The following is a 72,089-nucleotide window of genomic DNA, read 5'->3' as shown; positions in this document are numbered from 1 at the left end:
TTGGTTAACATGTGGGGTCCGCACAGTCACCTAGGTCGCACATCAACTTCTTTGCTCATAGTTGATGCATGTTTAGTGGCCTGCAGCAAGAATCGCTGCCCCCAGGGATGTACTTTACCCTTTAGCGGCGAAAAAAATAGGAATGGTCCTCTCATGACTATGATCAACAAGAGGTGGCTATATTATAAAGGACGTACACACATTGTAATTATAGTGCTGAAATAAAGTCAATCCTAAAACAGCCATGCATGGGTTATAATATGAAGGCAACACGAAATACAAAAGCAGGGCAGTGTTCAAATAAACTGATTCAAACTAGTACATACTAAAAACAGTGTACTACTTCTCAACACTTCAAGCATAATAAAAAAGTGTGTCAGTGTTTTTTTAAAGGTAACACCGAACGGGCAATGTTTAAAGCAGGCTTAAACCACATAGCCGCTTGTCGGACACTACCCCAACTAACTCTGGGAAGGCTGATAACTCCCACAGTCTCAACTTCATCTGGCTGGAGGTTGCAGCGCAAAATTTTAGGGTATTGATTATGAAGATACTTCCGGTATGCTGTGTAGACGCAGTTTTTCCTCATGAATGGAACCAATGTGCCATCAGGAGCTTTGGATTCACGTTTCTTCAGGTTGGCAATGATCGGGTAATTGAGTCCGAGGAACAGAGAGTGGTCGCCGAGGCTGTTAACCAGCCTCCAATGAAAGTCCCCTGCACGTGCTGCAACGAACAGAGATATGGGATCCTGCTCAAAGACGAAGGTGGCAACAGGAGGATACTGCCGTAGCTGAAGCCCATTAGCAGCATAGGGAATGTCAGGAGGTACTTCAGCATTGGCAATCCCAATGTTGTTTACTGTAAGGATGATCATCAATCGCTTGCCATCAGCAGTTGGAGCGAGGAACCACGCGTACTGCTGATCATCCACCACCGGTGGCGGGATTACGAACATGGACATCAGGTTTTCTGCAATATTAGAAATGGAGACGAATAGGGTGTTACTGGCAACCATATTCAAACAGCAGCACTGTTCATCGTTCATGCTCACAGTAGAAATACGACTATGTAAGCTAAGGACATTGGTCATTCATGTGTTCAAATCGAGTGTCCAATATATCAGTTATACTGCATGCATCCCACGAAACTAGTCTTAACTTCACCAAAACTAGACACTAGTTAGTGTATACACAGTTATATACTACCTCTGTCCCACCGAAAGTGTCTGAGATTTGTCCAAATTCAGATGTATCTAGACAGTGAAAGCATATAGATACATTCAAATTTTGACAAATATATCATCTTAAGTTTAAGTCCTGTGTTGTAGTTAATTCCCTTTGTCTTAAGTGATCCAACGGTGTATATGATTAGATATTTGTATACAATATAGGAGTACAGACAATCTACCAGTTGGTCCAGTTTTAAACTGAGTATAGAGCTTCAATCATGACCCTTGGAGTGCTAAATCTAACGGTGCACAACAGCAGGATTCTCTGTGAAGAGTGCACATAGCTAACTCTACAATATTTTAGAACCATCACGTGAGCCTTGGGTCTACCCCAAAAAATGAACAAATATCGGAAACCCCTGAAGCATAGGAATAACCCCATTCAAAGAAATCGCTATTCAGCACTGCTACATGGATCAATGGAAGGTTCTTACGGTCTCAACTCTCAAGGAAAACATCAAAGGAAAAGGTAGATAAGAAATGAGTGAGTGTTAGATGTACACATATTTTTAATTTTTTATGTGTTCCCTTCGTTTGCCGACTGATGGGAAGAAACATCATTTTTTGTAGGACCTCTCTTGTTTTTGTATTTTATATATGCATTGTTGGCAATATTTTCTTTCGAAAACCATGAATATAGCTCGAGCTACATGTAGCATGGTTTTTGAAAATTTTGAGAGCTGCATTTTGAAGTTCCAAAGAAAACGGAGATTAAATACGGGTGTCAACAATGTTGTGTTCTACCAACATTCAAATGTCCAAATCAAAATATCTTATATTTAAGGTTTTGCAACAACAAAAAAATCTGCCATATATTTTCCAACATTTTGTAAATTCAAAATCTATCAGATTCTGTCATTTTTGTGCGGCCCGAATATACGGTATCTCAATTTCAGATTTTACACTCTGGTAGAATAATACATTCTCTACATCTATTTTTTTTAGATTTTTTATATATTCTTTCAAAACTTGCGAAAGGCATGCTATAAATATTCTTTTGATTATCAAACAGAATCTTTAATGGTTTGACGTGCATACATACTAGTAATATAAAAATATAAAAGTTCTCGCCTTGTACACATTTTGTTGATTTTTTGGAATTAATACAACATTCAATTTGGTAGATAGAGTACTAAACATTTCATGGGAAACTTAAAGCAGCTTGCCAAAAAGGCTAATAGAAAAAAAATAGAGGTATGACAGGCATAACATCCACGATGGGGTTGAAATATGCATAAGCTTCGGACAATTTGGCAAAGAAAAATCTAGCCGGATAAAGAACAGAATTAAAAAAGGTACAGGTTAAACTAAGTAAATTAGGCATAACAAGTATTTCATTCTTGTTTAGTAAATAATTGGATTTTGATTGAGTTACTTTGCTAAGGGAAAAAAGGAGAAGGCAGATATTCAAGACACTTTTGGTGGGACGGAGGGAGTAAATCAAAAGTAAGAAAAAGTTATAACATGTTTCATGAGATGGAGTACTAAATAACGGCCATATGCATCTCTTCGATGCAGAGGCCGGGTACCTCGCCCTCTATTTCGAGCAAAAATCAACTAGTCTAATCTATTATATACTAAAAGCAAAATAAGAGGTTTTTAACGGAGACACCAGGTTAATCCAAATCATCTAAATTAATTTTGATAGTTAGATCAAAAATATATGGCTGAGATTTTATGAAAGATTTGTAGTTACGTAACATGTTGACACGATACATGTCAAGAAAATCACATCTCACAAACGCGTATGTGACGTGGACTACTTTAATAAAGAAATATAGGTTATGGAAAGCTGTAACTGCTGGCCCTGTCATTCAAAAACGCATCTACGTAGGAGACTAGATATATTGTGCGGAACCGTGATTGTTGCATAAAAAATTAGCCCTACCTAGATACGTTGGTTTACAAAATCAGCCTGAGGCTACTTTTTTTTTTGACGTGTAAACCAGGCTGATGTAGCTATTTTTGTTGGAACGTGGTAGCTTGAAAGAAAACCTACTTGAAAAGGTGGTTACATAAGATATGGGTATTTCAGAAAAAGTTACAAAATGTAGACTGAGAATACGTATTTTCTTTGTTTTATATACTAAAAGCAATATACGGATGTCTAACAAAGCTATCATGTTAAGCCACATGAATTAAATTCTTATAATAGTTACATCTATATATAATTTGTGTTTAAGATTTAACAAGGGGCTGATAGCAGAGCAATCTGATATGGGACACGGTCAATGCCACGTACGTAGATGAGCAATTCGGTCTCACACTATATTTGGTAGCAAATATGAAAAAGAAAGTAATGTAATATGTATTTTGATAGGACTCTAACTGCCTATTTTATAAAAATTAAAATCTGAAAACAACTGCCGTTAAAAAAGGAAAAGCTCCACATCGCATATACACCAGTGATATCGTCAGATCCCTCCGGTAACTTCAACTACAACAATCCCGAAGAAGATAATGGAGCTGTTGGGACGGCCCGGGACCGCCGGATGTGTTGTCGATGGTCTTCGGCAATACAGGTTCGTGTCAGACGGTGATGAATCAGCAAATTACTATCACAATCTTATGCTTTGCAGATGATTATAATCAACATATAAAATTTCTGAAGGAAGATAGAAGAAATCTACATAAGACAACATTGTGTTAGTACAACCCAAAACTTTATACTATGCTGATCATTGGTTTGTAAAATTAAAATGGCCAATTGTATATGTAACTGGTACTTTTAATGTGAGATACCTATTTATTGCAAGGTTTCGTTTTCCCACATTTTTCTTAGAAACGTAATATGTTAATATACAAAATAGTGGTCAAAGGTATACGATTAACAAGTATGTGGAGGTTTAAAGAATTGTTTATTTGAAACAAAAGATATGGATAGGAGAAAAACATATTTTTATAATATAAATAGAAACACTTAACATCGTTGTAACTACATAAATGTATAGTAAAAATATTATACGGATGGAAAAGGAAGCCAACACATGCTTCCACATGTGCTACATATTTGATCTGCTAACTTCGAATATTACTGGTGGAGGTTAAAAATTGTATGCTTACAAAAATATGTTACGGTATAGGCATAGACGTGATCGACACCAGTTGAACCGAACGAATGAGTCCGATCGGACGCGTTGGCTGAACAGTACCAACAAGTCCGATTCCTACAGGTGCACTTAGGCCAGATATTTTGTGTTTTTTCTGTTTTGCCTATAGCGAGTAATCTTCAGCCGTGCAGGTGCAAGTTTTGTTAGGCGGTCACCAGAGGCCATGAACAAAGCGGGATCCTCCATCTCCTTTGCGAGACTACACTCGTGGGCGGCTTATCTCCTGGATGGAAGGGGGATATGTCGCTCGGTGTAGACGTTCACAAGGCACCACTGGCACCCACGATGATCGGCGGCGGCGATCCAGTCGCCGTTCGCGCCAAGCCATTTTCTGTCGTGCATGAACGGCAGGGTGACAGAACGGCGAGGATGGTCGAGGGGCACCAGGTCGTACACGGTAACATGCAGACGAGATGCTGTCGCCACGAACCAGGGTTCATCGAACCAATAAGCAGGCGGAGGCATCAGCAGGCAGGGTTCATCCCAATGGTGCATCTTACCTTCATCATTGCTGATCTGGTCGTAGAGCTCCCTGGAACATGCGGCAAGTCGGACGGTGTAGGTAACGTCCAGATGCGTAGCGATGAGGTCGATGTTGTCGCCGGTGAGAGCCTCCAAGTGGCCGTCCCCGCCGCACCGGCAAAGCCTTGAATATTCCATCACGTGAAGATGGATTTAGATGGATGGCGGATGCAACTGCGCTTGGGGTTTTCGGAGGAGAGGGCGAGCGCTATGGAAGGAACGATGCGCGCCGCGGCCGGCTGGGGTGAGGAGAGAAAGGTATAGTACTAGTGATGCGGCGTGGTGGGGATCGAGATCCTGCGCGTGCGCGTGATTCTGGGAGGGTGAAGAAAAAGATGATAGACATGCAAGGGGCAAAACCTAGGCAGTACTCTAGGCTGCTGCTGCTGCGACTGGGCGCCGATTTGACAGTTGGTAGATGGTAGACTAGCACGCCACCCATCTATAAATTTGCGACAACTTTTGGTGCAGTGATGTCTCGTCACATCAGCTTGAGCAGAAAGGGTTTTTTTTTACAGTTTCCAATACGATATATTTTTCGCCGATAATCGTAGTACTCTATGCCAGAGACACGTACCTTAACACGTGGGCAGCATGCAACCGCGCGAGCACCAAAATGAAATGAGAGATGTTTTAGAGCAGAACTTCATTTTCAATGCATTCCTAGCTTGGTTTGGAAACCGGACGGAGCTTCAGTGACTTGATGCTTCCAAGTCTCATTGTGACTAGGTGCCACTATCTACCATCCATTCATGATCCAACGTTCCAAACTATCTGTTATTTCGAAGCTAAAAAAGAAAAAACTATTCAGAAAATTTTGAAAAAAATCCAGTAATATGTAGATGCCTTGTTTTAAAATCTATGAATATTTCATCCCATTCGGACGACTAGCTTGTGATTAAATAGCTTCTTACGTATTCGAGCACTAGTTTAAACTAAATATATATTTGCTCACAAACCTATGATTCAAATCGAATGAAACTCCACCAAAATATAAATCGAAATATGCATGATTTACTGCAATGTTGAGCGGATAATTCAATCCCACGAAAAGACAATATGCTCCAAGACCAGTAATCTCTTCCCTAGCTTATCTGAACATAACTGACAGTGTCCTTAGAGAACATCTTGCAGCCTCAGTAAAGCCTCAGGTATGAACAAGAAGCATTTCCATTTACAGATCACGCTAAGAACCACAACCCAGGATCATCCTCATAGCCTATATCATCAAGGTTGCCCTCCAAAATGCTTATGTTTTTGGAAAGTTTTCTTGACGTTAGGGAAGATTCTGAAGGGCTTAGCTTCGCTACAATAGCAACAAATGGAAAATTTTCGCCGCTAACAAGAGTATCCCGCCATTTTAATATACACTTATTAGTAGTTGATCAATTGTGCATTGCAAAACACAAAGTTCAAATCAAATGTGCAACATACCAACAGAAAGTTAACTCGCAGTTTTACGAGCACATGGCGATATTAAGGTGATGAAGCAATATAAACATCAAAAGAAGAGGCAGAACAAGATCTCCTACTCAGGGGAACTCTTGCTGGACGCCGAGATATAGGTCGCTAGCTGTGCACGGAGATCCTCCTTCTCCTTGATAATCGCCTTAAGGACGGCGGTTTGTCCGCGCATTAGCACCCTCGAGATCTGCCTCTTGAGCTTTAATTTCAACCTCTGTTCCATGAGATACTTGATGAGGTTGCTTCCAGTATCCATCCATGTGACGCTCTTGTTGTTCAGTTCCACCCAGTAGGCGTTCTGCTGCTTAAGCATGTCGACGTATCGCGCAAGATAAAAGGAGATCTCCTTCTCCAACGCCAAAACTCTGTGAAGACGATCACACTCCAGGGTGAGGGAGTGTTCATTCTCCAGCTGGCTGCCTATGTGGGCCTTGTTCTCCTCCTTTTGCTACAACAATCATTGTATGAAAAAAAAAGAAATCAACCCATTCATATATGAGTATTAATTACCCGCAAACAATAGGAGTACTAATTTCTAGCATGGATATTGATAAAGGAATGGACAACACTCGGACGCTCCAAAAATACCACAGGGTTCATCAACACATAATTAATCGGAAAGCAGTGATTACATAAACTATAAAAAAACAAGTGGACAGAGGCATACAGCCTACCTGGCTTGGCCGGGAAACGGGGCCGAACTTAGCTTCGGACGGCCGGACTTGGGGCGCCACCGTCGTTGTGGTTACCGGGGAGACATTTGAACCGCCGGCCCTGTGAGATGTAAATAAATGTAAAAACAGTTAGAAAATAAGAATCAACTGAAGGACACACCGCTAGAAACTTACCCGGACGAACCCTCGCCCTTGATGGTGGTGTTTGCATCATCATCATTCATCAATGTGACAATCTGGTTATGCAGTTCCACACAAACGCGGTTCTGCTCATTAAGCCTGTCAAGCTCGGCAGTAAAGGTATTGATGCCTTGCTGAAGATAAAGGCAGATCTTGTTCTCGGACGCCAAATCTACGTGAACAGGCTCAAACTCCGGGGTGAGGGAGAGTTCATTCCCCAGCTGGCTGCCTATGTGGGCCATGTTCACCTCCTTTTGCTGGCACGATCATTGTATGGAAAAAAAAGAATCCAACCAATTCATATATGAGTAATTGCACGCAAAAAAATAGGAGTACTACTAATTTCTAGCACAGATCTTGATACAGGAATGGACATCACTTGGACGCTCCACAAATAGCACAGTGTTCATCAACACATAATTAAAAGAAAAGCCGTGATTACATAAACTACTCCATCCGATCCCTTTTAGTACTCCGTAGTAGTTAACACGGATTTAGTAAAGTTGTATTCTCCCTCTGATCCCTTTTAGTTGACTCGGATTTAGTACAAAGTTGTACTAGTACTAAATTTGAGTCAAATAAAATGGATCGGAGGGAGTACTAAATCTGAGTCTATTAAAATGGATTGGAGGGAGTATAAAAAAGGGCTTTCTATTTTCGTGCCCTCAGGTCCTTAGTTGTACTCAGTTTTCCCCAGCTCCTTAGTTTTTCCTCAGTTTTCCCCAAGCCCTTGTTTGAAACCCGCAGAAGCAGCTCAGACGGCAGGATTCCCGTTTAGTTGACCGTTCTGTCACGTGTGGGGCCGCGTCGTGTGGGCCCGCGTCGCGTGGGGCTGGTAGAAAGGGACCGCGTGGGACAGGACGAGAAGCGTTTGGTTGCACGTGAGCAGGAGCTGGGTTCTGTCTCTCTCGGCCCCAAATTGGCATTATTAAGTGCACCTTTTTCCCCTCTTTCTCTCTGTCCTTTTCACCAAATTAGTATAAAATCTAGAGAAGCTTGCATTTCTGACTTTCTTCAATTATTTGTGCCTTTTGGCCCTCGTTGTTTGCCCAATATGGCAGCAAATCTAGTACTCCCTCTGGTCCATATGTATGTAGTTAAATCTAGAAGCAAATCTCCAAGATAATGTACGATAAATTCACAGTCAAAGTAAATCAAGAAAACTAAGTACGGCCAACAAAATATAGTAGACTAGGGATAGATAATCCCTAGATAATATGGATAGATAATAAGCTGCATACACAGCAGCCAACATAGTAACAGGTTCTTCACAGCACCATCATACTAACATAACAACAACAGATCCCTAGCTAACAACAAAGGGATCCCAACAACAAACTAGGAGGCAGCAGCAGCAGCACACGTCCAGGACTCCGCCTACCCCATCTGGCTCTGCCTCCACTTGTTGCTCTTGCTCCCCTTGGGAGCCTTGGGCTTGAGCGGAGGCATGCGCCCGGAGGAGATCTCCACCCGCTGCAAGCTGCGGAGGTGCATGCCGAGCGCCCTGTGCTTGGCGCGGAAGGAGTGGACGTTCACCGTCGTGCCGACGTTGGGGAAGGTGGTGCTGATGTTCTCAGCATGTGTGACGAGGCAGTTGAAGTCCGTGGCGCCGAGTCTCCTGGTGCAGAAGGGGCACCTGTAGACCTCCTTGGCGAAGTAGGAGATGTACTGGCCGACCTGCAGCCTCCGCAGCACCTGGCGAGTCTTGACGTCCTCCTCCTCCTCGTCGCTGCCGACGTCGCTGCCAGACATCTGATCCATATCAAACAGAAACTAGTGAATGAGTTGCAACGATGACTAACGTACATGATAACAAAGTTAAGAAAAATAGAGTCAGCCTCAGTTAGAGTGGACATGATTATATATCTACTGGGAAGGTGTAAGCGAACTAAAGCTCATGCACAACAGATTTGTACACAGCAATGGTTCGCTGAACCCTCCCTGTAAAAATTTGTGCCCAACCATTCATCATAGGCAAAGAAACAGATTCTAGATCTGAACTAGATCTGAACTTGAACACATTCGAGATTATTTGCAAAATTAAACGGTTGATATCTTTTGATTAGTGCATAAAATAACTGATTGAGATCCCATGATTACTTGCATAAATTAACTGATTGAGATCCAATATTACTTGCATAAATTAACCGAACAGCCGAACCCCAAATCTTAAACGAAATCAAGAAGTGATCAAAACAAAATGGAATAAAATCGGCGCAAATATTAGCCCAATACTCATCCATCTACAGATCCATCTACACCAGCAAAAATAGGGTTCAAAAAGGAATGGGGAACAAAAAAGGAAGCAAACCGTAGTTACCTCGTTCCATGGGTCCTCCAGGGAGGTGTCGTAGGGGTTCGGGGGCGGGACGTACGGCATGGGGTCGTAGGGGTCCCATCCCGCCGGGATCTGACTGCCACCGGCGGCAGCAGCCTCCGATGCACCGGCGACGGCGGCGACGTCCGTAGAGGGGACGGCGCCGAAGATGGAGGCGTCGCGCTTCGAGCCTACCTTGACGATGGGATTGGCATTCTCCTTGTCCATCTCTCCGGTGGAGGAAGAGGAAGAGGGAGAGGGAGAGGGTTTTTTGCTTTGGAGAAGATGATGGGACGTGAGAGAGTTGGCGATGCGTGAGCGAGTGAGAGTGACAGAGAGAGTGCGAGGAGGCATCTATAAAGGCGAGGGGTGGTTAATGCGACCCGCGTCCTACGCGTGCACAGGTGCACGTCTGCACGTCTTGGACTTCTGCAACGCGACACGCGTCCACGATTGCACGTCTAGACTTCTCCACCGCGACCCGCGTCTACGCGTCAACAATTACACGTGTCCTCAAGTCTAACCCTGGAAATTTAGATATACTCAGGTATACCCTCGAGTCTTATACTAGCATTTTTTGTGTGCTCAATTTTCCCCTCGAGTGCTAATACTGGCTAGTGCAATATACTCAGTTTTACCCTCAAGTGGCTGGTCAACAGAGAGTCAACAAATGGGATTAACTAGTTAAATGAGTCATTTAATGTGCAAAAAAATCCGAAAAAGAGTGGCACTTACTCATGGAGTCTTTACCACAAATTGCCACTTCTCAAATCATAGATAAATCAAGTTTTACCACAAATTGCCACTTCTCAAATCACCTAGTAGCTATGAAGGTGCATGGTTTTCCACAATAAGCCCTTCCCAAAACAGCTTCCCCCAAATCATACTTTATCTAAATGAGGCCACAATTCTCACACTGATGTATATTGGTATTGCAAATAGTTTGAGGTAGGCCAAGATGGGTTTCATTGTACAAAACACGCATTTTCCATTTTTTAAATCTCATATTTGAATCCCTTAGTCTATTTACTACTCAGGTGCCCTTGGTTTCTTGATAGTACTCAGTTTTGCCCTCTCTCTTCACAAATTCTCGCAGACGTGCAACATCGCCCTGATTGGTCTATCCCATGTCACGCGGATCATGCCCGCCGACCGTTGATCGTATGATATAGGGAACGGGCAGGATAACCCCTCTCTCTCTCTGTTGGCGGTTAATTAGCTTCCACCCTCTAAGTATGCTGAAGGGCAGTTTTCTGTATTATTTTTCACGCGCTAAAAATTATAAACTCTTTTAGGCGTTATTTTTCATGCAAAAAATGATAAACCATCACCGATTTGTTGTTGCCATTACTTTTCACGCAAAAAAAATGATAAACCATCACCGATTTGTTGTAGCCATTACTTTTCACGCAAAAAATCATAAACCATCAACAATTTGTTGTAGCCATTACTTTTCACGCAAAAAAAAAGATAAACCATCAACGATTTGTTGTTGTCATTACTTTTCACGCAAAAAAAATGATAAACCATCACCGATTTGTTGTTGCCATTACTTTTCACGCAAAAAAAAATGATAAACTATCACCGATTTGTTGTTGCCATTAATTTTCATGCAAAAAAATAATAAACCATCACCGATTTGTTGTTGCCATTACTTTTCACGCAAAAAATGATAAACCATCAACAATTTGTTGTAGCCATTACTTTTCACGCAAAAAATCATAAACCATCTATCTTTGTATAGAATGATAAACCTATCACGTACGATTTTTGAGGTCATTTAGAGAAGGCAGAAAAAACCTAATTTGTTACAAAAGCTGGTTTCAGTGAGACCTAACCAAGTTTGGCATACATGATGGCATACCTATAACAACAAGGAATATCTAAAAGGGAAAGTTTCAGAAAATTTGAAATTTAGGGTGAAAATGATGCCATACATGATGCTGTTTTTCGAGGTTTTGACCTGAAAATCAATTGGGTATTATAAAGGGAAATAAAAAGTTTGAAAAATGTAAAAATGAAACAATCTATCTATCTATGTATAGAAGATCAGCTGTATGAAATTTGAGGTTATTTAGAGAAGGTAGAAATAATCACCTTGTTAGAAAAGCTGGTTTCAGCGAGACGAAACGGCATGCGCTTAAGCAAAGTGATTTTTTCGAACATCTCCAAATTACCCCAAATTTTCCATACATGATGCCATATGTGTAACAACAAGGAACCCTATCTAAAAAGTGTCAAAAAAGTTTGCCCAACCGTATAGCTCTATCAAAAAGAACCTCACCATGGCGCTAGTATAATTTTGGGATAGTTACAAACTTTCGTTACCTAACCTTCAACATGAAACTTGTTTCAAATTCATTTTGGCCTAAAAGAAACAAATCCCAACTTGATTCGAGCACCACAGCCTCCAAACGATGCCGATGCCGATATCGGCATGGTCAGAATGGCTATGCTCGCCGCCACTGCTAGGTCAACGTCGGGATGCACCCTCAATCCCGTCCCCTCATTCGATCACTGACACACCAGAGATACCGCCGAGGCCAATGCCGAACGTACATGTTGATGCCAATGCCGAACATGCATGCACACCGCTGTGGGCACGGCCACGTCGACCCGCTATGCTGGACGTCATAGACCGCCGCGAGGTCTTTCCCTTCGCCACCACACTCTCCTAGCACCCACCTATACACGCCAGAAAGGAGAGACACTAGTTTTCTCTACATTGCTCGCGTTCGTGTCCGACACGGTCAGTCAAAGTTTTGAGGTGGTCGTCGATGTCGTCGACCATTTCTTCTCTTCTTTGCATGGTTAAACGCGTCTAGTTCATATCTATCTAATGCGTCTGGTCTCGCCTCATGCAGTTCTTTGTGGACGTCGATCTCATCTCGGCACCCCGCATGCCACCTCCTCCGTGCCATCGCTGTAGAGCTCCGTTTAAAAATCTAATCCTACCCGTGTATTGCCCCTTGTATCAGCGTCATGGCCCCACTTGTCATTTGATATACCGAAGCCCCACTCATTCGCGTTTTGGTCAGGGATACAGCGATGCTTACGGTCAAACAAAGATGGATGGTCTGACGTGTCTTTGCAGGCTCTACGTGGCCCCACTAGTCAGAAGATAACGGTCAACCGTCGGGTAACCGGCCGTTACATCACGTGTGATGGTTTCAGACAAACGCTTGGGTAAAACTGAGGAAAAACTAAGGAGCTGGGGAAAACTGAGCACAACTAAGGACCCGAGGGCACGAAAAAAGAAATCCCTATAAAAAAAACAAGCTGGGAGTATACAGCCTACCTGGCTTGGCCGTGAAACGGGGCCGAACTCAGCTTCCGACGACCGGACTTGGGGCGCCACCGTCGTGGTGGTTACCGGGGAGACGTTTGAACCGCCGGCCCTGTGAGATGTAAATAAATGGAAAAAACAGTTAGAAAATAAGAATGAACTGGAGGACACGCCGCTAGAAACCTACCCGGACGAACCCTCGCCCACTGGCTCGCTCTCCATCGAATAGAGGATAGACTGCTCTGCGAGAATGCTCAGGCGATCATAAGTGGCCATACAATGACGCGCTAGCTGGCTAGATGTCAAGTTTTTCTCGGCGGTCCTAGTCCTCATCGTCTTCCCTAGGATATCCTGCCGCCGGGCCGCCCGGCTCAATGGAGCCATGGCTTGCGAGGTACTTTACTAGTTAGGGTGGAGGGCTGGTGAAGGCTAGTTACTAGCTACCAGGACAACAGAAAGAGAAGAAGGGTGGAGGGCTGGTCAAGGCTAAATCTTACATACAACCAGAAAACACCATCGTGCCCTCGCGGGGCTTCTGAGCAATTATAGAGACGTGTGTTCTCAAATGGGCAAGATAGGGTACCTTCCCGAGGAAGCATCTAGCACCCAAGCCGATGGACTGCGCATTGAACAATGGTTACAGTATGTGTAAAAAGAAAAGATAACAAGGGAAATGCCTGACAGGGTCCAGAGGTGCATTTAATCGGACATGGAATTCCATATTTTATTACACCATAGAGTACGTGAACATAAGACTAGTCATAATGGGAAGTATCATAGACTAGTATCATACATATGATACTAGTTTATGATACAACACCTACAATGCATAGTATCATGAAGTAGTATCATAGTTTCATCATATTTAATATTTTGTAGAATCTCAATGCAAATATGTGTACATGATGTGTTTGCCACTAAAGTTTTTAGTTTTACGTGCTATGATACAGTATCTATGATACTCCCATTGTGGCTAGTCTAAACACAGAATACAATCAAGCGCTTAGTGTTTACATAAAGGGCCCTAACTGAAGATAGGAAACGCAAGCAAGTCCCTCTCCGCCAAATAAGATCATATATCGTCGTTAGGGCCGCCCTGGTGAATCCTCTGAATGAAAAAACCCATAGTTGGCAACCTAAACCCGCCGCTCTAGTCCGAATAGGAACTTCCGTCCGACGAGAACCTTTTGACAACAAAAATTAATTAATTCAGTACTGCATAAACCGCAATTTCAATTAGATAAACACGAAGATTAAGATAGGCGCATGTATCACCTGTCGATGCGAACCCAGATAGTCAGCTCTGTGCACGGTTGAAACCATTGCAACGACCACTCTAGTTCCGACGCTTTGGCGGCGCCCGGCGTGGTCGTGTTGTTCGCCAGAATAGTGGCCGTATGGTTGGGGCGCATTAAACCGATCTCAGAGCGATTAGGTGATGGCTTGCCGTGCGACGACATACTCACCTTGTACTCCGGCCACACGCACGCCGCCGACCTAACGCACTCAACGGATAGGCTGGCCAGCACGCATCCATTCTCCGGATGGACTTGCGTATATGTGTGCCAGACGAACACGGTACCATCGTTCCCGTAGAAGATGACCGGACGTCTTGGCTCTGGCGGTGCCAGCACCGGGATGATGAACGCCATCGCGGTGCCGTACGGGATCATGTCCACACAAATCGAATGGATTTCTCTGAGGTGGGCGATGAGCGCTGCTGGCGAGGCGGCGAAGTCGCAGCCAGCCTCTGTGCAGTCGCACGGGCCGTGCGGGCACGCGAGCTCGTGGTCGTGGAGCCTGTTGTAGGCGACCACGCTCCCGCACCCGTCGTGGGGGCACTCCATCCTCTTTAATCTGCTTTGAAGAGGATATTGATGGGGAGGGGAGGGGAGGGGTGAGTGGAGAAGAAGGATGGTGGTGGCTTTATTAATTCGGGCCTCACCGTCCCACCAGTTTGGCTAAAAAAGGTGACGCTGAATGTTTCACTGTCTATGTTTTCACACGCAGTACACCTTATATGATGGCCAAAAATGGGATATGAAGATTTTCTCAAAATATCAAAAAAATAGATTTATGTTTGACATATGTGTGATGTTACTCAAAATTGAACTACATGTTACAAATGGACGGTCGGCAATTTCGAGGGAAGAAAATGAATTTTAAATATTGAAATATTTTGAGTGTCTCTGTGTGAAGCCTTGCACTAAGATCATAGAAATTTCCATTACCCTTGTACGGATGGTGGGTCCTAAAAGTTGAAGTAATTTGACTGCAACAAAAAGAACTTCAATGAAAATAAAAATGTGGACTAGCTTGTGTCGTCATATGAGATATAGATGCTATAAAAATAACAAACTACAATCCTAAGGGTGATTTATATAAATCAAGTTTGATTTCTTGCTTTCATGTATGAGTTAATTTATTAACATGGCTTTCTACCCCCCCCCCCCCACCACCACCCCACCCACACACACAATCTCTCTCTCTCTCTCTCTCTCTCTCTCAAATGGGGGTGATAGGAGAAGAAGGATGTTCGTAACTCAAGCCTCACCATCCTACCAGACTTTGGTCGTTGCCCAAGACACCCATGACCTAAAAAACTGACGTTGATTGTTTCATAGTCTAAATTTTCACAAGCATTATACCATATATATTGGCCAAAATGTGATGTGTAGATTTTCTCGAATTGTACCGTATTTGGATTCATGTTTGACGTATGAGCGGTTTTACTCAAAATTCAACTACATGTTCAAATTGCTAGGTCGGAAAAATTGAATGAAGAAAATATAGTTTAAATATTGAAATAAGTGTGCATATATGTGTGTGTGTGCGTGCGTGCGTGCGTGCGCGCGCGTGTGTGTGTCATTATCATTTTACGAATGTGGTGGGTCCTACAATATTGAAGCTAATTCAAAAAAAAAATGTGCTAGCTTGAGTCATCGTATGAGATAAAATTGCTATACAAATAACAAACTTACAACCTTAAGGTAATTTAAAAAAGATTTATTTTCTTGCTTACACATGTGTGGTCATGTTGATTGCATTGTATATTAGTATGAACTTACTAATAATTATCCCCAATTTTGGCAGCAATGTCCATCTTACCGTTCACATATATTTTATTCAACTTCATTTCACACAAAAATACATTCTACTTTATTAGTGTAAAATAAGAGCTTTATGTGAGCTTTATTGTGAAGTGGCTACCTGAGAGAAGGGCCAAATTTTCAAGGTAACAATTTTGAAACATGGCATACTTCATAAGATGACCATTTAGGTGATATATGTGTTGATTATTTCTCGACTTTGTAATATATGTGGGCTTATGTTGAGTTTTAACCAATTTTGGTCAATTTAAAATTGCATGTTCTTTAAAGTTCGGCATGAGTTTTGGTAGAAAATATGCAGATTTTACCATGGGAGGGTGTTATGCTCCATGCATGACAAAACTACAAAGAAAAGATGAAGAATTTGTACAAATGGCGAAGCCGGTGAATTTGAAGCAAATTGAATGCAACCAAAGGAAATTCATTAAAACTAAAAAAAGATGAAGAGTTGACGAGGAAATGGTATGGCGATTTGAAAAGAAAATGAATCACTACATATGTGAATCTGGTCATAATAAACGAAAATGCCATGTAGAGTTTCCAATTTTGTTCATAAAAATAGATCAAATTTGAACTAGATTTGTGATGTAGATTGGTCATAGAAACCGCTATAAGCCATCGCAATGTATGGAAATGAATGATTCTAGGCATCCATATTTTAATTACTTCACGTAATGTAATTGAACAAGCTAGATTGGGTATTGCCCCATGAAATTGTACCACACATGCCAACAATAGTAAACCTGATTGCTTCCAAGTACGCCAACATTATGTGGCTTGATTACACGTGCATTAAACTTAAAATGCCTGTTTATTTATTTTGTTTTAGTAGTCGTATGACAGTGAAGGATCCAGAGTTGCATTAATCGGCGAATTGGGTTATATATTACATAGACTAATTCATGGTAAACATAAAATACATCCAATCCCTCAACATATTTAGATAAAGGTCTAAGTAGTAAAGATTGGAACATCAATCAGGTCCTTCCCCACCGAAGTAGATGACCACCTCCAACACTACGGCCGTCCTGACAAGAACCATCAGCAAAACGTCTCTTTTAGTCCTTGTACTGAGTACTTTGAAGCCGGAAGCCCCAGACACACCCTTCCTGTTACGGTGATGAAGCAATATAAACATCAAAAGAAGAGGCAGAACAAGATCTCCAACTCAGGGACACTTGGTGGACGCCGAGATATAGGTCGCTAGCTGTGCACGGAGATCCTCTTCTCCTTGCTAATCGCCCTGTCACAAGAAAAACAAATTAATTCAGCATTACTTAAATCCGCATTAGCATCGTCCCAATAAGATTGAGGGTAGTGTTATGTTCACTCACTCCTTATCGATGCGCAAATAGATAGTCAGCTGCTTCGATGATTCATTGCCGCACAGGTACCACGGCGGCACCGAGAGGAACGAAGTGACATCTCCCAAAGAAACTGTGCCCGGAGTCGGGCTGCTCGTCGGCTCTAATACCGCCTTCACCACGTCAAACAAGTGTTCCCCGGTAAGCTTACGCGGCCCCGGCATCGGCGGGCCGTTCGCCCACATCGTCACCCTATACCGGGGCAAGTTGCACGCCGCCGGCCTGACGCACACGAAGGATACCGCGGTGTCCATGCCGCAATGGTGGATGTGCAAGGCGAACACTGCGCCATCCGTCCCGTAGCCGATGAACTGTCGTTTTGGTGAGCCCGGTGCCGGCACCTTCAGATGAACCAATCCGAAGTCCTCGTCGTACGGGAACCTATCCACAACGGTCAAGTGGGCTTCTCTGAGGTGTAGGATGAACGGTACCTGCGAATCGGCGAATTCGCAGCCGGGGTGCGTGCAGAAGCAAGAGCCGTGCGGGCACGCCATCATGTGCTTGTCTTCCTCGTTGTAAGGGAACTCCCTCCCGCACCAATCGTTGATGCACTGGATCGTCGGCTTCAGAGGCTGCTTCTTCGGCACAGGCAACTCCATAGTCTAAGATCTGATGAGGGATCGGAAAGGGGCGCGGGGGGTTGTGGCGGCGGCGGCGCGAGCGAGGGGGGAGCAGTGAAAAGCTGAGAACTGAGATGGAAATTGATGTTTATGGAGATTGATGTTTCTTTATAGAGGGCTCTTCTTTTAACTGGAGCCTCTAGACTGGTGGACACATGACCTGTGCTCACTGAAGTGTGCGACCTCACGCATGGGAACCACACGTAAGTGACAGACCAGTTGGTGTACTCGGGTGATTATTATAATGTATTAGTACTCCATAGTTTCCTATGGATCCAAGGGTAGGAAAGCCAAGTTATCTCATTTACAAGACATTATTTTTTCCATGAAGCCAAGTTAACTCATCAATCAATTGGTATATTTTGGTTATATTCAAACTTTTACTTGAAACTAGTTGGTCATGCCATTCTACTACTCGCTTAAAACTTTTACTGCGGGAAGGGAGGGGGGGTGATGCTACCCTGAATTTGTGGGACCCAAAAAAAAACTCGGAAATACGAGCGATGCATCAAAAAGAAACACATTCATCCCCCTCCCCCAGTGATTTGACCTAGATTTGAAATCAAGGCACACGTGATTCAAAAAAGGCAATCTAAAAACATGGATTATTCATCATTTTGTACATATATATAGGGAAAATACCAAACAAGCCATACCAGTGTTTTAGAGAAGAACCCTCAATTAGATTGGCACCATGTTGGACTTCGTCCAACTAAATTTCCTCCCACATGCATGTGAGCTTCATACCACTACACAAGAACCATGCCAGACTTTTGAATCATGGCCCAATTTTATGTATATATTTGAACTTTTCATCATGCACGCATGAATACTTTGCAAAATATGTGCATTTTGGGTTGTCGCCCGTAAATGTGTTTTTGCTTGTCTACCACCAATCAAGTTTTCATTCGCGGGGAAACATGCATGACAGGATGACCATTTCCAAGGTTTCATGAATTATCTCAATGTGCATCCATATATATACAATTTCTTGGGCTAAATCCAATAAAATGCAAATTTGATACAGTGTGTAGATGAAGTACAGATCAAACTAATAATTTAAAAAATACATGGGTGTGTGACCTGAATGTGTGGATCGAGCCAAGTACATTTTATATAATAATGGTCAAACACATGCACTGCACCCGCCTACTAGAACAAATTAAAACAAGAAGGGCGAGAGCATCATGAGATTGCTCGACGTATCTAAATTTCAAAACAAGCCGAATTAATAAGTTATTGTGGGGCTTGATAGAAAATATCGAAACAAAGCATGCATAGTCATATCATTTGTGGTTCATAATACCTCTATGGATAATACCAAATAAACATGGCATATATACACTTCTATTTTTAAGACAAGAACCCTGCATATTTTTTTGCACCATGTGTTTGAGGCCTCGCTTACCTAGAAGTGTGTGTGGGAGCATTGCATGCTACGAGAAAACAATGCCAAACATTTGAATCGCATGACTCATTTTTTGGTAGTGATATATAGGTTTATGGTTTATATACAAGGTTTTGTGTTAGGGTCTAGGGGTTTAATATAATTAGGGTTTAGGGTTTATAGAGATTGACATCATCTGTTTCATTTCACATTTGTGATGTACAATACTACATACCTAAGTAAAATCGATCATTCTTAGTCACTCCAAAATGAAGCTCGTGGTCGGGAGGTTTTTGGAATTTACATGTTTGAAACCCAATACCACTTCTCTTCATGCTTGACTTCATAAGAAGACTATATGCTTTGAAAATTCAAACATATGGTAAGCATTCTTATGTCGTATAGTAAGCATTCAAGTTGATAAACAAGGTTTGGACATATTCAAACAAGACAAATCATGTATCTACCACCTAACCCTAAACTCGGTCAATTTTATGAAAGTCTAGCATGAAGATAAGTGGTTTTTTGTTTCAAACATGGAAATTTCAAAAAAGCTCCCAAGAGTTACATTTTGGAGTGACTTAAGAAGGATAGATGCTTAATTTTTCATATTCATGTTTTAAACTTGTTTAAATCATGGTCAGACACCTAGGATTTGACCAAGATTCAAATGGGTAGAAAAATTAAAAAATCAGAAAAATAAAAACCAAATTATATAGTCTTATGTCATGTAGTAAGCATTCAAGTTGATAAACAAGGTCTAAACATATTCAAACTAGACAAACCAGTATTTGAATTTTTATACCCATTTGAATCTTGGTCAAATCCTAGGTTTCACCAAGATTTGAATAAGTTTAAAACATGAATATGAAAAAGTGAGCATGTATGCTTCTCAGTCACTCTAAAATGTAGCTCTTGTTGGGAGGGTTTTTGAAATTTCCATGTTTGAAACCAAAAACAACTTCTCTTCCTGCATGCTTGCCTTCATAAGACAGAGTTTAGGGTTAGGCGTAAATATATACATGATTTTATGGTTTGAATATGTCTAGACCTTGTTTATCAACTTGAATAATGCTTACTATATATATGACATAAGAATGCTATGTCCTTTGTTTTTCATTCTTTTGATTTTTTTCTGAATTTTTATGCCCATTTGAATCTTTAGGTCAAATCCTAGGTTTGACCAATATTTAAACAATTTTAAAACAAGAAAATGAAAAGGTAATCATGGATCCTTCTTAGTCACTCTAAAATGAAGTTTTTTGGGAGGTTTTTGAAATTTCCATGTTTGAAACCCAAAACCACTTCTCTTCATGCTAGACTTCATAAGACAGAGTTTAGGGGTTAGGGGGTAGATACATGGTTTGTCTAGTTTGAATATGTCTAGACCTTGTTTATCAAATTGAATGCTTACTAGCTACATGACATAAGAAGACTATGTACTTTGGTTTTTCATTTTGCTGTTTTTTTCATTTTCTGTCCATTTGAAACTTGGTTAAATCCTAGGTTTGACCATGATTTATACAAGTTTAAAACATGAATATGAAAAATTAAGCATCTATCCTTCTCAAGTCACTCCAAAATGTAACTCTTGGGAGGGTTTTTGAAATTTCCATGTTTGAAACCAAAAACCACTTCTCTTCATGCATGCTTGACTTTCATAAAATCGACCGAGATTAGGGTTAGGGGGCAGATACATGATTTGTCTGGTTTGAATATGTCCAAACATTGTTTATGAACTTGAATGCTTACTATATGACATAAGAAGACTATATTCTTTTAAAATTCAAACATATGGTAAGCATTCTTATGTCATATAGTAAGCATTCAAGTTGATAAACAAGGTTTGGACATATTCAAACCAGACAAATCATGTATCTACCACCTAACCCTCAACTAGCTCGGTCGATTTTATGAAAGTCTAGCATGAAGAGAAGTGGTTTTTGGTTTCAAACATGGAAATTTCAAAAAAACTCCCAAGAGTTACATTTTGGAGTGACTTAAGAAGGATAGATGCTTAATTTTTCATATTCATGTTTTAAACTTGTTTAAATCATGGCCAAACCTAGGATTTGACCAAAAGATTCAAATGGGCATAGAAATTCAGAAAAAATCAAAAGAATGAAAAACCAAAGGACATAGCATTCTTATGTCATATATATAGTAAGCATTCAAGTTGATAAACAAGGTCTAGACATATTCAAACCAGAAAATCATGTATATATCTACCCCTAACCCTAAACTCTGTCTTATGAAGTCAAGCATGCATGAAGAGAAGTGGTTTTTGGTTTCAAACATGGAAATTTCAAAAACCCTCCCTAGAGCTACATTTTGGAGTGACTAAGAAGGATAGATGCTTAATTTTTCATATTCATGATTTAAACTTGTTTAAACCATGGTCAAACCTAGGATTTGACCAAGATTCAAATGGGCATAATTTAAAAAAAATCAAAAAATGAAAAACCAAGGCACATAGTCTTCTTATGTCATATAGTAAGCATTCAATTAAGTTGATAAACAAGGTCTAGACATATTCAAACCAGGAAAATCATGTATCTACCCCCTAACCCTAGCTAAACTATGTCTTATGAAGTCAAGCATGCATGAAGAGAAGTGGTTTTTGGTTTCAAACGTTTAAGCCAAAAGCCCCTTTTCAAATATTTCAAACTTATTCAAATTTGGTTCAAATTTGAAAGACATACAAGTTATAGCACACATAGTGCATACATTTTCACACATACTGCACTTGATGCTAACCCTATAGTTTGAGGCCATTTGGATGAGGTCGAAAAAATTCTTGGATTAGAATCGTGTTGTTCGAACCCCGTAGTTGGAATTTTTTTGAACCTTGATCTATAGAACTGGGCAAAACCCTAGTTTAACCTATTTAATTATAGATTCATATATCGATTTTTCTACAGTACCTTTTTATTATTACTATGCAGCACATGTGTGTTTGCCCGTCGAGTGAAACACGGAGGAAGAGGGATCGCTCGGAAGGTGAGAAGAAGGGAGAGCATTATGGTGTCTCCCCTTTTTCGGGTGATGATGTTGACTGTTGTGCAGGGTTTGTCAGTGAGCAGGAGGTGCGAGTGAGCGAGCGAGTCGAGCGAGGCCGAGAATGAGAGAGATTTTTTTTATGAGAGGGACAACCGAAGGATCCTGAAGGACCTAGAGACGTCCAGTACGCATCCTGATGCGTCTTCTCTTGACAAAGAAGATGGCTGGGAGTTTGCGTACCTATTGCACGTGACTTGTGCTCACTGAAGTGTGGGACCTCACGCATGGGCACCACACGTAAGTGACAGACCTGTTGGTGTAAAAACTCGATTGATTATTATAGTGCATTAGAACAAAGTTTCATATGGATTCAAAGGGTAGGAAATCCAAGTTAACTCATTTACATCCATGAAGCAAAGTTAACATATCTATCAGTTGGTAAATTTTGGAGTGACTAAGAAGCATCCATGCTTACTTATTCGTTTTCACGTGTTAAACTTGTCTAAATCTTGGTCAAACCATGAAATTTCCATGTTTGAAACTTCTCTTCCTGCATGCTTGCCTTCATAAGACAGAGTTTAGGGTTAGGGGTAGATATATGCATGATTTTATGGTTTGAATATGTCTAGACCTTGTTTATCAACTTGAATAATGCTTACTATATATATGACATAAGAATGCTATGTCCTTTGTTTTTCATTCTTTTGATTTTTTTCTGAATTTTTATGCCCATTTGAATCTTTTGGTCAAATCCTAGGTTTGACCCAGATTTAAACAAGTTTAAAACATGAAAATGAAAAGGGAAGCTTGAATCCTTCTTAGTCACTCTAAAATGAAGTTTTTGGGAGGTTTTTGAAATTTCCATGTTTGAAACCCAAAACCACTTCTCTTCATGCTTGAGTTCATAAGACAGAGTTTAGGGTTAGGTGGTAGATACATGATTTTTATGTTTTGAATATGTCTAGAGACCTTGTTTATGATTACTATATATATGACATAATAAGACCTTGGTTTTTCATATATTTTTTTGATTTTTTGAATTTTTATGCCCATTTGAATCTTGGTCAAATTCTAGGTTTGGCCAAGATTTGAACAAGTTTAAATCATGAATATGAAAAATTAAGCATATATCCTTCTTAGTCACTCCAAAACTCTTGGGAGGGTTTTTTTAATTTCCATGTTTGAGACCAAAACCACTTCTCTTCATGCATGCTTGACTTAATTCATAAGACAGAGTTTAATTAGGGTTAAGTTAGGGGTAGATATATACATGATTTTCTGGTTTGAATATGTATAGGCCTTGTTTATAAACTTGAATGCTTACTATATATATGACATAAGAATGCTATGTCCTTTGTTTTTTCATTCTCTTGATTTTTTCTGAATTGTTATGCCCATTTGAATCTTTTGGTCAAATCATAGGTTTGACCAATATTTAAACAAGTTTAAAACAAGAAAATGAAAAGGTAATCATGGATCCTTCTTAGTCACTCTAAAATGAAGCTTTTGGGATGTTCTTGAAATTTACATGTTTGAAACCCAAAACGACTTCTCTTCATGCTTGACTTCATAAGACAGAATTTAGCGGTTAGGGGTAGATACATGATTTGTCTAGTTTGAATATGTCTAGACCTTGTTTATCAATTTTAATGCTTACTATATGACATAAGAAGACTATATGTGCTTTGCTTACTATATGACATAAGAAGACTATGTGATTTGACCAAGATAATTTAAACAAGTTTAAAACATGAAAATGAAAAGGGAAGCTTGTATCCTTCTTAGTCACTCGTAAATGAAGTTTTTTGGGAGGTTTTTGAAATTTCCATGTTTGAAACCCAAAACCACTTCTCTTCATGCTAGACTTCATAAGACAGAGTTTAGGGGTTAGGGGGTAGATACATGGTTTGTCTAGTTTGAATATGTCTAGACCTTGTTTATCAAATTGAATGCTTACTAGCTACATGACATAAGAAGACTATGTACTTTGGTTTTTCATTTTGCTGTTTTTTCATTTTCTGTCCATTTGAATCTTGGTTAAATCCTACGTTTGACCATGATTTATATATACAAGTTTAAAACATGAATATGAAAAATTAAGCATCTATCCTTCTCAAGTCACTCCAAAATGTAACTCTTGGGAGGGTTTTTGAAATTTCCATGTTTGAAACCAAAAACCACTTCTCTTCATGCATGCTTGACTTTCATAAAATCGACCGAGATTAGGGTTAGGGGTAGATACATGATTGGACTGGTTTGAATATGTCCAAACATTGTTTATGAACTTGAATGCTTACTATATGACATAAGAAGACTATATTCTTTTAAAATTCAAACATATGGTAAGCATTCTTATGTCATATAGTAAGCATTCAAGTTGATAAACAAGGTTTGGACATATTCAAACCAGACAAATCATGTATCTACCACCTAACCCTCAACTAGCTCGGTCGATTTTATGAAAGTCTAGCATGAAGAGAAGTGGTTTTTGGTTTCAAACATGGAAATTTCAAAAAAAACTCCCAAGAGTTATATTTTGGAGTGACTTAAGAAGGATAGATGCTTAATTTTTCATATTCATGTTTTAAACTTGTTTAAATCATGGTCAAACACCTAGGATTTGACCTAGATTCAAATGGGTAGAAAATTTAAAAAAATCAGAAAAATGAAAAACCAAAGTATATAGTCTTCTTATGTCATGTAGTAAGCATTCAAGTTGATAAACAAGGTCTAGACATATTCAAACTAGACAACCCAGTATCTACCCCCTAACCCCTAAACTCTGTCTTATGAAGTCTAGCATGAAGAGAAGTGGTTTTGGGTTTCAAACATGGAAATTTCAAAAACCTCCCAAAATCTTCATTTTAGAGTGACTAAGAAGGATACAAGCTTCCCTTTTCATTTTCATGTTTTAAACTTGTTTAAATCTTGGCCAAACCTAGGATTTGACCAAAAGATTCAAATGGCCATAGAAATTCAGAAAAAAATCAAAAGAATGAAAAACCAAAGGACATAGCATACTTATGTCATATATATAGTAAGCATTCAAGTTGATAAACAAGGTCTAGACATATTCAAACCAGAAAATCATGTATATATCTACCCCTAACCCTAAACTCTATCTTATGAAGTCAAGCATGCATGAAGAGAAGTGGTTTTTGGTTTCAAACATGGAAATTTCAAAAACCCTCCCTACAGCTACATTTTGGAGTGACTAAGAAGGATAGATGCTTAATTTTTCATATTCATGATTTAAACTTGTTTAAACCATGGTCAAACCTAGGATTTGACCAAGATTCAAATGGGCATAATTTAAAAAAAATCAAAAAATGAAAAACCAAGGCACATAGTCTTCTTATGTCATATAGTAAGCATTCAATTAAGTTGATAAACAAGGTCTAGACATATTCAAACCAGGAAAATCATGTATCTACCCCCTAACCCTAGCTAAGCTATGTCTTATGAAGTTAACCATGCATGAAGAGAAGTGGTTTTTGGTTTCAAACGTTTAAGCCAAAAGCCCCTTTTCAAATATTTCAAACTTATTCAAATTTGGTTCAAATTTGAAAGACATACAAGTTATAGCACACATAGTGCATACATTTTCACACATACTGCACTTGATGCTAACCCTATAGTTTGAGGCCATTTGGATGAGGTCAAAAAAATTCTTGGATTAGAATCGTGTTGTTCGAACCCCATAGTTGGATTTTTTTTGAACCTTGATCTATAGAACTGGGCAAAACCCTAGTTTAACCTTTTTATTATTACTATGCAGCACATGTGTGTTTGCCCGTCGAGTGAAACACGGAGGAAGAGGGATCGCTCGGAAGGAGAGAAGAAGGGAGAGCATTATGGTGTCTCCCCTTTTTCGGGTGATGATGTTGACTGTTGTGCAGGGTTTGTCAGTGAGCAGGAGGTGCGAGCGAGCGAGCGAGTCGAGCGAGGCCGAGAATGAGAGAGATTTTTTTTTTATGAGAGGGACAACCGAAGGATCCTGAAGGACCCAGAGACGTCCAGTACGCATCCTGATGCGTCTTCTCTTGACAAAGAAGATGGCTGGGAGTTTGCGTACCTATTGCACGTGACTTGTGCTCACTGAAGTGTGGGACCTCACGCATGGGCACCACACGTAAGTGACAGACCTGTTGGTGTAAAAACTCGATTGATTATTATAGTGCATTAGAACAAAGTTTCCTATGGATTCAAAGGGTAGGAAATCCAAGTTAACTCATTTACATCCATGAAGCAAAGTTAACATATCTATCAGTTGGTACATTTTGGAGTGACTAAGAAGCATCCATGCTTACTTATTCGTTTTCACGTGTTAAACTTGTCTAAATCTTGGTCAAACCAAGGATTTGACCAAGATTCAAATGGGCAGAAAAATAAAATAAAAAACAGAAAAATGAAAAACCAAATCAAATAGTTTTCTTATGTCACATAGTAAGCATTAAAGTTGATAAACATGTTGCCAAACTATTTGAAGGGCTATTTTCTAAAACACTAGTATGGCAGTATGGTATTTTCCCTAGCTATGTAGAAAATGATGAACCATCCATGCCTTTTGATTGCCTTTTTTGAACCACCTTTGGCTTGACTTCAAATTTAGGTAGGGCAAAATCATGCGGGGAGGGGACGAGTGTTTCTTTTGGATGCATTGCTCGTATTTGCAAGTTTTTGGGGTCCCACAAATTCAGGGTAGCATCATGTATGCCCCCGTCCCCTACCTTCCCGAGCTGAAAAATGTGTTAGCCAAGTACTAGAATGGCATGACCAACAAGTTTCAAGTAAAATTTTGAATATAACCAAAATGTACCAATTGATAGATGAGTTAACTTGGCTTCATGGAAAAAATACTATCATGTAAATGAGTTAACTTGGCTTCCCTACCCTTGGAACCATAGGAAACTTTGTACTTATACAATATAATAAGCACCCCACTTTAAATCATGAATCTGAAAAATTAAGCATCTATCCTTCTTAGTCACTCCAAAATGTAGCTCTTGGGAGGGTTTTTGAAATTTCCATGTTTGAAACCAAAAAACCACATATCTTCATGCGTGCTTGACTTCATGAGACAGAGTTTAGGGTTAGGGGTAGATACATGATTTTCCTGGTTTGAATATGTCTAGACCTTGTTTATCAACTTAATTGAATGCTTACTATATGACATAATAAGACCTTGGTTTTTCTTTTTTTTTTGATTTTTTTGAATTGTTATGCCCATTTGAAACTTGGTCAAATCCTAGGTTTGACCATGGTTTAAACAAGTTTAAATCATGAATATGAAAAATTAAGCATCTATCCTTCTTAGTCACTCCAAAATGTAGCTCTAGGGAGGGTTTTTGAAATTTCCATGTTTGAAACCAAAAACCACTTCTCTTCATGCATGCTTGACTTCATAAGACAGAGTTTAGGGTTAGGGGTAGATATACACATGATTTTCTGGTTTGAATATGTCTAGACCTTGTTTATCAACTTGAATGATTACTATATATATGACATAAGAATGCTATGTCCTTTCTTTTTTCATTCTCTTGATTTTATTTCTGAATTTTTATGCCCATTTGAATCTTTTGGTCAAATCCTAGGTTTGACCAATATTTAAACAAGTTTAAAAAAAGAAAATTAAAAGGTAATCATGGATCCTTCTTAGTCACTCTAAAATGAAGCTTTTGGGATGTTCTTGAAATTTCCATGTTTGAAACCCAAAACGACTTCTTTTCATGCTTCACTTCATAAGACAGAATTTAGGGGTTAGGGGTAGATACATGATTTGTCTAGTTTGAATATGTCTAGACATTGTTTATCAATTTTAATGCTTACTATATGACATAATAAGACAATGTGCTTTGCTTACTATATGACATAAGAAGACTATGTGATTTGACCAAGATAATTTAAATAAGTTTAAAACATGAAAATGAAAAGGGAAGCTTGTATCCTTCTTAGTCACTCGAAAATGGAAGTTTTTTGGGAGGTTTTTGAAATTTCCATGTTTGAAACCCAAAACCACTTCTCTTCATGCTAGACTTCATAAGACAGAGTTTAGGGGTTAGGGGGTAGATACATGGTTTGTCTAGCTAGTTTGAATATGTCTAGACCTTGTTTGTCAAATTGAATGCTTACTAGCTACATGACATAACAAGAAGACTATGTACTTTGGTTTTTCATTTTCTATTTTTTTATATTTTCTGCCCATTAGAATCTTGGTCAAATCCTAGGTTTGACCGTGATTTAAACAAGTTTAAAACATGAATATGAAAAATTAAGCATCTATCATTCTTAAGTCACTCCAAAATGTAACTCTTAGGAGGGTTTTTGAAATTTCCATGTTTGAAACCAAAAACCACTTCTCTTCATGCTTGACTCTCATAAAATCGACCGAGATTAGGGTTACGGCGTAGATACATGATTTGTCTGGTTTGAATACGTCCAAACATTGTTTATCAACTTGAATGCTTACTATATGACATAAGAAGACTATATGCTTTTAAAATTCAAACATATGGTAAGCATTCTTATGTCATATAGTAAGCATTCAAGTTGATAAACAAGGTTTGGACATATTCAAACAAGACAAATCATGTATCTACCACCTAACCCTAAACTCGGTCAATTTTATGAATGTCTAGCATGAAGAGAAGTGGTTTTTGTTTCAACATGGAAATTTCAAAAAACCTCCCAAGAGTTACATTTTGGAGTGACTTAAGAAGGACAGATGCTTAATTTTTCATATTCATGTTTTAAACTTGTTTAAATCATGGTCAAACACCTAGGATGTGACCAAGATTCAAATGGGTAGAAAATATTAAAAAATCAGAAAAATGAAAAACCAAATTATATAGTCTTCTTATGTCATGTAGTAAGCATTCAAGTTGATAAACAAGGTCTAGACATATTCAAACTAGACAAACCAGTATTTGAATTTTTATACCCATTTGAATCTTGGTCAAATCCTAGGTTTCACCAAGATTTGAATAAGTTTAAAACATGAATATGAAAAAGTGAGCATGTATGCTTCTCAGTCACTCTAAAATGTAGCTCTTGTTGGGAGGGTTTTTGAAATTTCCATGTTTGAAACCAAAAACAACTTCTCTTCCTGCATGCTTGCCTTCATAAGACAGAGTTTAGGGTTAGGGGTAGATATATACATGATTTTATGGTTTGAATATGTCTAGACCTTGTTTATCAACTTGAATAATGCTTACTATATATATGACATAAGAATGCTATGTCCTTTGTTTTTCATTCTTTTGATTTTTTTCTGAATTTTTATGCCCATTTGAATCTTTTGGTCAAATCCTAGGTTTGACCCAGATTTAAACAAGTTTAAAACATGAAAATGAAAAGGGAAGCTTGTATCCTTCTTAGTCACTCTAAAATGAAGTTTTTGGGAGGTTTTTGAAATTTCCATGTTTGAAACCCAAAACCACTTCTCTTCATGCTTGAGTTCATAAGACAGAGTTTAGGGTTAGGTGGTAGATACATGATTTGTATGTTTTGATTATGTCTAGAGACCTTGTTTATGATTACTATATATATGACATAATAAGACCTTGGTTTTTCATATTTTTTTGATTTTTTGAATTTTTATGCCCATTTGAATCTTGGTCAAATTCTAGGTTTGGCCAAGATTTGAACAAGTTTAAATCATGAATATGAAAAATTAAGCATCTATCCTTCTTAGTCACTCCAAAACTCTTGGGAGGGTTTTTGAAATTTCCATGTTTGAGACCAAAACCACTTCTCTTCATGCATGCTTGACTTAATTCATAAGACAGAGTTTAATTAGGGTTAAGTTAGGGATAGATATATACACGATTTTCTGGTTTGAATATGTATAGGCCTTGTTTATCAACTTGAATGCTTACTATATATATGACATAAGAATGCTATGTCCTTTGTTTTTTCATTCTCTTGATTTTTTCTGAATTGTTATGCCCATTTGAATCTTTTGGTCAAATCATAGGTTTGACCAATATTTAAACAAGTTTAAAACAAGAAAATGAAAAGGTAATCATGGATCCTTCTTAGTCACTCTAAAATGAAGATTTTGGGAGGTTCTTGAAATTTACATGTTTGAAACCCAAAACGACTTCTCTTCATGCTTGACTTCATAAGACAGAATTTAGCGGTTAGGGGTAGATACATGATTTGTCTAGTTTGAATATGTCTAGACCTTGTTTATCAATTTTAATGCTTACTATATGACATAAGAAGACTATATGTGCTTTGCTTACTATATGACATAAGAAGACTATGTGATTTGACCAAGATAATTTAAACAAGTTTAAAACATGAAAATGAAAAGGGAAGCTTGTATCCTTCTTAGTCACTCGAAAATGAAGTTTTTTGGGAGGTTTTTGAAATTTCCATGTTTGAAACCCAAAACCACTTCTCTTCATGCTAGACTTCATAAGACAGAGTTTAGGGGTTAGGGGGTAGATACATGGTTTGTCTAGTTTGAATATGTCTAGACCTTGTTTATCAAATTGAATGCTTACTAGCTACATGACATAAGAAGACTATGTACTTTGGTTTTTCATTTTAATGTTTTTTCATTTTCTATCCATTTATTTGAATCTTGGTTAAATCCTAGGTTTGACCATGATTTATACAAGTTTAAAACATGAATATGAAAAATTAAGCATCTATCCTTCTCAAGTCACTCCAAAATGTAACTCTTGGGAGGGTTTTTGAAATTTCCATGTTTGAAACCAAAAACCACTTCTCTTCATGCATGCTTGACTTTCATAAAATCGACCGAGATTAGGGTTAGGGGGCAGATACATGATTTGTCTGGTTTGAATATGTCCAAACATTGTTTATGAACTTGAATGCTTACTATATGACATAAGAAGACTATATTCTTTTAAAATTCAAACATATGGTAAGCATTCTTATGTCATATAGTAAGCATTCAAGTTGATAAACAAGGTTTGGACATATTCAAACCAGACAAATCATGTATCTACCACCTAACCCTCAACTAGCTCGGTCGATTTTATGAAAGTCTAGCATGAAGAGAAGTGGTTTTTGGTTTCAAACATGGAAATTTCAAAAAAACTCCCAAGAGTTACATTTTGGAGTGACTTAAGAAGGATAGATGCTTAATTTTTCATATTCATGTTTTAAACTTGTTTAAATCATGGTCAAACACCTAGGATTTGACCTAGATTCAAATGGGTAGAAAATTTAAAAAAATCAGAAAAATGAAAAACCAAAGTATATAGTCTTCTTATGTCATGTAGTAAGCATTCAAGTTGATAAACAAGGTCTAGACATATTCAAACTAGACAACCCAGTATCTACCCCCTAACCCCTAAACTCTGTCTTATGAAGTCTAGCATGAAGAGAAGTGGTTTTGGGTTTCAAACATGGAAATTTCAAAAACCTCCCAAAATCTTCATTTTAGAGTGACTAAGAAGGATACAAGCTTCCCTTTTCATTTTCATGTTTTAAACTAGTTTAAATCTTGGCCAAACCTAGGGTTTGACCAAAAGATTCAAATGGGCATAGAAATTCAGAAAAAAATCAAAAGAATGAAAAACCAAAGGACATAGCATTCTTATGTCATATATATAGTAAGCATTCAAGTTGATAAACAAGGTCTAGACATATTCAAACCAGAAAATCATGTATATATCTACCCCTAACCCTAAACTCTGTCTTATGAAATCAAGCATGCATGAAGAGAAGTGGTTTTTGGTTTCAAACATGGAAATTTCAAAAACCCTCCCTAGAGCTACATTTTGGAGTGACTAAGAAGGATAGATGCTTAATTTTTCATATTCATGATTTAAACTTGTTTAAACCATGGTCAAACCTAGGATTTGACCAAGATTCAAATGGGCATAATTTAAAAAAAAATCAAAAAATGAAAAACCAAGGCACATAGTCTTCTTATGTCATATAGTAAGCATTCAATTAAGTTGATAAACAAGGTCTAGACATATTCAAACCAGGAAAATCATGTATCTACCCCCTAACCCTAGCTAAACTATGTCTTATGAAGTCAAGCATGCATGAAGAGAAGTGGTTTTTGGTTTCAAACGTTTAAGCCAAAAGCCCCTTTTCAAATATTTCAAACTTATTCAAATTTGGTTCAAATTTGAAAGACATACAAGTTATAGCACACATAGTGCATACATTTTCACACATACTGCACTTGATGCTAACCCTATAGTTTGAGGCCATTTGGATGAGGTCAAAAAAATTCTTGGATTAGAATCGTGTTGTTCGAACCCCGTAGTTGGATTTTTTTTGAACCTTGATCTATAGAACTGGGCAAAACCCTAGTTTAACCTTTTTATTATTACTATGCAGCACATGTGTGTTTGCCCGTCGAGTGAAACACGGAGGAAGAGGGATCGCTCGGAAGGAGAGAAGAAGGGAGCGCATTATGGTGTCTCCCCTTTTTTGGGTGATGATGTTGACTGTTGTGCAGGGTTTGTCAGTGAGCAGGAGGTGCGAGCGAGCGAGCGAGTCGAGCGAGGCCGAGAATGAGAGAGATTTTTTTTTATGAGAGGGACAACCGAAGGATCCTGAAGGACCTAGAGACGTCCAGTACGCATCCTGATGCGTCTTCTCTTGACAAAGAAGATGGCTGGGAGTTTGCGTACCTATTGCACGTGACTTGTGCTCACGGAAGTGTGGGACCTCACGCATGGGCACCACACGTAAGTGACAGACCTGTTGGTGTAAAAACTCGATTGATTATTATAGTGCATTAGAACAAAGTTTCCTATGGATTCAAAGGGTAGGAAATCCAAGTTAACTCATTTACATCCATGAAGCAAAGTTAACATATCTATCAGTTGGTACATTTTGGAGTGACTAAGAAGCATCCATGCTTACTTATTCGTTTTCACGTGTTAAACTTGTCTAAATCTTGGTCAAACCATGAAATTTCCATGTTTGAAACTTCTCTTCCTGCATGCTTGCCTTCATAAGACAGAGTTTAGGGTTAGGGGTAGATATATACATGATTTTATGGTTTGAATATGTCTAGACCTTGTTTATCAACTTGAATAATGCTTACTATATATATGACATAAGAATGCTATGTCCTTTGTTTTTCATTCTTTTGATTTTTTTCTGAATTTTTATGCCCATTTGAATCTTTTGGTCAAATCCTAGGTTTGACCCAGATTTAAACAAGTTTAAAACATGAAAATGGAAAGGGCATCTTGTATCCTTCTTAGTCACTCTAAAATGAAGTTTTTGGGAGGTTTTTGAAATTTCCATGTTTGAAACCCAAAACCACTTCTCTTCATGATTGAGTTCATAAGACAGAGTTTAGGGTTAGGTGGTAGATACATGATTTTTATGTTTTGAATATGTCTAGAGACCTTGTTTATGATTACTATATATATGACATAATAAGACCTTGGTTTTTCTTTTTTTTATTTTTTGAATTTTTATGCCCATTTGAATCTTGGTCAAATTCTAGGTTTGGCCAAGATTTGAACAAGTTTAAATCATGAATATGAAAAATTAAGCATCTATCCTTCTTAGTCACTCCAAAACTCTTGGGAGGGTTTTTGAAATTTCCATGTTTGAGACCAAAACCACTTCTCTTCATGCATGCTTGACTTAATTCATAAGACAGAGTTTAATTAGGGTTAAGTTAGGGGTAGATATATACATGATTTTCTGGTTTGAATATGTATAGGCCTTGTTTATCAACTTGAATGCTTACTATATATATGACATAAGAATGCTATGTCCTTTGTTTTTTCATTCTCTTGATTTTTTCTGAATTGTTATGCCCATTTGAATCTTTTGGTCAAATCATAGGTTTGACCAATATTTAGACAAGTTTAAAACAAGAAAATGAAAAGGTAATCATGGATCCTTCTTAGTCACTCTAAAATGAAGCTTTTGGGATGTTCTTGAAATTTACATGTTTGAAACCCAAAACGACTTCTCTTCATGCTTGACTTCATAAGACAGAATTTAGCGGTTAGGGGTAGATACATGATTTGTCTAGTTTGAATATGTCTAGACCTTGTTTATCAATTTTAATGCTTACTATATGACATAAGAAGACTATATGTGCTTTGCTTACTATATGACATAAGAAGACTATGTGATTTGACCAAGATAATTTAAACACGTTTAAAACATGAAAATGAAAAGGGAAGCTTGTATCCTTCTTAGTCACTCGAAAATGAAGCTTTTGGGATGTTCTTGAAATTTCCATGTTTGAAACCCAAAACCACTTCTCTTCATGCTAGACTTCATAAGACAGAGTTTAGGGGTTAGGGGGTAGATACATGGTTTGTCTAGTTTGAATATGTCTAGACCTTGTTTATCAAATTGAATGCTTACTAGCTACATGACATAAGAAGACTATGTACTTTGGTTTTTCATTTTGCTGTTTTTTCATTTTCTGTCCATTTATTTGAATCTTGGTTAAATCCTAGGTTTGACCATGATTTATACAAGTTTAAAACATGAATATGAAAAAATTAAGCATCTATCCTTCTTAAGTCACTCCAAAATGTAACTCTTGGGAGGGTTTTTGAAATTTCCATGTTTGAAACCAAAAACCACTTCTCTTCATGCATGCTTGACTTTCATAAAATCGACCGAGATTAGGGTTAGGGGGCAGATACATGATTTGTCTGGTTTGAATATGTCCAAACATTGTTTATGAACTTGAATGCTTACTATATGACATAAGAAGACTATATTCTTTTAAAATTCAAACATATGGTAAGAATTCTTATGTCATATAGTAAGCATTCAAGTTGATAAACAAGGTTTGGACATATTCAAACCAGAAAAATCATGTATCTACCACCTAACCCTCAACTAGCTCGGTCGATTTTATGAAAGTCTAGCATGAAGAGAAGTGGTTTTTGGTTTCAAACATGGAAATTTCAAAAAAACTCCCAAGAGTTACATTTTGGAGTGACTTAAGAAGGATAGATGCTTAATTTTTCATATTCATGTTTTAAACTTGTTTAAATCATGGTCAAACACCTAGGATTTGACCTAGATTCAAATGGGTAGAAAATTTAAAAAAATCAGAAAAATGAAAAACCAAAGTATATAGTCTTCTTATGTCATGTAGTAAGCATTCAAGTTGATAAACAAGGTCTAGACATATTCAAACTAGACAAACCTGTATCTACCCCCTAACCCCTAAACTCTGTCTTATGAAGTCTAGCATGAAGAGAAGTGGTTTTGGGTTTCAAACATGGAAATTTCAAAAACCTCCCAAATCTTCATTTTAGAGTGACTAAGAAGGATACAAGCTTCCCTTTTCATTTTCATGTTTTAAACTTGTTTAAATCTTGGCCAAACCTAGGATTTGACCAGAAGATTCAAATGGCCATAGAAATTCAGAAAAAAATCAAAAGAATGAAAAACCAAAGGACATATCATTCTTATGTCATATATATAGTAAGCATTCAAGTTGATAAACAAGGTCTAGACATATTCAAACCAGAAAATCATGTATATATCTACCCCTAACCCTAAACTCTGTCTTATGAAGTCAAGCATGCATGAAGAGTGAAGGAGATATGCCCTAGAGGCAATAATAAAGTGGTTATTATTTATATCTTTATGTTTATGATAAATGTTTATATATCATGCTATAATTGTATTAACCGAAACATTAGTACATGTATGATATGTAGACAAACAAAGAAGTCCCTAGTATGCCTCTTAACTAGCTTGTTGATTAATGGATGATTAGTTTCATAATCATGAACATTGGATGTTATTAATAACAAGGTTATGTCATTGTATGAATGATATAATGGACACACCCAATTAAGCGTAGCATAAGATCTCGTCATTAAGTTATTTGCTATAAGCTTTTCGATACATAGTTACCTAGTCCTTATGACCATGAGATCATGTAAATCACTTATACCGGAAAGGTACTTTGATTACACCAAACGCCACTGCGTAAATGGGTGGTTATAAAGGCGGGATTAAGTATCCGGAAAGTATGAGTTGAAGCATATGGATCAATGATACGTCTCCGACGTATCGATAATTTCTTATGTTCCATGCCACATTATTGATGTTATCTACATGTTTTATGCACACTTTATGTCATATTCGTGCATTTTCTGGAACTAACCTATTAACAAGATGCCGAAGTGCCAGTTCCTGTTTTCTGCTGTTTTTGGTTTCAGAAATCCTAGTAACGAAATATTCTCGGAATCGGATGAAATCAACGCCCAAGTTCCTATTTTCACCGGAAGCATCCAGAACACCCGGGAAGGACCAGAGGGGGGGCACTGGGCCCCCAGACCATAGGCCGGCGCGGCCCATGCCCTGGCCGCGCCGCCCTATGGTGTCGTCACCCCTTCGACCCTCCTGCGCCGCCTCTTCGCCTATATAAAGCCCCTGGATCGAAAACCCTGAGGCGTTCGACGAAACCCACAGAAACCTTCCAGAGCCGCCGCCATCGCGAAGCCAAGATCTGGGGGACAGGAGTCTCTGTTCCGGCACGCTGCTGGAGCGGGGAAGTGCCCCCGGAAGGCTTCTCCATCGACACCGCTGCCATCTCCATCGCCATCTTCATCACCGCTGCTGCTCCCATGAGGAGGGAGTAGTTCTCCATCGAGGCTCGGGGCTGTACCGGTAGCTATGTTGTTCATCTCTCCTATGTACTTCAATACAATGATCTCATGAGCTGCTTTACATGATTGAGATTCATATGAGTTTGTATCACGATTTATCTATGTGCTACTCTAGCAAAGTTATTAAAGTAGTTCTATTCCTCCTGCACGTGTGTAAAGGTGACAGTGTGTGCACCGTGTTAGTACTTGGTTTATGCTATGATCATGATCTCTTGTAGATTGCGAAGTTAACTATTGCTATGATAATATTGATGTGATCTATTCCTCCTACATATGCATGAAGGTGACAGTGTGCATGCTATGTTAGTACTTGGTTTAGTCTGTTGATCTATCTTACACTATAAGGTTACTTAAATATGAGCATTATTGTGGAGCTTGTTAACTCCGGCATTGAGGGTTCGTGTAATCCTACGCAATGTGTTCATCATCTAACAAAAGTGTAGAGTATGCATTTATCTATTCTGTTATGTGATCAATGTTGAGAGTGTCCACTAGTGAAAGTGTAATCCCTAGGCCTTGTTCCTAAATACTGCTGCGTTACTACTGCTTGTTTACTGTTTTACTGTGTTACTACTGCTGCAATACTACCACCATCAACTACACGCCCGGCAAGCTATTTTTACGCACCGTTGCTACTGCTCATATATATTCATACCACCTGTATTTCACTATCTCTTCGCCGAACTAGTGCACCTATTAGGTGTGTTGGGGACACAAGAGACTTCTTGCTTTGTGGTTGCAGGGTTGCATGAGAGGGATATCTTTGACCTCTTCCTCCCTGAGTTCGATAAACCTTGGGTGATCCACTTAAGGGAAAACTTGTTGCTGTTCTACAAACCTCTGCTCTTGGAGGCCCAACACTGTCTACAGGAAAGGAGGGGGAACGTAGACATCAAGCACTTTTCTGGCGCCGTTGCCGGGGAGGAAAGGTAAAAGGTACTCACACTCCGGATCTCGGCTACTAAGCTATTTCCCGGCGCTGTAAGTACTCGAAGCTATTTCCTTTAGATCCTGCAATTGCATCTTTTTGTTTCTTGTTTACACTAGTTTGGCATAATGGACAACAATGAGCTTTTTATTCTATTTCCTGAGTTAAGACATGGATGGTTTGATCCGAAAATTAAAAAACCCATGGAACATGTTAGCATGAATACTTTGAACACCATTGTTGCTAATGATATGGAAAATTCTAAGCTTGGGGAAGCTGGCTTTGATGAGCATGATATTTTTAGTCCCCCAAGCATTGAGGAGAAAATTTTCTTTGATGATACTTTGCCTCCTATTTATGATGATTATAATGATATTGGTCTTTTAGTGCCGCCTACTATGGAGAGTAATTTTTATGATGATAATACTATGCCTCCAACACTTGACGAGAATAATAATGATAGCTACTTTGTTGAATTTGCTCCCACTATTACTAATAAAATTGATTATGCTTATGTGGAGAGTAATAATTTTATGCATGAGACTCATGATAAGAATGCTTTATGTGATAGTTATATTGTTGAGTTTGCTCATGTTACTACTGAAAGTTATTATGAGAGAGGAAAATATGGTTGTAGAAATTTTCATGTTACTAAAACACCTCTCTATGTGCTGAAATTTTTGAAGCTATACTTGTTTTATCTTTCTATGCTTGTTGCATTATGCTTCTTGAACTTGTTTATTTACAAGATTCCTATGCATAGGAAGCATGTTAGGCTTAAATTTGTTTCATACTTGCCTTTTGATGCTCTTTTTTTGCTTCAAATACTATTTCTTGCGAGTGCATCATTAAAACTGCTGTTGACTGCCAAAACCCACCGGCGGGCAGCGACTGTCAACACGGTAGAGCCGGGAAGAGCCTAGAGCTGCGGCTGGCTGAGACCCCTCCGAGCGACGGCCCGCAATGCTCTTCTGGTCACACGTCCGATGCGAAGTGCAAGGGCGTGCCACCTGACCTATACCTGGTCAGGAAGGTGATGGGGATGCCTCGCTTAGTTTCCTGCATGGCATACACGTAAACATTAAATACGAGCCTCGATCGGCTCTCAGGTTATCCTGTGAATCGGCTCAAAGAGCCGATCCACCCATGATTCGTACGAGGTGCACGAATATATGGTGATCCTGCTTGATCAAGATAAAGTTAATTAGATCTACGACGATTTAGGGTTTTCACCGCATAATCGGATCATCCTACTCCAGGTTGGGCCTCGCGGCCACGCACGGTGATCGTAAGCCGATCCTAAACAAGGCCTAAAAACCAACATGAAGTTGATCCTCGGAACATCCTATTTAGGACTTGCGAACGCCACCCTACGTGCCGCTGGATCCTCCACCCCTTTGTAAGGCCTAACTATTGCAGATATTAAACTAATCCTTGCAGAACAAGGAGCAATCGTAACGGATCAGATCTACTAAATAAAGATCAAGCGGGGTGCCGCCCCCACACCTGAGATAGGTGTGAGGGCGGCTAGACATGCAAGGGTTGCACTACGTAAGCATGTTATACGAAGAACTATGCTAACCCTAACACATCTATGATAACTACGTTGCTCGCCATCAAAGACGCTTCAGTACGAGCAACGCATGAACAACGTGGGGCTTGTGCTGCCTAGATCGCAAGATGCGATCTAGGCAGCATGTCGCTTACCTGATAGAAACCCTCGAGACGAAGGAGTTGGCGATGCGCCGAGATTGGTTTGTTTTGGGTTGAACGTGAGTTGTTGTTTATTTCATAAACCCTAGATACATATTTATAGTCCAGCGGACTTTCTAATTCGGACGTGCACCTAACCGTGCACGGGTAAAACTCTAACTCCTAACTTAAGATACAATCTAATAAATTACAGATAAATGGGCAATCTAGCCCAACTTTGCATATAAGGCCGATCTTCGTATTCTCTCCATATATAACCTTCAAGCTTATCTTGATCGTGGCCCACCTCCGACTTGGTCAAATTCTGGTGATAACACATGCCCCCCTGGTTTTGGAAATGACATTTCCAAAATCATTATGCTTTTTTGTCGGGTCATGTCGTGGCAGAGCAGAACCATTGCAGCATTTTTCGTCATGATGCCCTGTCTTCTCGTCTGTTCCACGTGACTTGACCGTTGTCTTTGGGCACTGCCTCCTCGAAAACTGCTGTGGCATTGAATTTTTTCACCATAGCCCCCTTTTATTTAACCGCTTCGAGCGATTCGCCACTTCGTCATCCTGCTCTGTTCTGGCCATAGGCACCAAAAAACCCCCAATCTCCCACAGCCATGTCCTCCTCTTCTTCCTCTTCCTCGTCGGTCTTCCACGACTCCTCCTCCGAGCTTTCCTACGGGTCCTCCTCCTCCCGCGATACGCCGCCGGACATCCGCGCCCCAGAAGCATGGGACCTGGAGGACCACGCCTCCTCCATCCGGTCCGAAGACGACCAGTCCCTGACCAGCGGGGACGAAGATCTTCAGTTCCTTGCCGTCGGGGAACTGGAGTCGGAAAGTGAGGACGACCAGTTCCCCTGGGACGGCTGCCCCACCTCTGAAGAAGAGGAAGAGGAAAACGACGGCGACGACGACGACTCCCTCGAGGGCTACCCGCCAGCGAAACGCCTCCGCATGTGGTGGGACGACGACAGCAGCGACGATGAAGACGGAGATGAAGCTCCCGTAGAAGGCTATGGGAGCAGCGACGAGGAACCCATCGGCAGCAGTGTCGATGAGAGTTCCGAGGATGACGACGAAGGAAGCGATGGCCCGTAGATTAGGATCTACTAGTGTAGGCCTAGCAGTAGTAGATTGGTCAATAGACCCTTCTTTTGTTCTTCCTTCCTGAGAAATCGGCTCTTTCTTTGTAAGCAATCCCCTTAATTAATTTCACTCCCTTGCCGATTGTCGAATGGAGTTGTCGTACAGGGAGCCGATAGCAGAACATCGGCTCATATTGCTGTCTGAGGCCAAGTTGTTGTATAAACAGGCCTAAGTCGCGCCCAAACCATTAGACTGAATCCCTCAGCAATCATGAGGAGATCTCACGTCGTGGTCAGGAAGCTGTTGTATAAACTTATTCCGCTAAAGTCAATATCAGCGTATCGGCTTTGTTTTCTGAAGTCGATGCCCGTGCGTCGGCTGTACTTGCATACTGTTAATCTCCACACGTTTTCTCAAGTCGATGTCTGTGCATCGGCTGTGATTTTTTTTTTATTAATTTTTTACTGGCCGATTCTGAAATCGGCCCCCACATCTTACTGTCCATCATCCCACATGCTTGGGAAATATTTCTTGAGGTGTTGACCATTAACAGCCACTGGGAACTTTTCGCCGCTCAACTCCTCCAGCATGTATGCATTACCCTTCAAGGCCTGGACAAACTTGTACGGACCGTGCCAATTAGGAGACCATTTGCCATATGCCTTATCCCTGGTTCCCAATGGTAACACAGCTTCCCACACAAGATCACCAACTTGGAACTCCTTTGGCCTAACCTTTTTGTTGTAAGCACGAGCCACCCTGGCTTTGTTCTCCTTAATCTTCTCCAATGACCAAAGCCTAAGTTCTGCTGCGTCCTCAATAGTGTCGCTCATCAAAGCTGCATATTCTTCAGCTGTCAGATCATTCTGAAACGTGACACGTCTTGATCCAGCCGTAATTTCCCAAGGCAATACGGCTTCCTGTCCATAGACAAGCTGGTACGGCGAAGTCTTTATAGCTCCATGGCACGACATGCGGTAGGCCCATAATGCTTCTGATAACTTCTCATGCCAATCCCGAGGGTTCTCGTCAATTTTTCTCTTGATCAACTTGATCAGACTCTGATTGGACGCCTCGGCCTGCCCGTTAGCTTGAGCATAGTACGGGGATGATCGGATCAGTTTAATCCCTAAGTCATCACAGAACTTTCTGAATTCTTTAGAAGTAAAGACCGAACCTCCATCGGTCGTGATAGTTTGGGGAATCCCAAACCTATGAATGACGTGTTCTTTCACAAACTTGATCACATCTTCTGATTTCACCTTTTTCATAGGGACGGCTTCCACCCACTTAGTGAAGTAATCTGTGATAACCAAAATCCATTCATGTTTTTTACCTGACGCCGGATGGATTTTGCCGATCATATCCATGCCCCACCCCCGAAACGGCCAAGGCTTGATGATGGGGTTCATCGCTGATGCGGGCACCATCTGAATCTTTCCAAACATCTGACACGCTTGGCACCCCTTGTAATAATTGAAGCAATCTTCAAGCATAGTGGGCCAAGAAACCCTGATCGCCTGATCAACCACTTCATCTTATGAGCCGACTGATGCGTTCCACAGGCGCCTTCATGTACCTCATGTAAGAGCCGATTAGATTCAGTCGGTCCTAGGCACTTGAGTAGCAACCCTTCCAATGTCCTGTAAAACATGTCGTCTCCTATAAGGACATACTTCATGGCTCTGTATCTTACCCGTTTAGGTGCCCCCCGAGCCGAATCTTTCAGATAATCGAAGATCTCGGCTCTCCAATCATCCTGTTCCAGGAATTGTATCTGAACTTCCGATCCGTCAGCTGTATCTATGTAGCCTGACGCCATTTGCGCGAGATTATTGGCGTCGGTATTCTGGGATCTTGGGATCCAATTAAAGTTGATGTACCGAAACTGTGTCATCAACTCACGGCATTCCACCCAATATGGGAAAAGTGATTCACTTTCGCAATTATATTCATCCGTGAGCTGGTTAATCACCAACTTTGAGTCTCCAAAGAGCTCCACAGCTTCCGCTCCAGCTTCTAATAGCAATTCCATTCCCTTGCGTATTGCCTCATATTCTGCTACGTTGTTGGTGCAATGGGTGGATAATCTGATGGAGAAGGAGTATTCTGCCCCCCGAGGCGACACAAGCAGAATGCCGATGCCACAACCACCGTCACAAACCGATCCATCGAAGAACATAGCCCATGCACGTATAGATAGTGCTGCTATATTGGTACTGATCCGTTCAGCGATGAGATCGGCCAACGCTTGGCCCTTGACCGCCTTCGCCGGCTGGTACCGGAGATCAAATTCTGACAACGCCAACATCCACTTACCGAGTCGGCCTTTCAAAACAGGGGCCGACAACATGTGCTTGACAACATCTGATTTACAGATGACGATGATCTCTGCCGTCAGAAGGATGTGATGAAGCTTAGTGCAGGTAAAGAACAGGCAGAGGCAAAGTTTCTCGACCTCAGGATATCTTGTCTCCGCGTCCAGCATCCTTCTGCTGAGGTAGAAAACTACTCTCTCAACGCCATCGTAGAGTTGCACCACCACCGAAGCAATGGACGTGTCAGCCATCGACAGGGTAGATGTAGAATGGCCGTCTTCTTTGGGGCGGAACTAGTACAGCGGCGTCGTCGAGATATCGCTTAATTTCATCAAACGCTGTTGCTTTGTTCGCCCTGATGAAACTCGTCGTCAGATTTAGTCTTCACCAACGCCATGAACGGCTCGATTCGTCCTGACAGATTAGAGATGAACCGCCGGACGAAATTGATCTTGCCGATGAGGCGTTGGAGCTCCTTTTTCGTGGTTGGCGGCTGCATGGTATGCACAGCCTCCTGACTTTTCAGGCCGATCTCAATTCCCCGTTCATGAACCAGAAAACCTAGGAATTGACCAGCCGTCACGCCAAAGGCACACTTCTTCGGATTCATTCTCAGCCCGAATTTCCGAGTTCGGTCTAGGACGCGCCGTAGATCGTCCAAGTGCCCCTCCATGGAGACCGATTTGACCACCACGTCGTCGATATAAATCTCCACCAACTTGCCGATCAGATCATGAAATATATAATTCATGGCTCGTTGGTACGTTGCACCAGCATTCTTCAGCCCAAAGGTCATGACCACGTACTCGAACAAGCCTACTGCCCCTGGTACCCTGAATGCGGTCTTGTGTATATCTTCCGGAGCCATGAAAATCTGATTATAACCGGCGTTGCCATCCATGAAGCTCAACACCTTGTGGCCAGCAGCGGCGTTTATCAATGTTTCTGCCACGGGCATTGGGTATTCGTCCTTTGGGGTGGCTCTGTTAAGATCTCGGAAATCGATGGCCACGCGCCATCGGCCGTCCTTCTTCTCCACCGGAACGACATCGGAGATCCACTCGCATACCTGCATGGCCTGATGAATCCAGCGGCCAACATTTTCTCGATCTCCTTCTTGACTTCTTCCAGGATTTCGGCCCTCATCTGACGTGCTCGTTGTTGAAACGGCCGAAACCCTTTCTTAAGGGGGAGCCGATGCTCAATGATGCTCCTGTCCAACCCAGGCATCTCCGTGTAATCCCATGCAAAGCAATCCGGGTATTCCTTCAACAGGGCTATCATCCGTCCCCTGAGCTGTGGATCTAACTTCTTGCTGATAAAAGTAGGTCGAGGCTTATCCCCAGGACCGATGTCGACTTCTTCTAGCTCATCAGCTGATGTAAACCCGTACCCTAGCTTCCCGTCACCTGTGAGGTCGACGCCACATACCGGGAGAGCAGGTGATGCGGATACTACGGGCCGATTACTAGCATCGGCTTCTACCTTGATCATCACCCAGATGTTTTGGCGGTGTCGGGGCCGATCGCAGGGAGCAGCCTCTTCCTTATCTTTGCCACGAGAGCAGTTGCCCTCGCCTTTATCTCCATCAAGGGGGTGTCCCAGTTCTATCATGTTGATGTTGAACGAGTGTCCTGGTTGGCACCTCCCAGGGTAAGTACCGTTGATCCTGTCAACGGTACGCGACGGTGAAAGAGGCACTCCTGGTGCCGCCGATGTGCACGACAACGGCAGACGGGGCTGGAGTGGCGCTTTTCCTCGGTAGGTCCTGAGAGCTGGCTCTAATAGAGAGTGCTGATTCTTCATGACCTCCTTGACCATCCGAACGGCGACATGCTCCAAAGTATTCACCAGGCTCTCGGAATGGAGACGCAACGAGTGAGCCACCATGCCACCAATCTCCTGGCGCACGGCCCTGGTACGTTCCTCTGACGGGACAGATAGATCCACTTCATCGAGTGCGCCTTCCGGTGAGAACCCCTTCCGCCTGACGCCATACGCACGGGTTCTGTGATATAAGCCGATGAGGTCGGCTTCGAGGGTGACTTTGATCTCGTCATACCTCTTCTTGAGCTCGTCAGGCAGCTCCTCGTAGGTGACTGGCGTGCCGTCCGCCATCTCAGATGTAGATGGCGATGTGGTTGATGTAGACGATTGTCCCACCGGGCGTGCCAGAATGTGTTGACTGCCAAAACCCACCGGCGGGCAGCGACTGTCAACACGGTAGAGCCGGGAAGAGCCTAGAGCTGCGGCTGGCTGAGACCCCTCCGAGCGACGGCCCGCAATGCTCTTCTGGTCACACGTCCGATGCGAAGTGCAAGGGCGTGCCACCTGACCTATACCTGGTCAGGAAGGTGATGGGGATGCCTCGCTTAGTTTCCTGCATGGCATACACGTAAACATTAAATACGAGCCTCGATCGGCTCTCAGGTTATCCTGTGAATCGGCTCAAAGAGCCGATCCACCCATGATTCGTACGAGGTGCACGAATATATGGTGATCCTGCTTGATCAAGATAAAGTTAATTAGATCTACGACGATTTAGGGTTTTCACCGCATAATCGGATCATCCTACTCCAGGTTGGGCCTCGCGGCCACGCACGGTGATCGTAAGCCGATCCTAAACAAGGCCTAAAAACCAACATGAAGTTGATCCTCGGAACATCCTGTTTAGGACTTGCGAACGCCACCCTACGTGCCGCTGGATCCTCCACCCCTTTGTAAGGCCTAACTATTGCAGATATTAAACTAATCCTTGCAGAACAAGGAGCAATCGTAACGGATCAGATCTACTAAATAAAGATCAAGCGGGGTGCCGCCCCCACACCTGAGATAGGTGTGAGGGCGGCTAGACATGCAAGGGTTGCACTACGTAAGCATGTTATACGAAGAACTATGCTAACCCTAACATATCTATGATAACTACGTTGCTCGCCATCAAAGACGCTTCAGTACGAGCAACGCATGAACAACGTGGGGCTTGTGCTGCCTAGATCGCAAGATGCGATCTAGGCAGCATGTCGCTTACCTGATAGAAACCCTCGAGACGAAGGAGTTGGCGATGCGCCGAGATTGGTTTGTTTTGGGTTGAACGTGAGTTGTTGTTTATTTCATAAACCCTAGATACATATTTATAGTCCAGCGGACTTTCTAATTCGGACGTGCACCTAACCGTGCACGGGTAAAACTCTAACTCCTAACTTAAGATACAATCTAATAAATTACAGATAAATGGGCAATCTAGCCCAACTTTGCATATAAGGCCGATCTTCGTATTCTCTCCATATATAACCTTCAAGCTTATCTTGATCGTGGCCCACCTCCGACTTGGTCAAATTCTGGTGATAACAACTGCTGAGCCCATCTTAATGGCTATAAAGAAAAGAACTTCTTGGAAGATAACCCATGTGTTATTTTGCTACAGTACTTTGTTTCTATTTTGTGTCTTGGAAGTTGTTTACTACTGTAGCAACCTCTCCTTATCTTAGTTTTGTGTTTTGTTGTGCCAAGTAAAGCCGTTGATAGAAAAGTAAGTACTAGATTTGGATTACTGCACAGTTCCAGATTTCTTTGCTGTCACGAATCTGGGTCCACCTCCCTGTAGGTAGCTCAGAAAATTAAGCCAATTTACGTGCATGATCCTCAGATATGTACGCAACTTTCATTCAATTTGAACATTTTCATTTGAGCAAGTCTGGTGCCATTTTAAAATTCGTCAATACGAACTGTTCTGTTTTGACAGATTCTGCCTTTTATTTCGCATTGCCTCTTTTGCTATGTTGGATGAATTTCTTTGATCCACTAATGTCCAGTAGCATTATGCAATGTCCAGAAGTGTTAAGAATGATTGTGTCACCTCTGAATATGTTAATTTTTATTGTGCACTAACCCTCTAATGAGTTGTTTCGAGTTTGGTGTGGAGGAAGTTTTCAAGGGTCAAGAAAGGAGGATGATATACTATGATCAAGAAGAGTGAAAGCTCTAAGCTTGGGGATGCCCCGGTGGTTCATCCCTGCATATTTCAAGAAGACTCAAGCGTCTAAGCTTGGGGATGCCCAAGGCATCCCCTTCTTCATCGACAAATTATCAGGTTCCTTCTCTTGAAACTATATTTTTATTCGGTCACATCTTATGTGCTTTACTTGGAGCGTCTGTATGCTTTTATTTTTGTTTGTGTTTGAATAAATTGGATTACATCATGCTTGTGTGGGAGAGAGACACGCTCCGCTGGTTCGTATGAACACATGTGTTCTTAGCTCATAATATTCATGGCGAAGTTTTCTTCTTCGTTAAATTATTATATGGTTGGATTTGGAAAATGATACATGTAGTAATTGCTATTAATGTCTTGGGTAATGTGATACTTGGCAATTGTTGTGCTCATGATTAAGCTCTTGCATCATATGCTTTGCACCCATTAATGAAGAAATACATAGAGCATGCTAAAATTTGGTTTGCATATTTGGTCTCTCTAAGGTCTAGATAATTTCTAGTATTGAGTTTGAACAACAAGGAAGACGGTGTAGAGTCTTATAATGTTTACAATATGTCTTTTATGTGAGTTTTGCTGCACCGGTTCATCCTTGTGTTTGTTTCAAATAAGCCTTGCTAGCCTAAACCTTGTATCGAGAGGGAATACTTCTCATGCATCCAAAATACTTGAGCCAACCACTATGCCATTTGTGTCCACCATACCTACCTACTACATGGTATTTCTCCGCCATTCCGAAGTAAATTGCTTGAGTGCTACCTTTAAAATTCCATCATTCACCTTTGCAATATATAGCTCATGGGACAAATAGCTTAAAAACTATTGTGGTATTGAATATGTAATTATGCACTTTATCTCTTATTAAGTTGCTTGTTGTGCGATAACCATGTTCACTGGGGACGCCATCAACTATTCATTGTTGAATTTCATGTGAGTTGCTATGCATGTCCATCTTGTCTGAAGTAAGAGAGATCTACCACCCTATGGTTAAGCATGCATATTGTTAGAGAAGAACATTGGGCCGCTAACTAAAGCCATGATCCATGGTGGAAGTTTCAGTTTTGGACATATATCCTCAATCTCAAATGAGAAAATTATTAATTGTTGTTACATGCTTATGCATAAAAGAGGAGTCCATTATCTGTTGTCTATGTTGTCCCGGTATGGATGTCTAAGTTGAGAATAATCAATAGCGAGAAATCCAATGCGAGCTTTCTCCTTAGACCTTTGTACAGGCGGCATAGAGGTACCCCTTTGTGACACTTGGTTAAAACATGTGCATTGTGATGATCCGGTAGTCCAAGCTAATTAGGACAAGGTGCGGGCACTATTAGTATACTATGCATGAGGCTTGCAACTTATAAGATATAATTTACATGATGCATATGCTTTATTACTACCGTTGACAAAATTGTTTCATGTTTTCAAAATCAAAGCTCTAGCACAAATATAGCAATCGATGTTTTTCCTCTATGGAGGACCATTCTTTTACTTTTATTGTTGAGTCAGTTCACCTATCTCTCTCCACCTCAAGAAGCAAACACTTGTGTGAACTATGCATTGATTCTTACATACTTACATATTGCATTTGTTATATTGCTTTGCATTGACAATTATCCATGAGATATACATGTTACAAGTTGAAAGCAACCGCTGAAACTTAATCTTCTTTTGTGTTGCTTCAATACCTTTACTTTGAATTATTGCTTTATGAGTTAACTCTTATGCAAGACTTAATTGATGCTTGTCTTGAAGTGCTATTCATGAAAAGTCTTTGCTTTATGATTCAGTTGTTTACTCATGTCATTACCATTGTTTTGATCGCTGCATTCACTACATATGCTTTACAAATAGTATGATCAAGGTTATGATGGCATGTCACTCCAGAAATTATCTGTGTTATCGTTTTACCTGCTCGGGACGAGCAGAACTAAGCTTGGGGATGCTGATACGTCTCCGACGTATCGATAATTTCTTATGTTCCATGCCACATTATTGATGTTATCTACATGTTTTATGCACACTTTATGTCATATTCGTGCATTTTCTGGAACTAACCTATTAACAAGATGCTTTGAAGTGCAGTTCTCGTTTTCTGTTTTTGGTTTCAGAAATCCTAGTAACGAAATATTCTCGGAATCGGACGAAATCAACGCCCAAGTTCCTATTTTCACCGGAAGCATCCAGAACACCCGGGAAGGACCAGAGGGGGGGCACTGGGCCCCCATACCATAGGCCGGCGCGGCCCATGCCCTGGCCGCGCCGCCCTATGGTGTCGTCGCCCCTTCGACCCTCCTGCGCCGCCTCTTCGCCTATATAATGCCCCTGGATCGAAAACCCTGAGGCGTTCGACGAAACCCACAGAAACCTTCCAGAGCTGCCGCCATCACGAAGCCAAGATCTGGGGGACAGGAGTCTCTGTTCCGGCACGCTGCCGGAGCGGGGAAGTGCCCCCGGAAGGCTTCTCCATCGACACCGCTGCCATCTCCATCGCCATCTTCATCACCGCTGCTGCTCCCATGAGGAGGGAGTAGTTCTCCATCGAGGCTCGGGGCTGTACCGGTAGCTATGTGGTTCATCTCTCCTATGTACTTCAATACAATGATCTCATGAGCTGCTTTACATGATTGAGATTCATATGAGTTTGTATCACGATTTATCTATGTGCTACTCTAGCAAAGTTATTAAAGTAGTTCTATTCCTCCTGCACGTGTGTAAAGGTGACAGTGTGTGCACCGTGTTAGTACTTGGTTTATGCTATGATCATGATCTCTTGTAGATTGCGAAGTTAACTATTGCTATGATAATATTGATGTGATCTATTCCTCCTACATATGCATGAAGGTGACAGTGTGCATGCTATGTTAGTACTTGGTTTAGTCTGTTGATCTATCTTACACTATAAGGTTACTTAAATATGAGCATTATTGTGGAGCTTGTTAACTCCGGCATTGAGGGTTCGTGTAATCCTACGCAATGTGTTCATCATCTAACAAAAGTGTAGAGTATGCATTTATCTATTCTGTTATGTGATCAATGTTGAGAGTGTCCACTAGTGAAAGTGTAATCCCTAGGCCTTGTTCCTAAATACTGCTGCGTTACTACTGCTTGTTTACTGTTTTACTGTGTTACTACTGCTGCAATACTACCACCATCAACTACACGCCAGCAAGCTATTTTCTGGCACCGTTGCTACTGCTCATATATATTCATACCACCTGTATTTCACTATCTCTTCGCCGAACTAGTGCACCTATTAGGTGTGTTGGGGACACAAGAGACTTCTTGCTTTGTGGTTGCAGGGTTGCATGAGAGGGATATCTTTGACCTCTTCCTCCCTGAGTTCGATAAACCTTGGGTGATCCACTTAAGGGAAAACTTGTTGCTGTTTTACAAACCTCTGCTCTTGGAGGCCCAACACTGTCTACAGGAAAGGAGGGGGAACGTAGACATCAATCAACAGTGGGATTTGTCCATCCCGATGACGGATAGATATACTCTGGGCCCTCTCGGTGGAATGTCGTCTAATGTCTTGCAAGCATATGAATAAGTTCATAAGAGACCACATACCACGGTACGAGTAAAGAGTACTTGTCAGGAGACGAGGTTGAACAAGGTATAGAGTGATACCGAAGATCAAACCTCGGACAAGTAAAATATCGCGAGACAAAGGGAATTGGTATTGTATGTGAATGGTTCTTTCGATCACTAAAGTCATCGTTGAATATGTGGGAGCCATTATGGATCTCCAGATCCCGCTATTGGTTATTGGTCGGAGTGAGTACTCAACCATGTCCGCATAGTTCACGAACCGTAGGGTGACACACTTAAAGTTGGATGTTGAAATGGTAGTACTTGAATATGGAATGGAGTTCGAATATTTGTTCGGAGTCCCGGATGAGATCCCGGACATCACGAGGAGTTCCGGAATGGTCCGGAGAATAAGATTCATATATAGGATGTCATTTTATGTGAATTAAATTGACGCGGAAGGTTCTATGGAAGGTTCTAGAAGGTTCTAGAAAAGTCCGGAAGAAACCACCAAGGAAGGTGGAGTCCACATGGGACTCCACCTCCATGGCCGGCCAACCCTAGTGGGGGAGGAGTCCCAAGTGGACTCCCCCTTAGGGGGCCGGCCACCCCTCCATATGGGAGGTGGAACTCCCACCTCTAGTGGGAGTCCTAGCTTGGCTAGGTTTCCCCTCCATATGGAAGGTTTTTGGTTCGGGTCTTATTCGAAGACTTGGAGACCAACTCTTGGGGTTCCACCTATATAATGAGGGCCAAGGGGAGGGGGCCGGCCACCCAAAGCACCACAAGGTGGCCGCACCACTAGATGGCCGGCGCCCCCCTCCCAAACCCTAGCCGCCCCCTCTCTCCTCTATAGTTCCCGCACGCTTAGCGAAGCTCCGACGGACTTCTCCACCACCACCGACACCACGCCGTCATGCTGTCGGATTCAAGAGGAGCTACTACTTCCGCTGCCCACTGGAACGGGGAGGTGGACATCGTCTTCATCAACAACCGAACGTGTGACCGAGTACGGAGGTGCTGCCCGTTCGTGGCGCCGGAAGCGATCGTGATCAAGGTCTTCTACGCGCTTTTGCAAGCGGCAAGTGAACGTCTACCGCAGCAACAAGAGCCTCATCTTGTAGGCTTTGGAATCTCTTCAAGGGTGAGACTCAATACCCCCTCGTTGCTACCGTCTTCTAGATTGCATCTGAGCTTGGATTGCGTGTTCGCGGTAGGAAAATTTTTGTTTTCTATGCAACGTTATCCTACAGTGGTATCAGAGCCGTGTCTATGCATAGATGGTTGCACGAGTAGAACACAATGGTTTTGTGGGCGTTGATGCTCTTGTTGTCTTTAGTTTGAGTACTTTGCATCTTTGTGGCATAGTGGGATGAAGCGGCTCGGACTAACTTTACATGACCACGTTCATGAGACTTGTTCCTCGTTCGACATGCAACTTGTATTGCATAAGAGGCTTTGCGGGTGTCTGTCTCTCCTACTATAGTGAAGATTCAATTTACTCTTCTATTGACAACACTAGTATCACCGTTGTGGTTCATGTTCGTAGGTAGATTAGATCTTACTCGAAAACCCTAAACCACGTAAAATATGCAAACCAAATTAGAGACGTCTAACTTGTTTTTGCAGGGTTTGGTGATGTGATATGGCCATAATGTGATGATGAATATGTATGAGATGATCATTATTGTATTGTGGCAACCGGCAGGAGCCTTATGGTTGTCTTTAATTTTCATGTTGAGTAGTATTTCAAAGTAGTTGTAATAGTTGCTACATGAGGTGAACAACCATGAAGCCGGCGCCATGAACCTTGACGCTACGCCGACGATGATGGAGATCATGCCCGTTGATGATGGAGATCATGTCCGTGCTTTAGAGATGAAGATCGGAGGCGCAAAGACAAATGGGCCATATCATATCACATATGAACTGCATGTGATGTTAATCCTTTTATGCATCTTATTTTGCTTAGAACGCGACGGTAGCATTATAAGATGATCCCTCACATTAATATCAAGATAATAAAGTGTTCTCCCCTCGTATGCACCGTTGTAAAAGTTCGTCGTTTCGAAGCATCTCGTGATGATCGGATGTGATAGATTCAACGATTCACATACAACGGGTGTAAGCCATGTTGCACACGCAGGAATACTTGGGTTTGCTTGATGAGCCTAGCATGTACAGACATGGCCTCGGGACAACGGAAACCGAAAGGTTAAACACGAGTCATATGGATGATATGATCAACATGTTGATGTTCACCATTGAAGCTACATCATCTCACGTGATGATCGGTTTTTGGTGTAGTGAATTTGGATCGTGTACCACTTAACAACTATGAGGGATGTTGTATTAAGTGGGAGTTCATTAGTAATTAGATTAAAACATGAACTAATTATCATAAACATAGTCTGAGTAGTATTTTGAATTAATTTTGTAGTGTTGGCATCCGTTTTCTACTATGCGCTAGTCTTGTAATTGAGATAGAAATACTGTTAAAATCTGACAAGAAACTTTACGGTTTGGTACCGTATTGTTAAAGAATCAAGAATTAATTAAGTCCTATTGCAAACTTTTAGTAAACCTCACATTGTTGATTCAAAGAGTTATGGTTTCAATTAGTACCTAAAGTTATCTTGTCTCCGTAAAACTTGAAGTTCAAATTTGTTTGAAAAGTAAGGAGCTGAAAATTTAGTTTTCAGAAATAATCAAGGTATGAGATATATGTGATATCTAAGACCTTATTGCAAGATGATAGAATATAATTTGGTGAGACTACATGAACTCATAAGTTTTATGGGAATGTACGAAGGTTGAAGACGCAAGGCGTCACAATCCTCCAACTATTGGGGCACTAATGATATTCGCATATCCATGAAGTTATCATCCTTAGTATGCACCGTTGCTAAGACTCGTCGTTTCGAAGCATCACGTGATGATCGGGTGTTATAGATTCTACGTGTGCTTACAACGGATGCAAGCCAGATTTGCACATGCGAATACTAAGGTTAAACTTTATGAGCCTAGCATGTACAGACATGGTCTCAAAAAGGTTGTCATGAATTGATGGATAAAATTATGAGTGAAATTGTTCATCATAGTTACTAATAAGTGAAATCTAGAACACTTGTCATATGATGATCAACTTCAAAGTAAGAACCTCAAGGTTATTGGTATTTGACCAACAAACCTAGAAGTTATTGATGTTGAAGTGTTTTTCTGAATGATGAGGAAAGCTAAAAGAGAAACTGCAAAAGATATTTTGGCAGAAAGAAAGAAAAGACTAGAAAGTCTAGCTCAGGTGTATATAAATGATATACATGTTATGGTTGTATTCCTAGTTAAGTCACACAATGAAATTCTTGGGTATTAGTACTATATTGGTTGGTATGAAGTGTCATACAAAACAACGCAATACAAGAATACAATGGCCTAAGTGACTGACAAGGAATATGATAAGAATGCACGCCTGGAACAAAATAAAGTGTTATTATGTTCGTCGTTAGCACTCTATCTAGCCCTTAGAATTTATAATAAAGAACTTAATAATTGTTATTTTGCTCTGGTCAAATGAAAACAATGAGTTGTTTAAATTATGACATTACTCCATGTAAAATGGATAAGTTATTATAAATCTTAATGGTGAAACACACATACATAACACTGACGCTAAAAATGCCATAAGGCAAATGATTTGAATTCCACTTATTTGTGGAACCGCAATTTAGGTCATGTTAGAAAGGATTTTTGGAGTCCTTCGATTTGTTGAATCGTTTGGCACTTGCAAAATCTTTTCTAAAAAGTAATGACTGAAATACCGTTCATAGGCCGAAGAGTTGAACGGGCAACTAACTTAGTGAAAACATACATAATGATATATGTGGTTCACTGGGCATAGTTGTGTGCGGAAGATTCTTCTACTTCATGAAAACTTTCAAACAATGAATTGAGTATATATGTGGATATATTCAATAAGGAAAAGTTTGAAACATTTGAATAGGATTCAAATAAATTTCAGCATGAAGTGGAAATCATCGTAATAGAAAAATCAAATATCTGTGATTGGATCATGGTGGAAATATTTGAATTACGAGTTTTAGCGAACATCTAAGAGATTTATGAAATTGTTCTACAACTCACATTTCTTGGAGTATCATAATGATGATATAGTATCCGAGATATGTATCCAAACCTTGTTGGATTAATGATGAGATAAAATATTATGACGCCATTATATTTTTGTGGATTATGCTTTAGTGACTACCACTTTTACACTGAATAGAGCATCATCATGATCCGTTGAAATGACACCATACGAGTTATGGCATGGGTATAAACCTTAATAGTCCTTTCTTTAAATTTTGGTCTAAGAGTTTTCAACCAAAATCGGATGAATGTCTTTGTTGGTTATCCCAGAGATTTAATTGGGAATTCTTCCCACGAGACAAAAACAAAAGTGTTTGTCAATGTTTCTTATTTCCAAGAAATTGTTTCTAGTGAAGTATTTGAGTGGGAGGACAATATAATTAGATAAGGTTTATGAACCTGAGCATAATGATCAGAGTAGCGCAGCATCGGAATTGGTTTTGGAAGCGGCCACGACGATTATGGCTCCCATGACTACAAAGTGTTTTAGCCATGGAGATCGAAGTACATATTGAACCTTGTAGGTATGGTTTACTTTGTGATCAAATAAATGATTTGTGGACAAAGGATTGATTTTGAACAATGATAAACCAACTACAAACAAAGAAGTTATGATGAGCCCTGACTCCATTAAAATGGCCATGCGCCATGAAATCCATAATAGATGAATATTTTTTGAAAGTAAATGGATCTATAGACTTGGATGAAATATCCTTGAAGAAAGCTCGACTTGTTGAAAAATTGTTTACAACAAAGTTCAAAGAGTTGACTACGATAAGATTAGATCTTCCGTAGCAATGCTTATAGTCTATGTGGATTATTCTAGTAATCACTACATATTTCTTTTATGAGATATGCTAGTAGGATGGCAAAATACACTACTTAACAGAAGTATGTATACAAGATACAACCAATTGTTTTGCTAGTCCGTAGAATACTAGATAGGTATACGAACTTCAATTGGATGAAGTGAGTATCACGGAGTTGGAATCTTCACCAAGATGAAATAGTCAAAGAGTTTTTGATTTCATCAGAGACGATGAAGAGGTCTGCATTTGCAAGAAATTTAGTGGGAGCGCTGAGACATATTTATAATACTTTATGTAGATGACATATAGTTGGTTATAAATGATGTAAGTATATACTTGATTAAAAAGGTTTCATTGAGAATTAAATTTCAATGAAAGGATATGGACTGAAACAAATTTAGTGTCAAGATCTATGAAAATAGATTGAAACACAAAATAAGTTTAAATCAAAGTACATAGAATGGATATTGAAATAGTTCAATATAGAAATATTAAGAAGATGTTCTTGTCATGTGAAGTTTTAACAAGACTTGAGTGTATCTGACACTCAATGAGTAAAAACACATGAGTGATTTTTGATCACGAATAATATGTACACAATCAGATATCTTGTGCTCTAAAATGTTATGAGCATATACCAGAATGATTCATGAGATGATCATTGAAAAACAGTAAGAATATTCTTGAAGTACTTAAGAAGAACCAAGAATATGTATATAGTTTTGTATGGAGAAATGACAAACAAATCGATGTAAGATGTTGCACCGATATTTGTTTTGTCACATATGAAAATAAAATTTCAATCTCAAATTAGACTAAGTGTTGTTTTAAAAGGTAGCATAATGAGCTAGAAGTTGTCTATGCTAGATTTAGAATAGTTCTAAATATTGTGACGGATTCTACAAAAGAAGGCAGAATATGTCATTGTTTTAACAAATGACAAAGGATGTTAAAGTCAAGAGGTTTTTTGAGAACTTGGTGTAGTTCCGACAGAGTCAGAATTTTGAAGCTATATTGTGTGTGACAATATTAGTGACATATTTCAGACAGCGGAATTAAGGTTCCACCAGAAGATCAAACATATTTAATGCCGACTCATTTGGAAATGAGTGATGCGTTGAGACGCAAATGAATTACAAAATACATACGTTTCTGAGCGTATCAGATCCGTTGACTAAAAACCTCTCCCGTGAGCAATACATGATAAAACACCGGAAGGCCAAGGTGTTATATCTTTACAAATGTAAACTAGATTATTGACTCTAGTGCAAGTGGGAGACTGAAGGAGATATGCCCTAGAGGCAATAATAAAGTGGTTATTATTTATATCTTTATGTTTATGATAAATGTTTATATATCATGCTATAATTGTATTAACCGAAACATTAGTACATGTATGATATGTAGACAAACAAAGAAGTCCCTAGTATGCCTCTTAACTAGCTTGTTGATTAATGGATGATTAGTTTCATAATCATGAACATTGGATGTTATTAATAACAAGGTTATGTCATTGTATGAATGATATAATGGACACACCCAATTAAGCGTAGCATAAGATCTCATCATTAAGTTATTTGCTATAAGCTTTTTGATACATAGTTACCTAGTCCTTATGACCATGAGATCATGTAAATCACTTATACCGGAAAGGTACTTTGATTACACCAAACGCCACTGCGTAAATGGGTGGTTATAAAGGTGGGATTAAGTATCCAGAAAGTATGAGTTGAAGCATATGGATCAACAGTGGGATTTGTCCATCCCGATGACGGATAGATATACTCTGGGCCCTCTCGGTGGAATGTCGTCTAATGTCTTGCAAGCATATGAATAAGTTCATAAGAGACCACATACCACGGTACGAGTAAAGAGTACTTGTCAGGAGACGAGGTTGAACAAGGTATAGAGTGATACCGAAGATCAAACCTCGGACAAGTAAAATATCGCGAGACAAAGGGAATTGGTATTGTATGTGAATGGTTCTTTCGATCACTAAAGTCATCGTTGAATATGTGGGAGCCATTATGGATCTCCAGATCCCGCTATTGGTTATTGGTCGGAGTGAGTACTCAACCATGTCCGTATAGTTCACGAACCGTAGGGTGACACACTTAAAGTTGGATGTTGAAATGGTAGTACTTGAATATGGAATGGAGTTCGAATATTTGTTCGGAGTCCCGGATGAGATCTCGGACATCACGAGGAGTTCCGGAATGGTCCGGAGAATAAGATTCATATATAGGATGTCATTTTATGTGAATTAAATTGACGCGGAAGGTTCTATGGAAGGTTCTAGAAAAGTCCGGAAGAAACCACCAAGGAAGGTGGAGTCCACATGGGACTCCACCTCCATGGCCGGCCAACCCTAGTGGGGGAGGAGTCCCAAGTGGACTCCCCCTTAGGGGGCCGGCCACCCCCCCATATGGGAGGTGGAACTCCCACCTCTAGTGGGAGTCCTAGCTTGGCTAGGTTTCCCCTCCATATGGAAGGTTTTTGGTTCGGGTCTTATTCGAAGACTTGGAGACCAACTCTTGGGGTTCCACCTATATAATGAGGGCCAAGGGGAGGGGGCCGGCCACCCAAAGCACCACAAGGTGGCCGCACCACTAGATGGCCGGCGCCCCCTCCCAAACCCTAGCCGCCCCCTCTCTCCTCTATAGTTCCCGCACGCTTAGCGAAGCTCCGCCGGACTTCTCCACCACCACCGACACCACACCGTCGTGCTGTCGGATTCAAGAGGAGCTACTACTTCCGCTGCCCGCTGGAACGGGGAGGTGGACGTCGTCTTCATCAACAACTGAACGTGTGACCGAGTACGGAGGTGCTGCCCGTTCGTGGCGCCGGAAGCGATCGTGATCAAGGTCTTCTACGCGCTTTTGCAAGCGGCAAGTGAACGTCTACCGCAGCAACAAGAGCCTCATCTTGTAGGCTTTGGAATCTCTTCAAGGGTGAGACTCGATACCCCCTCGTTGCTACCGTCTTCTAGATTGCATCTTGGCTTGGATTGCGTGTTCGCGGTAGGAAAATTTTTGTTTTCTATGCAACGTTATCCTACAAAGAGAAGTGGTTTTTGGTTTCAAACATGGAAATTTCAAAAACCCTCCCTAGAGCTACATTTTGGAGTGACTAAGAAGGATAGATGCTTAATTTTTCATATTCATGATTTAAACTTGTTTAAACCATGGTCAAACCTAGGATTTGACCAAGATTCAAATGGGCATAATTTTAAAAAAAATCAAAAAATGAAAAACCAAGGCACATAGTCTTCTTATGTCATATAGTAAGCATTCAATTAAGTTGATAAACAAGGTCTAGACATATTCAAACCAGGAAAATCATGTATCTACCCCCTAACCCTAGCTAAACTATGTCTTATGAAGTCAAGCATGCATGAAGAGAAGTGGTTTTTGGTTTCAAACGTTTAAGCCAAAAGCCCCTTTTCAAATATTTCAAACTTATTCAAATTTGGTTCAAATTTGAAAGACATACAAGTTATAGCACACATAGTGCATACATTTTCACACATACTGCACTTGATGCTAACCCTATAGTTTGAGGCCATTTGGATGAGGTCGAAAAAATTCTTGGATTAGAATCGTGTTGTTCGAACCCCGTAGTTGGATTTTTTTGAACCTTGATCTATAGAACTGGGCAAAACCCTAGTTTAACCTTTTTATTATTACTATGCAGCACATGTGTGTTTGCCCGTCGAGTGAAACACGGAGGAAGAGGGATCGCTCGGAAGGAGAGAAGAAGGGAGAGCATTATGGTGTCTCCCCTTTTTCGGGTGATGATGTTGACTGTTGTGCAGGGTTTGTCAGTGAGCAGGAGGTGCGAGCGAGCGAGCGAGCGAGCGAGTCTAGCGAGGCCGAGAATGAGTGAGATTTTTTTTATGAGAGGGACAATCGAAGGATCCTGAAGGACCCAGAGACGTCCAATACACATCCTGATGCGTCTTCTCTTGACAAAGAAGATGGCTGGGAGTTTGCGTACCTATTGCACGTGACTTGTGCTCACTGAAGTGTGGGACCTCACGCATGGGAACCACACGTAAGTGACAGACCTGTTGGTGTAAAAACTCGATTGATTATTATAGTGCATTAGAACAAAGTTTCCTATGGATTCAAAGGGTAGGAAATCCAAGTTAACTCATTTACATCCATGAAGCAAAGTTAACATATCTATCAGTTGGTACATTTTGGAGTGACTAAGAAGCATCCATGCTTACTTATTCGTTTTCACGTGTTAAACTTGTCTAAATCTTGGTCAAACCAAGGATTTGACCAAGATTCAAATGGGCAGAAAAATAAAATAAAAAACAGAAAAATGAAAAACCAAATGAAATAGTTTTCTTATGTCACATAGTAAGCATTAAAGTTGATAAATGTGTTGCCAAACTATTTGAAGGGCTATTTTCTAAAACACTAGTATGGCAGTATGGTATTTTCCCTAGCTATGTAGAAAATGATGAACAATCCATGCCTTTTGATTGCCTTTTTTGAACCACCTTTGGCTTGACTTCAAATTTAGGTAGGGCAAAATCATGCGGGGAGGGGACGAGTGTTTCTTTTGGATGCATCGCTCGTATTTGCAAGTTTTTGGGGTCCCACAAATTCAGGGTAGCATCATGCATGCCCCCTTCCCCTACCTTCCTGAGCTGAAAAATGTGTTAGCCAAGTATTAGAATGGCATGACCAACAAGTTTCAAGTAAAATTTTGAATATAACCAAAATGTACCAATTGATAGATGAGTTAACTTGGCTTTTGAAATTTCCATGTTTGAAACCCAAAACCACTTCTCTTCATGCTACACTTCATAAACATGAAAAGGAAGACTATTTGCTAACGGAGGGAGTAAGCACTCTTGCTATCAAAAGTACCAAACGATGCATACCAAAATGATTTTTTAGAGGAATACTAGTTCAGATTATTTAATTTTATATTAGCAGGCCAAAATCGAACCCCGTAGTTGCATTTTCTGAAATTGATCCGTAGTACTGTGCAGAACCCTAGTTTAACTTATTAATAGATTCGTAGGTCGATTTTTTTTACGTTTTTATTATTATTACTAGGCAGCACATGTGTTTGCCCGTCCAATGAAACTCTTTCATTTCATTTTTATTTTTCGCAAGGTCGGGAATCGGAGGAAGAGGGATCACACGGGAGGAGACGAAGGGAGAGCAGTCACGGGGCCCCATTTATTTATGGTGTCTACATTTTTTCGGGTGATTTGGCTGTTGTGCAGGGTTGTCAGTGCGCAGAGGGTGCGAGCGAGCGAGGCCGAGAACGAGAGAGATGTTTTTTTTGTTGGAGATCCTGAAGGACCCAGATTTCCAATACGCATCAGAGAGCAGTTTACAGCATGACACAAAATAAATAGGAAATTACGTCTAAATCCCTAAGATTTACATGGTAGACCCCAGGCTGAAAGCAAGAAATGCGATCGGGTCCTTAACAGCCACCGTCCGGATTGATCCTCGTCGCAGCCGGGCACGAACCACTTGGCGCGACCAAATCGCCATGGCTAAAGAGCCTGCACACCATGGCCTCCGAGCTGAGCTAGAAACGCCCTGCCAAAACCGGCAGCCGACGGAGGTGGATAATTGGAGAGAGAGAGAGAGAGAGAGTCTTGATGCATCTCGCTTGACAAAGAATATGGCTGGGAGTTTGCTTACCTAGCGTACGTGACTTGTGCTCACTGAAGTGTGGGACCTCACGCATGGGAACCACACGTAAGTGACAGACTTGTTGCTCTAATAACTCGGGTGATTATTATACTGTATTAGTACATAGTTTCCTATGGATCCTTCTTAGTCACTCCAAAATGAAGCTTTTGGGAGGTTTTTGAAATTTCCATGTTTGAAACCAAAAACCACTTCTCTTCATGCATGCTTGACTTCATAAGACAGAGTTTAGCTAGGGTTAGGGGTAGATACATGGTTTTCCTGGTTTGAATATGTCTAGACCTTGTTTATCAACTTAATTGAATGCTTACTATATGACATAAGAAGACTACGTGCCTTGGTTTTTCATTTTTTCATTTTTTTTAAATTTTATGCCCATTTGAATCTTGGTCAAATCCTAGGTTTTTCATTTTTTTTTTGAATTTTTATGCCCATTTGAACATTTTGGTCAAATCCTAGGTTTGACCAAGATTTAAACAAGTTTAAAACATGAAAATGAAAATGGAACCTTCTATCCTTCTTAGTCACTCTAAAATGAAGTTTTTGGGAGTGTTTTTGAAATTTCCATGTTTGAAACCCAAAACCACTTCTCTTCATGCTAGACTTCATAAGACAGAGTTTAGGGGTTAGGGGTAGATACATGGTTTGTCTAGTTTGAATATGTCTAGACCTTGTTTATCAAATTGAATGCTTACTAGCTACATGACATAAGAAGACTATGTACTTTGGTTTTTCATTTTGCTGTTTTTTATTTTCTGTCCATTTGAATCTTGGTCAAATCCTAGGTTTGACCATGATTTATACAAGTTTAAAACATGAATATGAAAAATTAAGCATCTATCCTTCTTAAGTCACTCCAAAATGTAACTCTTGGGAGGGTTTTTGAAATTTCCATGTTTGAAACCAAAAACCACTTCTCGTCATGCTTGACTTTCATAAAATCGACCGAGATTAGGGTTAGGGGGTAGATACATGATTTGTCTGGTTTGAATATGTCCAAACATTGTTTATGAACTTGAATGCTTACTATATGACATAAGAAGACTATATGCTTTTAAAATTCAAACATATGGTAAGCATTCTTATGAAGTCAAGCATGCATGAAGAAAAGTGGTTTTTGGTTTCAAACATGGAAATTTCAAAAACCCTCCTAAGAGCTACATTTTGGAGTGACTAAGAAGGATAGATGCTAAATTTTTAATATTCATGATTTAAACTTGTTTAAACCATGGTCAAACCTAGGATTTGACAAAGATTCAAATGGGCATAATTTTTTAAAAAAAATCAAAAAATGAAAAACCAAGGCACATAGTCTTCTTATGTCATTTTATGAGGTTTTTGAAATTTCCATGTTTCACACCCAAAACCACTTCTCTTCATGTTTGAAACCCAAAACCACTTCTCTTCATGCTTGATTAAATCCTAGGTTTGACATAAAAAAGACTGTGTGCTTTGGTTTTTCATTTTTATGTTTTTTTTTAATTTTCCGCCCATTTGAATCTTGGTCAAATCGTAGGTTTGACCAAGAGGTAAACAAGTTTAAAACATGAATATGAAAAAGTAAGCATGTATCCTTTTTAGTCACTCCAAAATGAAGCACTTGGGAGGTTATTAAAATTTCTATGTTTGAAACCAAAGACCACTTCTCTTCATGCTTGACTTCACAAGACAAAGTTTAGGGTTAGGGGTAGATACATGATTTTTCTGGTTCAAATATGTCTAGATCTTGTTTATCAACTTGAATGCTTACTGTATGACATAATTAAGAAGGCTATGTGCTTTGGTTTTCATTTTTCTGAATTTTTATGCCCATTTGAATTTTGGTCAAATCTTAGGTTTGACCAAGATGGAAACAAGTTAAAAACATGAATATGAAAAAGTAAGCATGTATGGATCCTTCTTAGTCACTACAAAATGAAGCTCGTGGGAGTATTTTCCTCCCACACGTGAGCTTGGTACCACTACACAAGAACCATGCATATGTTAAAACTTTTGAATCATGTGTTTTTTCTTCTCTTGATTACTGCCCAAAGGAGAAAAATTATATTAAATGGGTGTTTTCTATGAAGTGCCTACCGCATGAAGTGTACACACTACCACCAATCCAATTTTCACAGGTCTGCATAAGGGACATGGTAGCTACGTACGATGGCAATTTCCAACGATCCACGGATTATCTTTGTGTGCAACCATATACTGAATTATTTCTGGGCTAAAAGTTTTATTTCAAATGTAATTTGAAGGAAGGGTACATGAATTAGAATTAAAAAACTAGGTAAATACATGACATGCCCCCAAGATGTGGAAGCCTAAAACAATGGCCAAACATGTGCGGTGCATCCAAGTATAACACATAGCATGCACCGATAGTTTGACCTAAATTTGAAATCAAGCCGAAGGTGGTTCGAAAAATTGTAAAATGGCAAAACAAAGCATGAAGTTACAAATTTGTGATGTACTATATGTCCATTAGGATATTACAAGGCTGACAAGTATACCTATGTTGTAAAATTGAGCAACATAATACACAATGTATATATATATATTACCCAAAATATACGATTAAAAAGTTAAAATGGACATCTAGTTTGTAATGATATAATTTTTGTACCATAAAATTCATATTATGTTGTAATCAAATTAATGATATAGGGATGCACGCTGGCATTATAATCCCTAACGGAGGGAGTAAGCACTTCAGTTATGAAAAGTACCGAACAATGCATGCGAAAATGATTTTTTATTGGAATACTAGTTCAACTTATTTTGTTATAAAGGGGCATCGTGAGATTGATCGACCTAAATTTGTAAACAAGCCAAAGTTATTGTGGGGCTCGATATAAAAAGGTCAAAAGAAATGATGGAGTCATATAATTCGTGGTTTACATACTTCCACTATGAACAATACTAACAAAATTTACTTGAAACTTGTTGGCCATGCCATTCTGCTACCCCCCCCCCCAAAAAATTCAAATATGTATCCTTGTGGCACGACCATGTTGGGGTTCACTTCTGGGCTTCTGGCTATCTACCCAGCCGAGCATGCGGGCTCTATTACCTTGTACGAATCCTCGTTTTAAACCAAGAAGAAGTGAACAACCCCCCCCCCCCCCGCCACACACACACACTCCTCTCTCTCTCTCTCCCTCTCTCTCTCTCTCTCTCCACTAACCGGCTTTAGATATCGCATCATTTGTCTCTCAGACTCCATTGATTTGCCCCAAGTTCAACAAGGTCGCTCCCTTTTCCTCTGAGAGTCCATTGACTTTTATTTGCTGGTGTCACTTGTGCTAAACTGTCATTCCTTGTACTCCCTCCGATTCATATTACTTGATGGTAATATAGATGTATCTAGACACATTTTAGTTGTAGATACATCCATTTTACCATCAATTAATATTGATCGGAGTTGCAGCGTGGTATGAGGCCTGCTGCCTGCCACTGTCGGCGAGGTTCCAAGTAAACGGTGCCAGAAGAAGAGTAGCGCGGCTCCGGATTCAACCACGAGGCGGCGATGGACGGCACCATGGAAATAAACGCTATGAATTTGGAGGCCATCGCGTACAACATCGCTGGAACGGCGCGGGTCATGTGCTCCCACGACGGCTACGGGGTCAACGTCAGCTACCACGAGTCCCTAAGACACCAGATCACGTGCCCACACGACCGGTGCAACTGCATGGAGCAGGGCTGCGAATTCGCCGCCCCACTGTCAGCGCTCCTCGTTCACCTCGCAGAGGCCCACTCGATTCAGGTGCACAGGTTAGAGTATGGCAAGTCCATAGAGTTCCGGGTGACCATGACGCACCCGTGCTCGCCGTGCAGGCGGCTCGTCGTCGAAGGGGGTGACGGCTCCGTGTTCGTCCTGTACATCGACGCGCTCGGCCCAGCCATTGTCTTGTCTTTGGTATGCGTCAGGTCGGCCACATCCGTGTGGCCGCTCTACACGGTGAAGATCTGGGCGCACGGCCCGCCGCCGTCCTCGAAATCGGACTGCAGGCGGGATGTCGTGAAGATGTCTGCCGATGCTTCTGGCAGCGCGTCGCCGGGCGCTGTCGTGTTTGAGGAGCTTGATGTCTACAGGTGCTTCTATTCTTGTAGACAGTGTTGGGCCTCCAAGAGCAGAGGTTTGTAGAACAGCAACAAGTTTCCCTTAAGTGGATCACCCAAGGTTTATCGAACTCAGGGAGGAAGAGGTCAAAGATATCCCTCTCATGCAACCCTGCAACCACAAAGCAAGAAGTCTCTTGTGTCCCCAACACACCTAATAGGTGCACTAGTTCGGCGAAGAGATAGTGAAATACAAGTGGTATGAATGAATATGAGCAGTAGTACGGCGCCAGAAAAGTGCTTGCTGGCGTGCAGTTGATGGTAGTAATATTGCAGGAAATAAAGATGCAGTAAAACAGTAAACAAGCAGCGATAGCAGTATTTAGGAACAAGGCCTAGGGATCAGACTTTCACTAGTGGACACTCTCAACATTGATCACATAACAGAATAAATAGATAGATGCTAGACTCTACACCCTCTTGTTGGATGATGAACACCACTAACTGTGTAGGATTACACGAACCCTCAATGCCGGAGTTAACAAGCTCCACAATATTCAATGTTCATATTTAAATAACCTTAGAGTGCATAACAGATCAACATAACCAAACCAAGTACTAACATAGCATGCACACTGTCACCTTCACACTACGAAAGGAGGCATGGATCACATCAATACCATCATAGCAATAGTTAACTTCATAATCTACAAGAGATCACAATCATAGCCTACGCCAAGTACTGCACGATGCACACACTGTCACCATTACGCCGTGCAGGAGGAATAAACTACTTTAATAACATCACTAGAGTAGCACACAGATAAATTGTGATACAAAACACATTGCAATCATAAAGAGATATAAATAAGCACTTCACTATGCCATTCATAACAGTGAATAAGTATTCTGTGAAATATAGCCTAAGAGAGCCACACGGTGCACACACTGTCACCTTTACACACGTGGGACAAGGAGTCTCCGGAGATCACATAAGTAAAATCCACTTGACTAGCATAATGACATCTAGATTACAAGCATCATCATATGAATCTCAATCATATAAGGCAGCTCATGAGATTATTGTATTGAAGTACATAGGAGAGAGATGAACCACATAGCTACCGGTACAGCCCCGAGCCTCGATGGAGAACTACTCCCTCCTCATGGGAGACAGCAGCGCTGATGAAGATGGCGGTGGTGTCGATGGAGAAGCCTTCCGGGGGCACTTCCCCGTCCCGGCGGCGTGCCGGAACAGAGACTCCTGTCCCCCAGATCTTGGCTTCGCGATGGCGGCGGCTCTGGAAGGTTTTCTCTGGTTTCGTCGAACGTGGTAGGGTTTTCGCGACGGAGCCTTTAAGTAGGCGGAAGGGCAAGGTCGGTGGAGTCACGAGGGACCCACACAACAGGGCGGCGCGGGCCCTAGCCTGGCCGCGCCGCCTTAGTGTGGCGCCACCTCGTGGCCCCACTTCGTATCTCCTCCGGTCTTCTGGAAGCTTCGTGTGAAAATAGGACCCTGGGCGTTGATTTCGTCCAATTCCGAGAATATTTCCTTACTAGGATTTCTGAAACCAAAAACAGCAGAAAACAGGAACTGACACTTCGGCATCTCGTCAATAGGTTAGTTCCGGAAAATGCATAATTATGACATAAAGTATGCATAAAACATGTAGATATCATCAATAATGTGGCATGGAACATAAGAAATTATCGATACGTCGGAGACGTATCAGAGCTCACGTCGTTCCTCGTTGTGCCGGGGCCATACCTCGTTGGTGCTGGATCGTCCAAGGAGCTGCGTTTCTACATTCGCTTATGCAAGCAGATGTAGCTACTGCTACTTTGCGTAGTTGAAAAAACTGTCAATTTGTAAAGTACTAGAGTGTTCGTACGTCTGCTATTTTTTTATGGGGTCTTTGTTTCATATTTGTGCTGAACTGTTTATAGTAGTACTTATACTTAATAATGATGCAGCATGGAAGTGAATACTCTTTTTTTTTTGTGAATCGGAAGTGAATACTCCAACTACTATATGTAATTGTAACCCCTCCATCTGATTTACTCCCTCCGTCTCGATTTAGAGGGTTTGGTTTATTTTGCAGCAGGACCAAGGCATTGTTTCATTGGATGACGAAAACTCTCCGGAGCGCTGCCTCCTCTGGATGACAATAAAACATGGTGTACAATGGGTTGTTTTTTAGTCTTATCTTTGGTAACGAGACATCCTAAATTTGTGGTGAGAGAGATTTATGCTAAGAGATGATCTCTTAGCTAAGAGAAGGCAAAGTCTTTTTTCATCTTTCTCTTTCTTCCACATCAGCGTTTATCCTACGTGGCACTGCTAAAATATCACCATTGTACATGCCCTAATACTCCACTAATGGTGTACAAAGCGTGCATGCAGCCGATCACATGCCCCCATGCAAACTTGTTTGGTTTCACACTCCACCAGCATGCACAAGGCTGTTCCCAGAGAATAGAAAAAGGAGAAAAGGGACGGTGGAGACTAATTCGAGAAGGTTACTAGTACTTCTAATTTAAATGCATGCAGGCCTTAGATGAGAGGTAATATGGGACAAATATTTGTTCAGATTAGGCCCTGTGAACCGAGACAGAGGGGTATAAAACTATCTGTACTTCCAGATCATTTCTCCTATTTTTTAGATGTCCTTTCACTTACTATAAAAAACAAAGAAGCACTATAAGGGCTGCTTTCAATCAAAGGAATGTGGAGAGTGTAGAAATAGGAAAGGTGTAGGATTGAAATTTTCCCATAGGAATCAAATCCAACATAATTCCTATGTCAATCCTATGAATCAAAGAAGCCCTAAGTGGTTACCGGTGCTTAATGCACAGTTCCAAAGAGTTCATCCCGCAGTCCAAATAACTAATAATCAGATGATGTCAATTTTTATGTATGTAGTTGTGCCTATTACCATCACAAATATAGTCTCAAATAGTATGATGGCGGAGATACACATTTTTTAACTACCATGATTTTCGGAAAATGCTTAGTCAATTTTGACATAATTTGACTTTCTAAAAATAATACGGAGTATAAGCCTTAAGCTTTGAGATGGAGGTACTATATTGGGTTTTCCTCGTCTTAAGCAAAATCCCTTCCCATCCCCTTAAATAGAGTACTCCAGCCTCGAGGCTAGGAGATAAGAGAGGCCATCGATAGGCCATACTCCTCGCGCGCTCGCAATGCTGGAAACTGTCACCGTTACCCTGAAGATGGACTCCACTGTGCTTCACTGCATTTTCTGCTCCCAGCCCCTCAAGCCCCCCGTCTTCAAGGTCGATCCCTTTCCCTCCCACACTCCATTGATGTTTATTTTGTGGGTTCACTGCTGCAAAAATGGGAATCCACGAACTTTGATTTGTGCAGTGCAAGGGTAATCATTTGGCCTGCGGCCGCTGCCTCAGCGAGCTTCCCGGGAACCGGTGCCATAGGTGCGTGGAACCCCGCGGAGGATTCGAGCAGGACCCGGCAATGGATGCCGTCGTATCAGCGGCGACGGTTGAGTGCCCCCACAGCAGCTGCGGGAGCTTGGTGGCCTACCACCAGGTCCACGACCACAAGATTGCATGCCCGCACGCCCCTTGCGCTTGCACGGAGCCCGGCTGCGACTTCGCCGCCCCGCCAACAGCGCTCGTCGCCCACTTCGCAGCGGCCCACTTGATCCAAGTGCACAAGCTCCCGCCGTACAACACGACCAAAGTGTTCCAGGTGCCGGTGCCGGTGCCGGGTTCGCCGTGCCTGCGGATCATCGCCGAAGGGGAGGACGGCGCCGTGTTCGTCCTGATCATCCGTGCTCGGTTCGACTTCGACCACCATCGTGTCTACCGTGTGCGTTAGGGCGGCCGCGTGCGTGTGGCCTCTGTACACGGCAAAGATGTAGGCGAATGGGCCTGCGTCGTGCTCGTTGGCGCACGCGAGGAGCAGGGCGGACACCGTGAGTGTGTCTTTGGAGGCGTCGAGCTGCGCCTTGCCGGGCGACGTCGCGTTTGATGAACTCACGTCGTTCCTCTCGGTGCCGCCGCTGTACCTGGTGCTTGGTGGACCTTCCAAGCTACTGCGTTTCTACATTCGCATCGAGAAGGAGAACAATTAATCCTCAAAATAAGTACTCCTACTCCATATGATGATACGTACTAGTATAGTGCTAATGCGGATGTAACCTCTAGTAAAGTACTAGTACTAACACTGTCTGAGTTGTACTATTATTTCAGTTTCGCTTCTATTATTGGGTAACATCATCAGGAACATAACTTGAACTTATTGGTTTCAAATCTGTGACAACAAAAGAAAAAGAACAAGAAAGGGAGTACTCCGTAATCGCTGTTTTCGTCTGCTAATGCAACCTTGAGGTGACAGGGACAACTTTGTACAAAGCATCGTGCTCATATAAATATACGTACAAAATCATCAGCAGTACCTCGATAGGTGCCATGTCCATTGATAGACTGGGTCACTGGGAGATGGATATTACTACTGGATAGCTGTCCTGACGTGATAGGATGCCTACATACACCCTACTCGGTAGGTGACGATACCTTCCCAACGAAGGTATCCAGTCCCATCCATTGATTATCTTATTATGGATGGAGAGCATTCTAGAAGAGATGTCATGTCTTGGGGCAGAGGTTCGGCTTAATCATGGTTTTGATATGGCCACGACTTTTGTCATTTAAGGCACCACCTATGGGAACCAAAAGATTACTGAAACAGCAACTACATTTTACTTGACGCTAGTGTAGATGTATCTAGACATATTGTAGCTATAGATACTTCCATTTTAGCATCAAGTAATGTGGATCAGAGGGAGTAATACAATACAGTATACTCAGTATAAGGTTAACTTTGGCACACGCTGGGACGCACATATTTGTTAGAAGTACACACATGCAAGACAGAGCATAGAGTAAAATAATTACTCTACTATTTACTTATGAGCAACCAAAAGCTTGTACGTGTCCACTATATATATGGGCATGGACTACACTTATTGCTTGTGGATGAGGATAGCTGTTGTGGACAACACAGTGCATGCTGTTAGAGTGAAACGGCACACTTATTATGGATCGTAGGGAGTATGCAAGATAAAAAAGATCTACCATACATACTATTATTATATACTTTTTTTGCGAATCTTATTTTATACTTATCAGTTATGTACTCACGACACTGGGAGCATACACACACACGATCGTACATACTACAGTAGTACTGTACTGCTTTTAACACTACGGAGTACTTGCAAGATAAAATATAGCTGGATGTACAGAACTACTTATCACTGGGTGCATTAGTGCATACACACACGATCGTATACATACTAGTACTGTACTACTTTTAACACTAGGCTATCCTTTTCAGTGGTCTTCCTCTTCAGCTTCCACGGCCTGTACCATGCTGCTCTTTTTCTTCTTCTTCTTCTTCTTACTCCCGCTATCCTGGAATTCCGCCAATTTTTGTTGACCCTTCTCAAAGTTCACTATTCGCCTGTATACCTCATATGTCGCGTATGCGTCGATGCTTGCATACATGATATGCTTCATGGACAAGGGCACCTGCTTCCACAGCTTGTGTTCCTCATGCGTAAGTTTTTTCATGATAGATTTGTACTGGCTGGTAATGTCGTTGCCGATGTCAACACCTGCAAATGTTACGTCAGGCCTGCCAAGAAAGTCAGCGAGTTTGGGGCATGGCTGGTCGGCCGAGCAAATCTGGTACAGGAGGCAGTCCGTGCCCATGCACAACTGTATGAGGGCAGCCTTCTGTTCAGGCCCATAGGTGTACTCTACGTCTAGGCCAACAATTTTGTACGAGTCTTCTTTCTCCAAGATCAACTCGATTTTGTTGATGTGTTCCTCCACCTTAGACGCCATATTGGTATAGTTGGCCGTAATGGTGGTTGTTCCATGAGCGAGGAAAGTGTGCCCGTGGTAGAACGCTTCCATGGAGGGTAGTGAGAGGGGCACATGCGAGAGTGTCAGGGAGAAGACGAAATGAGGAAGACGAATGTTAACCGCCAGGCCAGGGCCTGGAAACCGCTAGATGCATGCATTTTGGACGGTTTTGAAGATGACGGGCCATAGGGCACGAATGTAGTTTCCTTGTTAAAATAATAATAACCGCCCACGTACTTAATTAATTGGATGCTTATTTGTTTCTCGAGAGGAGCCTAGTTTTTTTCTACTACTCCGTACGAAACTCTGAGGATCTAAATCATCAGCATTAGTACAAAGAGATTCAAAAGTAATAGTATTACCTTCGTCTAAAAGGAGGTGTCTTAGTTTTGTCTAATATGGATGTATATAGACATATCTTAGTTGTAGAAATTACAAATATGTCTTCCTTGCACCACTTAGCTACCACTACAAACACTAACGCAAGGTAGATCAGCATCATGCAATGTAGACATTATAGTATTTTTGTACTACTGTACTTGTCTTTCCTGGTCTATGATTCAATATCTAGTATATTGTACTGCTTATACACCAGGGAGATTCAAAATACGAGTTGAGCACCAAAACTCCCGCCTCCATACACATATTTCGAATTCCCATTCGACCCCTATTACCAATGATGCAATGGCAGACAAGTGAAGCCGGCGTGGGTTGGGGTCTCGTTCGTAATTTACACATCCCCTCTGATATATATAGTCTACCGCCTTCCTTTCGTCTTCCCCATTTCCGCCAAAAATCTGTCGCAATACTCCAGGCCCATCATCTCTCACCTGCCGGACCACCGCACCGGAATATCCCGGCCGTACTTAGCCGGCCTACCACCTCACCTACCTGAGGTTACCGACTCCCTCGTCCGTAGCACCAGATCCGCTTCACCAACGCCGCCGTGTACTGCATCGGATCTGCTTCACCGACTGCTTCGTCTGCAGCACCAGATCCGCTTCACCAACGCCGCCGTGCACTGCACTATCTGAGTTCACC

Source organism: Lolium perenne, chromosome 2, assembly GCF_019359855.2.
Source record: "Lolium perenne isolate Kyuss_39 chromosome 2, Kyuss_2.0, whole genome shotgun sequence".
Lineage (NCBI taxonomy): Eukaryota > Viridiplantae > Streptophyta > Magnoliopsida > Poales > Poaceae > Lolium > Lolium perenne.
The sequence above is the reverse complement of the archived record's forward strand: the minus strand, read 5'-3'. Positions refer to the sequence as shown.